The sequence below is a fragment of the Nicotiana tabacum genome, chromosome 13, assembly GCF_000715075.1.
Source record: "Nicotiana tabacum cultivar K326 chromosome 13, ASM71507v2, whole genome shotgun sequence".
NCBI lineage: Eukaryota > Viridiplantae > Streptophyta > Magnoliopsida > Solanales > Solanaceae > Nicotiana > Nicotiana tabacum.
The window spans coordinates 110,674,313-110,746,401 of NC_134092.1; the positions used below are offsets into that span (position 1 = coordinate 110,674,313).

The window sequence follows — 72,089 nt, forward strand, 5'->3', positions numbered from 1 at the left end:
AAATTAACTAACCTAAACCAACCCTCACCCACGTCTGAATAGTTAATTTTAGGTAACCTAATTATTTTTTCTCTTTTTTTTTTATTTTTCTTATATTTTTTAAATAAAAAGTGTACTTATCCTTTTAAATCCTAGTTCCACGTGAAAACTACCCACAAATTGCGTTGAATTGATATGCTCGAGTTACTAATAAGATGAAAGGAGGACCAAACAACAATAAAATGAACATAATTTTTATTTGAAATATTTTCTAAGTTACTAAATATGTATCAATTGCTAAAATTTTAGGAGATATAATAAATTTTTAATTTTTGTGGCATTAAAAATCCATTAAAAAGATAGCCAAAAGCTACAAAAAATAAGTTAATCCATACGTATCAATTACCAAAATTTTAGGAGACTAGTATTAGAGTACGCGCTTTGCGCGTCAACTTTCAATACTATATTGTAGTTAATGTTGCTCTAATTTTTTATCTCTTTCATATTCAATGTTCTTCTTATGGAAATAAAATTATGTACACTAAAAGTTTTGCAATTACTTATATGATGAATTTGTAAAAGAATTGAATTTTATACTTTAACAAATTAGTTGATTCAAAGAGTTATTTTGTTAAATCAGTTAAAACATTAATTACCTTTTCTCAAAATTAGAGGAAATAACTTTTCTAGATTAAAATTCTTAATATTTAGCTCATTCCAAGTTTTTAGCGTTTAACTATAACAATATTTATATAAAATAAAACTTATATCTTCAAAGGATAACAAAAACTTGATCTGACATTACACTTTTAAAAATAGTTAATTTTTAAGTCTTAAATATTAAAAAGATAATTAAATTACAAATTTTTTTCTATATCAAAATTATTTTTAACGGATAAAAGATTGACCAACATGTCATTATAATAAATTCAAAATTTTAATTATTTTTAAGCACTGTATTAGAGTGTAAATTTTCAAATCCTTGATATATTTAAGAAAAATACCAAACATAAAATTATTAGTACTCTGTAATATTTAAGATTCATATTCCATTAAGGTTGTGATGGCACCGGACACCACTGCCAGGCAAGCCAACAATAAATACTAAATTGTGTTCTCATTTTTATTACTTTTGAAATCATATTTTCCTTTAATATACATAGTAAAGAATGGGGATTTACAGAGTAAATAATAATACTTTTAACAAATTTAATATAGAACAGCCAATAATCCTCCCAAAATCCGGTGTCACAAGTGCATGAGCATTTACTCGGAAAAAAAATAAAATACAGCAACTGTTCGGAATACAAATTAGACAGGAAAAATATAAATAACTCTGAAGGAGACTCTACTGGTTGCGGATCGTAATATAGAATGCAACTCACCTAAGTCTTCGCATTAACCACACCTCTGCACCCACAAGGCCGCTAGACATATACGTACTTGCACAAAAATGTACAGCAAATGTAGCATGAGTACGTAAACAATGTGTACCCATTAAGTATCAAGCCTAATCTCGAAGAAGTAGTGACGAGAGGTCGACTTTGACACTCACTAAGGGTCAATAATATTAAAAATAGAAATATTAAATCAACATGATTTATAGGATTAACAATAATTTTCTTTAACCAGCAGAAATAATTAAATTCCTTCAAATGCGACCATTTTGAATTTATTAATTCATTCACAAGCTGTAATAAATAGCAAAGTATCGTGTAATTATTATTATTAGGCACAATATCTGCCGAGATCGTTCGGCCCGATCTAGAGTGTCGTGTACACTGCCGAGGGACGTGCGGCGCGATCCATATATGCATCTATACTGCCGAGGCGTTCGGCCCACTTCACAAAAAAAGGGGGACATTTTCTTTTGTACCTCCGGAATGAGAATAAATTTATATTTATTAAGATTTACACACCAGGATGTACAGTTTATAGCAACTGTTAAATAATTTGAGCAAAAATTCAAGTATGTGAAATTCCAGTCTCTAATTATTTCCTCTAACAATTTACAACAAAAATTTCAATATTTCAATTAACTAAAAGATGCAATTATCACAAGTAATACTTGATTTGAGTCCTAAACTAACCGGACTTAACAATATTAGTAGCTACGCACGGACTCTCATCACCTCGTGCATACCTAACTCCCACAATTAGCAACAATTATTAATTTAAATCACCTAGGGGTAAATTTCCTCTTACAAGGTTAGACGAGAGACTTACCTTGCTCCGAAGTTCCATAGCCGGCTCCCAAGCCTTTCAAATAACTCGACCGATGCCCAACGCTCCAAAACTCGCTTTCGCTTTATTAACGTTCACAAGCTTTTAATCCTCCTCCGACATCGTAACATTGAGTAAAATGCTCATACGCCACCAACAAATTGATATCTACAATTACAATCAAAATATGACTCAAAAATATTTATCAATATCTATTTATGGCTCACAAGTTGGCTACAAGCCTCCAGCTCAAATCGTCTAATAGGTTCACTTACTAGCACATTCAACTCAACTCTTATCATTTCATACTCATTTGAAGTCATTAATGATACTACATTAATTCTACAACACCGCCAAATTACTATTCATCGTCTTCCTTAACCAACATTTCCACAACATTCAATTTGGTCATTACTTAGTTGAACACTTCCAACTAAGCTAGAAAATAACTCCATAGGTTTATTGCATCCTTTAATTTCATTTCTAAGAACACTATTTATCTTTCCCTCATTTTCTCAAGAACACTATTCATGCCATGAACTAGGGTTTATGAAATCAATTATTCAACCATAACAACTTGAAACAAATATTAGAATTACTCTCACTCACTCATAAGAAATGAACTTGAAGCATTAGTATTACTTTATTGAAGCTTTTCCTTAAAATTTTAATATTTGAAAAAATTTGGTGTTCTTGAACAACTTGAAAGTTTTCTAGAGATTTCAAAGATTGAAGGATGTTAATACTATAGGATGTTATTAACTTAAAATATCCAAAACAAAACTTACCTTGTATTCTTAAGTAGTCCCCAAGGTCGAATCCACCATGAAAGAACCAATCCCTAGCTCAAGAAAATCCCCAAATATGGCTGCTGCTCGTGACTGCCTTATATAGGCACAGGTGCTTCAGCGAGTTGTACCTTGCGCTGTGCAGGTTGTACCTCGTATTACAAGTTTTCCCCTGCTGGACACCTTTTACTAAAACGTCCATAACTCCTGTATCCAAATGACGAACGGTTTAAAGCGTTAGAAACTAGACTCAAAAATCTTTCATTTAATAGATTGTCCACCACATATCTACCATATAACTCCTTATATATATATAGGCATGCTCGTCCAAAGTTAGGTTTTATGTGTACTCATTTGGAACTTTAGTCTATTATGTAATTTCCAACTTGACTTAGACTTAGGGCTCTCCTTAGACCCCACATCACTTATAATATGAATCGTACACTTATTAACATACGAACCTGCTGGAACCTTCAAATCCCGATTCTGAGGTCGTTTACTCAAAAATTCAACCTTAGTCAATTCTTCCCACTTAAAGCTTTCGAAATGAGAATTTTATTTCTAAATCAACTCCGAACTTCCCAAAATTAAATTCCGACCACACGTACAAGTCATAATACCTGAAGTGAAGCTGCTCAGGGTCTCAAACCGCCGAACGATACACTAAGGCTCAAAACGACGGTCGGATCGTTACATTCTCTCCCACTTAAACATACGTTCATCCTCGAACGTGCTAAGAACTGCTTTGGATTTGTCTGAAATCATTGTTTAACACATCGTGCACCTACCCATGCTACCATAACTTAGTTGAGCTCACTAGCTCGAGCCAATCTGAAGATTCTCCTTTTTGTTTTTTAGTCAAATAAGCTTTAGAGCCCAATTCCAACATCCGAAATTCTCCGCCAGGCCTGTTTCCATCATCCGAACACCGTATCAATCATTACACGATGCACCAATATATGGTTGCATTCCTTTGTTAAATCCACACCATACACCACATAATTCACATAACTATAATAACATCTTCTGATAACAAAGGCCGAAATTTCACAAATCCGATGCCCACAACACATCTCATGACATATAAGTCATGCTTCAACTCTTGAAATGCTGCCACGACGGAAGAGATGTGTAGAAATTCATAACCAACTGCCGAATTAACAAATCATGGAGTCTCTCCTCCTGACAAGGATCATCACCTCATTTTGAACTGAATAGCGATATTGGTTCTTTAATATACCTTATATAAATCTGATTACACTTATTTCAGGTCCAGTAGTCTCCTCTCACCCAGTATAAGTTACACAGGCAATAAGCCACCTCAAACACTGAGCAAGATCTCGTATGATGCCAACAATGCGCCAACATGCTACAATGTCAAATGTGATACACAAGGAAAAATGAACTCTCGAAAGAACTACTCAACCCGTGTAACTAATTTAACAACTGAAAAGTTGTCATGAATCTTTCTCAGAAAATGCGGACAAAAGACACAAGAATAGATATAGGGAACTGTGCTCAATATCACGCTACTTTGGCGTGCAACCCAATTCACATATGATACCGTTGCGGCGTGCAACACGATCCACGCTTAATAATCTAAGGAAAACACACATCGAACTGTAATTCTTATACTCACTAATGTCTGAATATCAACCATAAGCACGCCAAGTGCATAATGCAAATCCTGGGAAGACGGGTAGCGTCATGCGCTATAAAACTCGAGCCCAACTAAGGTGCGATATATGATCTGCATCTCGAGATCCATCCTGCTCACATAACACCACCATTGTGCAGGACCTCAACACATTGTACAAATAATCAAGCTGTCTCACAACCCACACGGCACTATAAAGTATCACATGAAATAGCTGGCGACGAAATTAATATCCCACGCCCGAATATTCTTCCATAAGGAATACTATACCGAATGAACACACCCAGGATGGTATAGAGTACACATCCATATTTGGACCCATCAACGGACCTCAAACCGATTCTGATCATACTATGCTTGGGTAAATAATCTCTCAAGGATCCACAATGACCATTTTTCCATGACACGTAAGAACAACCATAGAATCCGGAAAAAACTTCCACAACTCACAACCAAATGAACCGAGCTCCCTTCAGGCATAAATTCTCACATGAACAATAGTACCACAATATCCATACTTGGTTTTAAATCTTTATTCAATCAGGTGACTACATGTCACACTTATACAATCTTCTGGTGGGATATGCTCCCACGACCTTCTGTACCAGGCAACAAGTCTGCACATCCATACCGCCAGCCACACAAATGTTGTAGAGCAAAATCGAAAATCCGCAAATCAATACACAAAGCCTCTCGCACAGGTCACTGATCTCAGGTGACGCTAAAAACAATACCAGCTTACTCTAAACATTTGAATCCTTCCCTGCTCGTCCGAGCTCGTGACATCCCTGTCAACACCGAACTGCAACCTTGATCCTAAACTTTCAAAATTTCGTGCCGCTCACCGCACCCATCTTACCAACACGCGAAAACCCAAGAATTTCATCATAACTCCCGAACCACTAATAGGATACACAACTTCATCATATAGAAACCTTTCACTTTACTCGTTGCAGGAGAACTATTGCAACACGTAACTGATTCTCAAACCGCAGAAAATACAAACCTCAAGTCATGATCTAAGCCGCCATAACTCTTCAAGGATCCATTTACACAATAAAGCCATTCGAATCAAACACCTCCCAAATCAACCAAGTGGTGGTGGCGCTCAAACCCAAGTGTATAACAATAAACTACATGTATAACTTCATGCTAAAGAAACTAATCACTGCCACAACCATGATGCTTCAACCATTACTAACCGACCCCGCTTCTTCCAATTTATTCTCTACTTGCCTTAGAAATAGTAACAATAGCTCCATTCCAACGTAACGAACCAAATCCGCACTCGTCCTAAGTGACCCCATTTCACGAGAACACATTGTCTTAAAACCCACAAACAATCTCATACCCTCCTTGTGCGCACATTCGCATCTTTAACTGATACGCTCATTCTGATATTTCCTTTATGAATCCGAAGTCATTTTCTCCCATTCCTCCAATGCTACACCACACACCGAAGATAACATAGAACACCCCAAACCCATTTCATAATCTACTGCAAAAGCTCGATACTTAACCATACTACAGGCTCGAAATCCTTAGGTACCGCACTTTAACATTTTGAATCCACTAGGACCATTGTTGAGAGTCACCCATTCCGACCTGGTCCCGAATATAATCAACTCCAAGGCTCTACTAGCAATTGAACACTATCTCAAAGAAGCACCTGACCGAATCACCCTCCTTGTACATCACATCAACATGAAGCATAGACTTTGAGTCTTCCTAAAGCCTGAACATGAATCGATAAGGCCAAATATGGCACACATTCCCCAAATCTTTTGCTCAAATTACCACTGATATTTTCTTTCCTTAGTTGTAATGACCCACCAATATACCGATAACCAGAAACCTCACAAATAGACAACCATGCAATACAATTATAGACAGTGGGGCTCTCCCACTTAGCTTGAAGCTACAATTACATAACTCTGGAACCCACCAAGACTCCTTATCCCCCATTGACACAATCTCACATAATCGACCCACCAAATTCCTCGAAATCCTTATGTTAAACATTTCATAAACATTATGAATCATTAGCCACATTTACATACTTGACCTCTTACTGGATAGACAGTAAAATTCTTCGTAGAAGCTCCATCAACACCCCACAAACCGCTAATCTGCTTATGGGAGATATCCCACATGTGGAAATTCTATGCCGACATCCTCCAACAATGTTGCACCGAGTACTATTACCACGAAACCAATAAACCATCCTGAGCTCATGCTTGTTCACCAGTTATACAAGTCTGTTCACTCCTTGTTGACATCAACTACAGGTGCGGCGATACATCCCAACCCGAAGTCATGTTGCATTCCACTTCATATCAGGCAAACTCATTTCTGTCGCATCCAATCTTCCCCCAGCATAACAGCCAACATTCCAAATTAAGTCTGTAGACCTAGTCACTGTCCACCATGAATCCCAAATCAATCCAAACTTTCCTCAAGACGTGTAGTTATCCTACCCCGTAACCCATATGCTACCTTGCTACTCTCCCACTTTGGTCAAACCCTCTCCTTTAAGCAACTACTCGACTTCTGTTGTTTCCTTTAATAATTTCCTTTAATAATTTACGACAAAAATTCCAATATTTCAATTAACTAAAAGATGCAATTATCACAAGTAATACTTGATTTAAGTCCTAAACTACCCGGACTGAGCAATATTAGTAGCTACGCACAGACTTTCGTCACCTCGTGCATACCTAGCCCCCACAATTAGCAACAATTATTAATTTAAATCATCTAGGGGTAAATTCTCTCTTACAAGGTTAGACAAGAGACTTACCTCGCTCCAAAGTTCCATAGCCGGCTCCTAGAGGCGGATCCAGGATTTAAATCCTATGGGTTCAATTTTAAGATTTTTAACATTGAACCTATTATATTTTTAAATTTATGGGTTCATATATACTATTTTTGCAATTTTAATGAATTTGTACATATAAATTTTTGCTCCGCGTCAAAAGTTATGGGTTCAGTTAAACCCGTAGCTAGTACGCTACATCCGTCTCCGCTGGCTCCCAAGCCTTTCAAATAACTCGACTGATGCCCAACGCTCCAAAACTCGCTTTCGCTTTATTAACATTCACAAGCTTTTAATCCTCCTCCGACATCGTAACATTGATTAAAATGCTCATACGCCACCAACAAATTGATATCTACAATTACAATCAAAATATGACTCAAAAATATTTATCAATATCCATTTATGGCTCACAAGTTGGCTACAAGCCTCCATGTCAAATCGTCTAATAGGTTCACTTACTAGCACATTCAACTCAACTCTTATCATTTCATACCCATTTGAAGTCATCAATGATACTACATTAATTCTCCAACACCGCCAAATTACTATTCATCGTCTTCCTTAACCAACATTTCTACAACATTCAATTTGGTCATTACTTAGTTGAACACTTCCAACTAAGATAGAAAATAACTCCATAGGTTCATTGCATCTTTTAATTTTATTTCTAAGAACACTATTTATCTTTCCCTCATTTTCTTAAGAACACTATTCATGCCATGAACTAGGATTTATGAAGTCAATTATCCAACCATAACAACTTAAAATAAATACTAGAATTACTCTCACCGACTCATAAGAAATGAACTTGAAGCATTAGTATTACCTTCTTGAAGCTTTTCCTTAAAATTCCAATATTTGAAAAAATTTGGTGTTCTTGAACAACTTGAAAGTTTTCTAGGGATTTCAAAGATTGAAGGAAGTTAATACTATAGGATGTTATTAACTTAAAATATACAAAAAAAAAAAACTTACCTTGTATTCTTAAGTAGTCCCCAAGGTCAAATTCATCATGAAAGAACCAATCCCTAGCTCAAGAAAATCCCCAAAAATAGATGCTGCCTGTGACTGCCTTATATAGGCACATGTGCTTCAGCAAGTTGTACCTTGCACTGTGCAGGTTGTACCTCGTATTACAAGTTTTTCCCTGCTAGACACCTTTTACTAAAACGTCCATAACTTCTTGTAGAAATATTCAAATGACGAACGGTTTAATACGTTAGAAACTAGACTCAAAAATCTTTCATTTAATAGATTGTCTACCATATAACTCCTTATATATATATAGGCATGCTCGTCCAAAGTTAGGTTTTATGTGTACTCATTTGGAACTTTAGTCTATTATGTAATTTCCAACTTGACTTAGACTTAGGGCTCTCCTTAGACCCCACATCACTTATAATATGAATCGTACACTTATTAACATACGAACCTGCTGGAACCTTCAAATCCTGATTCCGAGGTCGTTTACTCAAAAATTCAACTTTAGTCAATTCGTCCAACTTAAAGCTTTCGAAATGAGAATTTTCTTTCTAAATCAACTCCGTACTTCCCGAAATTAAATTCCGACCACGCGTACAAGTCATAATACCTAAAGTGAAGCTGCTCAAGTCTCAAACCGACGAACGATGCACTAGGTCTCAAAACGACGGTCGGGTCGTTACATTCTCTCCCACTTAAACATACGTTCATCCTCGAACGTGCTAAGAACTGCTTTGGATTTGTCTAAAATCATTGTTTAACACATCGTGCACCTACCCGTGCCACCATAACTTAGTTGAGCTCACTAGCTTGAGCCAATCTGAAGATTCTCCTTTTTGTTTTTTAGTCAAATAAGCTTTAGAGCCCAATTCCAACATCTGAAATTCTCCACCAGGCCTGTTTCCATCATCCGAACACCGTATCAATCACTACACGATGCACCAATATATGGTTGTATTCCTTTGCTAAATCCACACCATGCACCGTATAATTCACATAATCATAATAATATCCTCTTATAACAATAGCCAAAATTTCACAAATCAGATTCCCACAACACACCTCATGACACATATAAGTCATGCTCTAACTCTTGAAATGCTGCCACGACGGAAGAGATGTGTAGAAATTCATAACCAACTGCCGAATTAACAAATCATGGAGTCTCTCCTCCTGACAAGGACCATCACCTCATTTTGAACTGAATAGCGATATTTGTTCTTTAATATACCTTATATAAATTTGATTACACTTATTTCAGGTCCAGTAGTCTCCTCTCACCCAGTATAAGTTACACAGGCAATAAGCCACCTCAAACACTGACCAAGATCTCGTATGACGCCAACAATGCGCCAACATGCTACAATCTCAAATGTGATACATAAGGAAAAATAAACTCTCGAAAGAACTACTCAACCCGCGTAACTAATTTAACAACTGAAAAGATGTCATGAATCTTTCTCAGAAAATGCGGACAAAAGACACAACAATAGATATAGGGAACCGTGCTCAATATCACGCTACTTTGGCGTGCAACCCAATTCACATATGATACCGTTGCGGCGTGCAACACGATCCACACTTAATAATCTAAGGAAAACACACATCGAACCGTAATTCTTATACTCACTAATGTCTAAATATCAACCATAAGCACGCCAAGTGCATAATGCAAATCCTGGGAAGACGGGTAGCGTCATGGCTATAAAACTCGAGCCCAACTAAGGTGCGATATATGATCTGCATCTCGAGATCCATCCTGCTCACATAACACCACCATTGTGCAGGACCTCAACACATTGTACAAATAATCAAGCTGTCTCGCAACCCACACGGCACTATAAAGTATCACATGAAATAGCTGGCGACGAAATTAACATCCCACGCCCGAATATTCTTCCATAAGGAATACTATACCGAATGAACACACCCAGGCTGGTATAGAGTACACATCCATATTTGGACCCATCAACGTACCTCAAACAGATTTTGATCATACCATGCTTGGGTAAATAATCTCTCAAAGATCCACAATGACCTTTTTTTCATGACACGTAAGAACAACCATCGAATCTGGAAAAAACTTCCACAACTCACAACCAAATGAACCGAGCATCCTTCATGCATAAATTCTCACATGAACGATAGTACCACAATCTCAATACTTGGTTTTAAATCTTTATGCAATCAGGTGACTACATGTCACACTTATACAATCTTCCGGTGGGATATGCTCCCACGACCTTCTGTACCAGGCAACAAGTCTGCACATCCATACCGCCGGCCACACAAATGTTGTAGAGCAAAATCAAAAATCCGCAAATCAATATACAAAGCCTCTCACACAGGACACTGATCTCAGGTGACGCTAAAAATAATACCATCTTACTCTAAACATTTGAATCCTTCCCTGCTCATCCGAGCTCGTGACATCCCTGTCAACACTGAACTGCAACCTTGATCCTAAATTTTCAAATTTCGTGCCGCTCAACACACCCACCTTACCAATATGTGAAAACCCAAGAATTTCATCATAACTCCTGAACCACTAATAGGATACACAACTTCATCATATAGAAACCTTTCACTTTACTCGTTGCAGGAGAACTATTGCAACACGTAACCGAATTCTCAAACCGCAGAAAATACAAACCTCAAGTCATGATCTAAGCCGCCATAACTCTTCCGGGATCCATTTACACAATAAAGCCATTCGAATCAAATACCTCCCAAATCAACCAAGTGGTGGTGGCGCTAAAGCCCAAGTGTATAACAATAAACTACATGTATAACTTCACACTAAAGAAACTGATTACTGCCACAACCATGCTGCTTCAACCATTACTAACCGACCCCGCTTCTTCCAATTTATTATCTACTTGCCTTAGAAATAGTAACAATAGCTCCATTCCAACGTAACGAACCAAATCTGCACTTGTCCTTAGTGACCCCATTTCACGAGACCACATTGTCTTAAAACCCACAAACCATCTCATACCCTCCTTGTGCGCACATTCGCATCTTCAACTGATACGCTCATTCTGATATTTCCTTTATGAATCCGAAGTCATTTTCTCCCATTCTTCTAATGCTACACCGCAGACCGAAGATAACATAGAACACCCCAAACCCTTTTCATAATCTGCTGCAAATCAACTCTGTACTTCCCGAAATTAAATTTCGACCACGCGTACAAGTCATAATACCTGAAGTGAAGCTGCTCAGGGCCTCAAACCGTTGAACGACGCACTAAGGCTCAAAAAGACCGGTCGGGTCGTTACATTTAGGATTCATATTGGATGTCTACAAAGATTTATATCATTCTATTAAAATTAATAAATCTTAAAAAATTATATAAATATTATCTTATCCATACCAATTTACTTTTCGACTTGAACTTTGAATAATTTTGATTTAGGGTTTTAACTTTGTGAGTTAGGCAATTATCCTTTATAATAATGACATGCTTAATGGTCTAAATCATGAAGTAAAAAAAGAGCTAATTCTTTTTTTTGCTTTTCTCTTTTATGTCAAATAAAATTTAGTGCCTTCAAATATTAAAAAATAAAATTTCACCAACCAAATTTAGACAGTTGAAACCAGATTATTTTGTAAGTAAACTTTGTGAATTTGTTGATTAGTGCAATTTTAATTCTAATAAATTTGTAGTTGTAGTCGTCCATCATTATTTACCAATGATGTAATTTCTAATATTGAGCAATTTGTTTGCTTGGAATTTTTGTTGTTAAAATAAATATTTCATATCACTAATGAATTCAGTCTTTCTACCAATTAGAAGGCTCTTGATTATTAATAAATAAAAATTAATTCTCTTATATTTATCCTATATTGGCTTACTATAACTCTTATTCCTCGTCTAGCTTCACATTTAGAATAATCAATAGTATTGGATCCAAAAATAAAAAAGAAGAAGAAATAGTAGTAGTACTTCAATTTTAAGGGTTCATAATAAAATAACTATTTTATTCAATGTGAACTCTAATTAAAAGGGGTAATAGCATGTGTATCTCATATTTACACAACTTTAAAAATTATGTAAATATTATTAAATTATATATTTGAGTTATAAATAATTTAAAAAATATAAATTCATAAAAATTAGGAATGTTAATCTAATTTAGCTAGCTTAATAACACAAATATCAGATGTCTTATTATGATTTCATGCCTTGCCTCCAATTACTAAAGCTATTCAATTCTCTTCTTTTATGTGGGATCAATTAGCAGAATATACTTGATATAAAAAAATTAATGATAAAATTATTATAATAATTTATTCATCGTCGCTAAAATTATATTTTGAACTTGGCATGAAATTGCTATGTGTCCTTTTGTAGGCATTCCTATAAGTTTTGTTTTTTGTTTAAAAAAGAAATTAATTCCGGTAATCATATCAAGTTGGCATATGTTTATGTACGAATTCAATGGTTGAATTATAATTTATTTAGCTATATTTACTTGAACTTGTTTCTTGTGCAAACATTAATAAAAAATACTATCCGTAAAAGAAAATAAACAGTACGCGTGGAAAAATAGAATTCAAAAGCATATACCTTTTAGTCATTTATAATAATTCTAGTAAGGCAAACTTCATAATTAAAAATCTTATCATCTTAAAAAACAAATCTTCATAATTCAATCATGTTGCAATAGTCTAGCATCCTGTCACTTCTATCTCGTTAAAGAAAGCTTCAAAAACAAAGTCTAGGAAGGAAGAGATTTATTTTACCTAAAAAGGAAGGAAAAGATTCTATATGGTTTTAAAGTCTTAAATATTGAGATTTTTTATATAATTAAAATAAGAAAAGATTTAATAAATAATATTTTAGTTGGTTTTAAATTAAAATCCTAAATATTAAAAAAATAATTAAATTATAATTTTATTTAATGTTAAATCTATTTTTAAAGGGCAAAAAAGGCAAACGACATTTCGCTAAGGGCATTCGTACTTTTAATATATACTCGTGCGTTGCACGAATATTTCATGTCAAATATCACATAATTCGTACAAAAGATAGTAGTAATATTTTAATTGCATAGGTGTTCTAATAGTAACATTTGTTAGAGCAATAAAATAGAACTAATTCATGTATATAATAAATTACCATTGTTACTAAACTAATATTTGAAATTCAAAATGTAATTGGACATTGCTTGTCCCTCCAAAGGATCACAATTAAAATAATTTACATATTTGTAATTGCATTGCCATTATTTATAAGGTACAAAAACATGTTATTTGACCGTATCATTCTTAGAATATTTATTAATTTTCTTATGTATATTTTGTATCACTAAGGTGGTGTAACTCGTAAGCTATGTTCTGCTTTGGCTAGCTACCTTATATGATTTATACTATTATCAACGATTCTTTTAATTTCTTCAAAATACTACAAATGTCTGTTTATGTATAAAATAATAGTGGAGACAAAATTTTCACATTCTTCATTCCTCATATCTTTAATCTACCTATTACACATTTAATTTTTAAGACTGCTAATGCAATCAATATTAAGACTCTTACTGTACACTGAACAAATACAAGTATTATCCTAACACCATCAATTCCAATCCATTGATACAAGATATACACATCTGAGAATTGAGATCGTCCATCTTTAATTGGTTGACTAAATATTCTCATAAGCAAATTAAAGAAGAAACGGAAAGATGGCAAAAACATTGGAGTTCAAATTTGAAGTTGATTCTTGTCACAGTAAGCCTGAACAATAATCAAAAAATTAAAATTAGCATTAGATTCAGGTGGCAAAAAATAAATTAATAATTAAAAGGGGAAGCAGAAAATCCAAACAATTCAACCCCAACTAATTATGGCCTTTATGGCGGTATCAACAGAGCTAGAGGCAGCGGACCATTTACTTGAAAGTCCAAAGTCACGTAGACGACTAAAAGAAAATTCTTATCAAGAATTTAGTACGAATTTACATCACCAAAACCTTCTCAGCCTTTATTAATATGTTGGTGACTGGCCTCACCTCTAATGCTATTTTTTAGCATCCTACTCCACTTTTAACTTTGCTTTCTCGTCTATATTTTCTCGTAACTAAGAACCAACTTTGAAGAATGTTACCAAATAAACTATTAACTGCATCAATCATCCATATAAAGTTGAGAATCGAACTTGAAAACTTATATATTAGAAATCACTTCCTGCCTGCAACCACATGCAAGTAAAATATATTGAACAATTGATAAGAATTCTCAAAAGGTGAATAACAAAATCTGCAAGCAAAATCTATGTGCCCAAACTGCTCTAAAAATTTAAAGATTACAATTAAATTTAAAAATGGCCAAATACATAGACGGCCCATTAAACTTGGCCCAATTTTTTTTTTGGCACTCTAACTCAATCTTGTTCCAATTTGGCCCTCCAACCCCATTTTTTATGTTTTACTTTAACACAAAAGCTGACTAGATTCAGAGTGTGAATTGCCTCACCCTGTAGGCGCGTGAGGGAGATTTTTTTGGGCAAATTTCCTTCTTCAACGGTAATAACATAAAGGCCAAATACATATACAGCCCATTGAACTTGGCTCTATTTTTTTATTTTGGCACTCTATCTCAACCTTGTTCCATTTTGGCCCTCCAACTCTATTTCTTATATTTTATTTTTACGTCGGATAAATTTTTTTGTGTTAAAATGAAACATAAGAAATAGAGTTGGAGGGCCAAAATGGAACAAGGTTGAGATAAAGTGCCAAAATAAAAAAATGGAGCCAAGTTCAATGGGTTGTCTATGTATTTAGCCTTTAAAAATCAAATCTACAAGTTATATTGCACTTTATAAGTATATGAAAATCATGGGATGATCGAGTTGTTATTGTTGAACGTAGTGCGCACGAAGTATGAACTTGATTGGTCGTATTAAGGCAGGGTTACTTCTTTGAGTGTTGATTGTACTAAATGAGCACATGTCTTTCGGCCTGTTTGGGGCGGAGCAAATTAGATTTGAGCAGAGTAGATGACTCTCGAGAGGGGTCTAATGGATTCAAAATATATATGTGGCAATTGAAAAAATTTTAAATTTGTATATTACTAGAATCGGTTACTTACATTGGATGGTATCGGGACGTGCGGTAATTCTGTTTGACTATGGATTCTACATTTCAGTATAATAAAGGAAAGAGTAACAATTTTAAATTCACATAAGGTATTTTCAGAGTGAGTGTTACGGTTGTGGTATTTATGGATGTGCTTAAGAAGAATACAATGGCTTATGGGCCTTAGGACGGTGTGATTTTATGTTAGGATGTTTTGTAGTGAGCTTTGGGTAAGGATTGTAGTGTTCTGACAAGGAGAAGTGTCAACTTGAGGGTAATTTAGAAGAAACTCGGAGAAAAAAAAGGACAACTTGGTAGTAGGCTGGACCAGTTTGGTAATGGCATGATCAGATCTTTGGGCACCTATGATGTGGTGAGGCTTTACAGACGTTTTGGTGGCAATATTACTGGATTTGGTGACCTGCATGGCTTGGTCGAGTTCGAGGAATTCAGTCTGATATCTTGGTTGTGTGCAAATAGATTTCAAAGTGTCCTTGGTGGTTTCTACCATGGTTTGAGCCGGATATGTCCTACCTGCGTGAGGAACATATTGTGTATTGTGATTTTCTCCTATATGAAAGCAAGGGGAAGGTTTTTAATTAACCGGGTATGTAAATTGTTGGTGACTCAAAGTTGATAATGAGATTATCGCGCTTGTCACATGATGGCATGATAGATGTGGTGTAGTGTGCAGGATTTAGATTTGCATGTACAAGGTGGCAGTTCAATCTTAAAAGGAAGATCACGAATTATGGACATGATGGTCAATTTCAAATGTTTAGACGAATGTTATAACTGTTCGGTAATCTTTGAGAAGGGTGCGCATTTCAAAAGGTGCATTATGTTTTGACTTACGGATGTTCATTGGTATTACAATACTCACTTGGTTGATAGACTACTGATATTCAAACTATTGATATGTGACACGAAAGAATTATGAAAGTATTCTTCGTGGGATGATCGTGCATGAAAGATAGTGTTAGTCATTCCAGTGCTGGAGTAGTGATCAGTTACGGTGGCTCATATATTCTATGAATTTGGAGACTGGGAGTTCTCAGAAGCATATTATTATAGGGTTGCGGCCTATTTGAGGTGAGTGTTTTATTTAAACTCAATGGAGGCACTAGTTGCATTAATTATTTATGATAGCTACGCGCTATGAGTGTGCATATATGTATCGTTTGAACCCATGTGCGGGGGTCGGAGCAAGTATTCATACTTAGAAGAATTTTTAGGATATGATATGCCTAGAGTTGATTGTTAAGCGTAAAGTCATAGCGTTTCTCATATCCGTACCTTGTTGAGAACTACCTGGGGTATACTTGAGGTTTCAGATAGTCTAATTCCCTTAATAAACTTGGTAATTGCTATTTCTACATTAACTTGCCGAATTGAGTTGTGATAGCACACTTTTCACATGCCTACTCTGTAGCGTGTTATTTATACCAGTACAGGAGCATAATAGTCTTATTTTATTTATCATATACATGTGTACTTATTTGATTGCTCTTGTATGGTATGCTCGGACCGGAGGCCTGTGACCATGCTAGGCGGATTATGTTATTAGCACGTGAGTTGTCCGTGCGGGTCCATGTATTGATACTATAGCATGTGAGTTGTCAGTGCAGTTGATGTTAATGTGAGCTCTAGGGGAGCTGGTTACTGTTATTAGATTCGTGTGTCTTGATTTTACTATATATAATGAGCTCGTGGCATTGCGGTTGTGGTGGTGCTTATTGAACTTGCAATAAGGTTCTCTTCTTTGAGACATTTCCCATTTTTGGGTACACGGGTTATGCAGTTTTAGCTTGAGTTATACTGGTATGGCATGTCTGTGGGATAGTTGTGTTTAAAAGTATAAAGTCATTGGGCCTAGAATGTCTGTTATCGGATTTGATTACGGTATATTTGGAAGAATGACATCGAAAGTCGACTTAGAAAGTGATTATGGTTCGGGTTGGGGCGAGAGAGCTCCATGACTTTTTGATCTAATAATTGGTTATGAGATTCCGCTTGTTTCTTTAAATATCAGCAATGTACGAAGGTTTTGGAACGAGTTTTGGCTTGATATGGGGTTTAATACTATTATCGGGTTAGTTTGGAGTAGTTACTGTGATCGGAAATGGTGTTGCGAGCATGCGAGTTGTGTAGTATGTTATGTGATTATATCTGGGGTTATGATTATGGCTTGATACATTTTGTTCAGACTAGTACAATGTGTAGATGTGAGATTCGGGTCTTGAAAAGAAATTCTGAATGTTGGAAATTGAATTCCAAGATTTTTGGGTTAAGGTTAAATTAATGATTTTCAGTTATGTTGTGTTGTCAGGCCTATATAAAATAGGGGGACGTGGGATCACCTAGGTATGTGCATGGTAAGGTGGCACAGTGATTTGTTGGCTTAGAAACAACTCTTGGCACGTTCGAGGACGAACGTATGTTTAAGTGGGGGAGAATGTAACGAAGTCGTTTTGGGCATTTATGCTCCTTTCAACTATTTGAACTCTTGAATAGCTTCATACGATATATTATGACTCGTGTGAATTGTCGGTTTTGGTTTTCAGATATTTCGGAGTTAGTTTGTAAGAATGAAATTCAAGGTTTAAACCTTAAGTTGAAAAGGTTGATTGTATGTTGACTTATGTGAAAATGACCCCGGAATGGAGTTTTGATGATTCCAATAGCACTATATGGTGATTTTGGACTTGGAAGCGTGTCCGAAAAATTATTTGAAAGTCAGTAGTTAAATTAGGCTTGAAGTGGCTAAAATAGAAATTTAAGTTTGAAAATTTGACCAAGGAGTTGAATTTTTTATATCGGGATCGGAATCCGATTCTGCAAATTGAAATATCTCTGTTATGTCATTTATGACTTGTGTGCAAAATTTGAGGTCAATCGGACTTGATTTGATAGGTTTCGGCATTGAATATGGAAGTTGAAAATTGTTAGTTTTCATTAAGCTTGAATTGGAGTGTGATTTATGTTTTTTATGTTGTTTAATGTGATTTGAGGGCTCGCCTAAGTTCGTATCGTATTATAGGACTTGTTGGTACATTCGAACGGGATCCCGAGTGGCTCAAATGAGTTCCGGGTGAGTTTTGAGCGAGTCTGGACATTTCGGCACTCTGACAATATTATGGAACAGTTGAAGTGCGGAGGGCACATTTTAGAGTGCAGAAGTGCGGCCGCAAACTCCTAAAGTGCTGGGGCAGTAGGAATTGTGCGGACCATACTTGAAGATGTGTGGACCGTAGTTGAAATTGTGCGGTCCGTAGAATTCTTCTCGCGGCCGCAGAAAGGTAATTTTGCAGGTTCGCTGGTACGACTTCGGAAGCTTATATATTTTAATATACAAGAAATTTGGAGATGATTCAAAAACAAAAGTTGTAGTCCTTTGAATCTAGTTTCCAGAAAGGTAGAGCATTAATCATTTGAATATTTGTATAGAACGTTATGGTCATTTTATTGAAACCTGGTAGTGCAGTCACTAAGAAGTGCGGCCGCACAATTTGGATTGCGGCCGCAAAACTTGAAAATGTGCGGACAACACTTGAAAATGTGCGGACCGCACATTGCGAGATCAGACGTGGTACTATATAACCGAGGGTTAGGGTATTATTTAACATTTGGATGTTGGGAGCTCGGTTTGTGACTATTTTTCGTGGGTTTTTCAAGAAATTTATCGGGGTAAGTGGTTCTAACTCAGATTTGGTTAATATACATGAATATATAATTGTTTTCATCATTCAATTAGTATTTTGAGATGGAAATTTGAGGAAAATTGTAGAAATTTCATCAAATGATTTTTGGGGATTTGAATGTCGATTCGAAGTCGGATTTGAGTGAAACTAGTATGGTTGGATTCGTAATTGAATGTGTTGTGGGATTTTGCGAGTTTCGTCAGATTCTGAGACATGGTCCCCACGGGCATTTTTGAGCTAAATTTCAGATTTTTGTTAGAAAATTTATATTTTCATATAGAATAAATTTTAATAAATTGTATTGACTGAATCGAATTATTTATGACTAGATTTGAGGCTTTCAGAGACCAATCCGCGAGGCAAGGGCATAGCGGAGTAAGAAATTATACGGTTTGAAGTAAGTAACACTTCTAAATTTGGTTCTGAGGGAATGAATCCCCGAATTGGTGTTATATAAATTGTTTGGAGGTGACGCACACGATAGTTGACAAGCGTGTGGACGTGCACCATAAAAATTGTGATTTGAATAAATTCTGTGAAGTTGTAAAAATTAAAGAATCATGTTATTATCCAAATGTTCTCCACGTGTTAGGAAATTGAGCTGAGACTCTTATCAAAGATCATGATTAGGCTACGTGTCGATATTTTGAGGCCCACAGGGTCGTGTTGTTGTTGAATTTAATTGTTTTAAAATGGATATTTTATACTTAGTCATGTTCATCCATTGTGAGGATATTTCATACTCAGTCATGTTCATCCATTGTGAGGATATTTATGGGATCGGGGCTGCCCGCCTGCAGCAGGCCATATCGACTTTATATATATTATTATTATGAGATCGGGTTGCACGCCGCAGCAGGCCTTATAGGCTTTATTATTATGGGATCGGGTTACACGCCGCAGCAGGCCTTATAGGCTTTATTGTTCTGGATTGGGGCTGCACGCCGCACCAGGCCTTATTGGCTTTATTATTATATGGATCGGGGTTGCTCGCCTGCAGCAGGCCTTATAGGCTTATTTATTATACGGATCGGGACTGCCCGCCTGCAGTAGGCTATATCGGCTTTATATCATGCTTGGGCTGAAGGAGCTCCTCCGGAGTTTGTACACACCCACAGTGAGCGTAGATGATTATATAAATTCGGGATGGACTTTCCCTGGCCATGGATCTTGCGCGGAGCATTTATATTGAGGGATTGATCTTCCCTGGGCATGGATCTTGCCCGAAGTATTTATATTGAGGGATGGATCTTCCCTGGGCATGGATCTTACCCGAAACATTTATATTGAGGGATCGATTTTCCCCGGACATAAATCTTGGTTGAATCATTGATATTCGGGGATGGATCTTCCCCTGGACTGAATTGGCCTTATACAGTACTGAGTGACTGACTGTCAGTTGATAGATATACATATATATTTGGGATGGATCTTCCCTGGGCTGGATTGGCCATATACAGTACTGAATGATTGAGTATTTCAAATCGTGAGTACACGGAGTTTTCACTAAGGTGTATCACATACAATATGTACATTGGCATGTAGATACAGATATGTCATATTCCTCTCATTGTTCAGAATTGATCTATTTTATTTGTACTGAGAGTAACTGTTGAACTTGAAAGCATGCCTACATTTCTGTATTGTTATTTCTATATTGGACTGTACCTGCTGAGCTCGTCACTACTTTCAGCTCAAAGGTTAGTCTTATTACTTATTGAGTTGGTTGTACTCATACTACAATCTGCACCTCGTGTGCAGATTCAAGTGCTCCCGGATACGGCGGTTGCTAGATTTCGGAGTTTATTCTGTGGAGATTATCAAGGTAGCTGCTTGGTGTCCGCAGACTTTGACTCCCTTCCTTTTTAGTTATTGTACTGTTCTATATTTTCGTACAGTGATTTTATCAGTCAGACCTTGTATTCATTTAGATGCTCATGTACTCAATGACACCGAGTTTTGGGAGTGTTTATATATGTATTTGTGAGATTTCTTCCGCTGAATTTAAATATTATGTTTTCAAACTTAAAAGATATGGTGGTTTATTGAGATTGTCGGCTTGCCTAGTATTGAGATAGACACCACGACAGGTGAATTTTTGGGTCATGACAATTACATTAAGATCCAAATTATTATTACATCCGTATTTCACAAATTAGAGGTAATGTCTGCGTACAAACTAACCTCTCCAAACCCCACGGTGTAGATAATACTAGATATATTGTTTATCTGGTGGGGGGTTTCGTTGAGCAATTCGTTACCCTATAGGGTTGTATTTTGAGTTTGACGAGTAGTAAAAGCATATGCCATTGATTATTCAGAGAGTTTCAGCGATGATATTGTTTAGTAATTTAACGAAATAAATAGCGGTCTATGTTATTTGGTGAATAAACAAATGCAAATTCATTGCTGATACACCATTTACCAATACAAGAGAATTACACGTTTCCTTGTCTAATTTATACTAGAATTAGATACTATATATTAATATTACTATATACAGCGTTGGTTTTTATCAAATGAACATCAGCACATGCCACTTCCACAAAGCCAAGGCCTGTTTAGCTTATCCATTTAGAGTTTTCCCAGCAGGCAGAGAAGAAACCCACTTCAAAAGCCAATAGCTTAAAATGTAATGATATCCAACTTAGCACTAACTTCCGCACGATAAACAGTCCTCACGGTTTGTCAAAGAGCATACCATCTGGGCCATTTTAGTGTCATCATCAACTGCAGTTTTTGGTTTTTCCTGCAAATTGAAATCCCCATGGTACAGTTTGTAAGAATGAATAAACATAATAATATGATAACGGGTACACAAAATTTTGATGGTTACTACCTTCAGCATAGCAGTGTCGACTGTGAACTTGATAGCATCAGCTGCAGCACGGGATCGCAGATAGTACATTCCAGTTTTCAATCCCTACAGTAACAAGATGAAAGGTCAGAATCTCTGTGAAAGCATAACCAGAAAAGGTCACTGTGTGCTCCTTTAGGCTGACAACTAGGTTCTTTAATTATTAAATCTCTTAACCGTATATTTTGAAACAAAAGCTACTAAACTATAGAGCAAATTCCATCGCACACAATTTCTAAGTTCTTATGCACTGCATTTCAGAAGAACAATACACTAATGTAAATTTGAAGCATACCCTGGACCAAGTATGAAAATGCAGGGAAGTAAGTTTTCCAAAATTTGGTTGGTCCATATGGATGTTGAGGCTTTGACTCTGATCTATGTAGCATCCACGGTCTACAGCCATATCAACCAAGGTCCGTTGCTTGATCTCCCAAACATTCCTGAGGTCAATAAACAGTATAAGAATGCAAGTGGAAATAAAATGAACATAATAATAGAAAAAGCAATTAAATTAGTGCAACTTCATACTTATAAATTTCTTTAAGCTCATCCGGAATTTCAGGGATTTTCTGCACAGAACCATCCTCATATATTATCCGATTTTTAAGAGCAGGAGACCAGAGTCCCATCTCAGTTAAGTCATACAGCAGGTGTTTGTTCACCACGACAAATTCACCACTGGAGAAGAAAAACAACCATGTGTAAATCACAAGCAACAACATTAAAAATCACCAGGAATAGAAGGATCCGGCAGCAGTGTTACCTCAGAACTCTTCGACTGTATATATTGGATGTATATGGCTCAAAGCATTCGTTGTTTCCAAGAATTTGGCTGGTTGAAGCAGTTGGCATTGGAGCCACAAGAAGTGAATTTCTTACACCATTCTTTGTGATCATTTCACGAAGAGCAACCCAATCCCATTTATCTGATGGTGTTACTCCCCACATGTCTGGCTGGATAATACCCTGAACAACATAATATTGTCTTAAGTGGAAATACAATGTGAATTGATAATACTGAATCAAAATAAAACCTGGCGGTCATTTTGTGTTCTACAATACTTAAACTTGTATGACATATTCAAAGTTGAACTAGTAAGGAGATGCCATTTTTTGGTTAGGACACTTAATAGTCCAGCAAATATTTTGACTAACTCTGGATGACCATCTACACACACTGGAAGACCAAGCAAGTCATCCGCACAGTACCCATCAGTTAAATCTGGGAGCAGAAGGATATATACCTTGCTTACAGGACTTCCTGCATATGTCTCATATGGGCCTTCTTTGGCAGCTAATTCAGAAGAAGCTTTTAATGCATGGTAGTATATTGTCTCAAATATGTCCTTGTTTAGCTGCTGAGCCTATACATAGGCAAAGTATAAGATCAGAACCATCGGAACAAATGTACAACTTGGAAAGATGATCGACAGCACTTACCTCCCGAGAATCAAATGCCATGCCAAGCAACATGAATGTGTCTGCAAGACCCTGAACTCCAATTCCAATAGGCCTATGTCGTAAGTTGGATCTTTTTGCAGTTTCAACAGGGTAGTAATTGACATCAATAATTTTGTTCAGGTTTGTAGTGACTAATGCAGTAACCTGTCCCACATGGCAAACAGAACAAAATCAAGAACAATCTCCAAGAAAAACATGTCAGAAGAGTTGGTAGTCAGAATAAATCAAACCTCTGCCAATTTGTCAAAATCGAAGTATCGATTTTTAGAACCCCTGCTCCCAACAAGCTTAGATGGTTGTGATTCACTTGGCACTCCCTGAAATATATAGAGGCAATGCAACTCTAAGAGGCAAGGTGAAAGTAGGACAAGTAATGTTGTAAAGCATATATATAAATTTTAACTACCTTTTCTCTAACATATCTTGGCAGAGCAATTGAGGCAAGATTGCATACAGCAGTTTCAGCTGGACTTGTGTATTCAATAATCTCAGTACACAAGTTAGACGACTTGATAGTGCCAAGATTCTGCTGGTTACTTTTTCTATTGCACGTATCCTACAATAACAAACAGAATAGTGGTTCAGTAAAATTTTAAGTGCATCCAGAAAACAATGAGATTAAGAACAGAACCACATGAAAGCCACCTTGTACAACATGTAAGGGGTCCCAGTTTCTATCTGGGACTTTAAGATCTCAAACCAGAGATTTTGTGCCTGAACCACCTTCTTTGCCTTACCCTGAATTGACAAAAGGACATTGTTTAAGATCAATGCTCAAAGGATCATTTAATCCACCCTATAAATGGTATGCAATTAACCTCTGTGGAAGACTTGGTTTACCTCTTTTTCATAATTTATGTACAGCTTCTCAAAATCTTCACCCCAGCAATCTGCCAGTCCAGGAGCCTCATTTGGACAAAACAAAGACCATTGCCCATTGCTTTGGACTCTTTGCATAAAAAGATCTGGCACCCAAAGAGCATAGAAAAGATCTCGTGCCCGATGTTCTTCCTGCAGAAATGGAAACATCACCCATGTCTTGTCAAATTGCTGTGTATAGACAAGCTTTGTTGTATGAAAGGGGTAAATGAATATTCTATGCAGTAGCAGAGAACATGTGCAGGCCCACAAGACAGATATATTTAAACAATTGATAACATGACAAGTACTAACTATACCTTCCCATGGTTCTTCCTTAAATCCAGAAATTCAAATATATCAGCATGCCAAGGCTCAAGGTAGACAGCAAAAGCACCTATATGCAGCATAACACAGTGAGAAAAAGTGAAAGTAGTCCCAACATCTTACACTTTTAGGATTCTAAATCAAGCACAGGAATGAGGCCATACCCTTTCTTTTGCCACCTCCTTGGTCAACATATCTAGCAGTGTCATTGAATACACGCAGCATAGGAACAATTCCATTTGATGTCCCATTTGTTCCACGAATGTAACTCCCAGTAGCACGTATGTTGTGCACAGAAACTCCAATTCCCCCAGCTGATTTGCTAATAACAGCACACTCCTTAAGAGTATCATATATACCCTCAATACTGTCCTCTTTCATGCATATCAGGAAGCAGCTACTTAACTGCAAATCACAAAAGAATACAATGTAAAACAATGAGGGAACTTTTTACTAAGGATGTCACTAAACAGAAAAGGGCAATGCTGGATTCTTTTTACAACATAGTGGAACAAATTCATGATGACTTGGTTAATCATCAAATCAAGAAAAGAAAACACAGGTTTCAAAAAACAAAGGTGACGTACTTGAGGTCTTGGAGTTCCAGCATTAAATAATGTTGGAGATGCATGAGTGAACCATCGTTGAGACATCAAATGATATGTCTTGATGACAGATTCAATATCATCCTTGTGGATCCCAACAGATACTCTCATCAGCATGTGTTGTGGCCTTTCTACAACTTTACCCTGAATCTTTAAGAGGTAAGACCTCTCAAGGGTTTTGAAACCAAAGTAATCATAATCAAAGTCTCTGTCATATATGATCTCACTGTCCAGACGAGCAGCATTCTGAGAGAAAAAGGCAAGTTGTTAATGGGCAGTCTCTGAAGGCAATTATAAACAAGCTCTTGATCCACCTAAAAGCCTTATCTGCAATTCATTAGCTAAACATACAAGGAAATTTTCAAATGGCGGTGATACCTTCATGATTATCTCATACACTTCATCAGAAACCAGTGGTGCCTTCAATCCAGATCTCTCACTGACATGGTAGTACATGTCCTTAATCCTGTGATATTCCAATATTACAACCAGCACTTTGTTATTGTTAAATACTTCACCAATATTTCTTTTATATGAATAATAAAAGAAAATGGAAGGCCGATGACAAACATTGATTCAAATCACTTACGTCTCAGAAAATGATTTTTTGGTGTTCTTGTGCAGATTGGACACAGCAATCCTTGCAGCCAGCTGCAATTTCAAGAGTTTTGAACAAATTAGAGATTTATTAATATATTTATCAAAGAAAAAGTACTTTGTCCTGTCTGCATTATATAAGCTTCAACCTATCTATCCTACAACAGGAAAGGAGTTGTAGAAACTCCTTTGCTCTCCCCACTCCCTCATTTGAAGCCCAACATCTTGTATTCTTAGTTTCCTTTTTTGAGAAATTTCTCCTTTGAAATTATTTTAATGAACATAAAAGCAAGCAAAGAGTACATTACTGTTTTTCTATTGCTTCATTTTCATAACTCAAAAATTCAGTCTAGCTCAAATGATCAAACATTATCTACTCCAAGACCATTACTGTTTTATGCATACAGAAGCAGGAAGAAGCAGGGTTGAGCAATATAAAACTAGGGGAACAGACTTCCTTTTCCAAAAGCTATCAATTTATTAAAGGAACTTCCAATTATGTCAGGAAAGGATTAATATAAAGCTGTTCAAATCCAGCAAATCATGACTGAAAATGAAAACCAGTATCTGAATTTGAAAAATACCAATTTACGAACAACAAAATTACAAAGAGCTGTCAATAAAATGTTCAACTTCGGCAAATCACAAACGAACACTAATCCCATATTTCAATATTCCAAACCAACCTATCATTTCCAAATATATACATAACCAATAAATCAGTAGAGTCCCTACGTTGTTTAAACTTATCAGATATTTGAGGAAACATACATTTGGAACTAAACCCCAAAGCAATTAAAAGAAAGTAAACACACACATAAAATAAACAAATCAAGAGGCATAATGAGTCCAAATTTGAACAAATGCTTAAAATTCAACAGCATTTCTATAGATCAACATAATCAAAACAAACACAGAAGCAATTACAAAACACAAAAACAATAAACACACATATAAAAATATCAGAAGCACAGATCATATCGAGGGACTCACGCAGGCGTAGTCAGGGTGGTTAGCCGTCATAGCAGCAGCAGTTTCAGCGGCCAATTCATCAAGCTGACTAGTGGTAACACCCTTATAAACACCAGCACAAACCTTCTGAGCAACGAGCACTGGATCACAATGATCAGGACTGAGCCCATAACTCAACTTCTTAAGCCTAGCAGTGATCTTATCAAAATGAACAGCTTCTTGTCGACCGTCTCTCTTTACCACGTACATTTTTAACTCTCTTTGAGGAATTTCGTCGAACACCTAGAGGAGAGGAATATGGTGTGGCCCTTGATGTTAGTGAGATGTGATTGACTGAGTGACTCTGTTGTATATATAGGATAATTAGGGATTTGAATAACTTTTGCGCGAATTAGGGTTTTTGATTTTTGGGGATTTTTGAAAAACTCCCGCCAATTGGGAAGAGCGGGTCATGATATAATATGGAGGGAGGAACCCCAAGAGTGTAGGAGAAGCTGTACGCGGGACCCACCTTGCTACGCTTTTGAAATTACCAATTTGAATTTGACGGCCATGCTATGGGATGTAAATATTCTTCCTCTAATAATTAGTACTTTGTGTAATAATTATTTTTCTAATTTTATGTTTTTGGCAACAGAATTTTTATAACGTTTGCCGCCAAACTATGACTTATAATCAGAAATATATAATTAACATTTTTAAAAATTACATTTTCAAATGGAAAATTATTTTATTACTAAACAAGGGTAAATCTCCATAAAAGAAGGGACAACTTTAATGTATTTTTTTATTAGATGTAACTATTAAGATTTTCTCTTAAATAAAATTTTCTCTTAATAGAAACCAAACAAAATTTAGGCAGATCTGATGCTCATGTAAATTTTATTTAGCACCGCTAGTTTTTTTTTACTTAATTTCTAGTGTTGCAACCAATGTAAAAGGGGTTTTGGTGTTGGTAGGTATGAGTTAAGACCGGTTAAATTTTATGAACAATGGCTTTCATTACAAGCTTTTAGAGTTTGGACCATCTGCATTTATTTATGCTAATTTCAAAATTTTGAATTTCAAACTCTATCTTCCTTCACAAGATTCTTATGATTTTGGTTTTTGTGTTCTTGTCCTTTTTATTTGGATATTTTTCTTAAATAAATTCCATAATGGAAGTGTTAGAAAAAAAAAAAAAAACGGAACAATTGCAACTCTTGATAAATGGTGAATTGCTCAAGTATATTCGCTCAATTTTAAGAGTAAATAAATTGACCAAGATACTTCTTTTATGCAATAGTTTATAATCACTATTTTTAAAATTTAAATGTTAGAGAAATAATAATAATAATAATAATAATAATAAATTAATTAAAAGGAAACTGGACTAGTGCAAAGAAGTTGTGGCCCAATTGGATCCACCCAATTTGCACAAATGGCCTTTTCCGAGTCGAACCAAGTATAGGCCCAAACCGTACAAGGAAACAGCTCAAACGTGCGTGTTATTTTGGATGATTTTGACAAATGTCCACTTTCAGTGCTGCTAATCAAGATTATACCAGTGTTTACAAACTAATTATAGCTTAATGAAGCGCCATACACCCTCTTATTCTTTTTCTTCACTTTTTCTGTGTTTGTTTGCAAACACTGGTTATATCCCAATTAGCAGCCCTAAAAGTCACTACTTGGTATCATTTTAATGGGATTTTAACTTATCTATACTACATAGGAAATTTATTTACCCTCCCTCGTCAAGTTTTAACTTAATTACTCTCGCCTCACCCGTTTGGGCTCTCGCTCGAATCGGAACCTTTATGGGCATGATCATATACAATTTATCAATTATATACAAATTAGTTTAAAATATTTTCCCTTTATATTAGAAATTGAATAAGGAATAATTCACCATCCCTTTTATATGCTCTCTCTCTCTCCGTCTCTCTCTCTGTCTCTCTCTCTCTCTCTGTCTCTCTCTCTGTCTCTCTCTCTCTTTCTCTCTTCTTTCCCCAATTTTTCTTCCTTTGATGTTCTCTGTTTTTTATCCTTTCATGTTGTATATATTTTTAATGAAATTCATCAATGGATTTCAATTGTTTTACTATAGAGTTTTAACTTAGCGATTTTCTTTCATGTTGCACAATTGGTGTTCTAATTGAAATTGTCAATCAATAAATTTTGAAGGTGTTTGACTCTCCTATATAGGGTAAAATTAGTTTGTAATAAATGATCAAATGATAACATGCTACGTGGAATCGAAGACAGGTAAAAGGCGAATCACGTGACAACCAGCACTGGGAACAACAGGTGCAGTTGGTATCGGATAAACCCTAAAAAAAGCCTGGTCAACGAGAGCAGTTCGGATGTTTGCCATCGGATAACATTCAATGAAGAATACTATCTAACATTAAATGGACAGCCGTTGCAGAGGATATTTGCATTCATGGCCTACCATTACATATTCATCAATGGCCCATTTATTATCATTAAAGAGGGCTTGATCCTAGGATCTTGTTTCCCTAGGTATAGCTATAAATAGCAGGCTTAGTAGCCATTGTAAGACAAGAAATTCCTGGCAAAACTTATGTCGTATTCCACTTTAATTCTCAATTAAATAACTTTATTTGCTCTTTTATATTGTTCTTATTTCTGTCATCGTAGACGCTATTTTCGGAGCCAGGCTTGTCATTCTCTTCAATTTTAATCGCTAAGTCTTATTTATAATCTTGTTTATTTACCATTTTTGGATCAAATCAGCTTCGCTTGTTTATAAAAATACGTAACAAAATTCAACTATACTGTTTTACATGTAAATAGTTTGGCGCCCACTGTGGGGCTTAGACAGTTGCGTGATTGAGTTGATCATTGCGTTTATTACTAACTTGTTTGATTTTTTCCTTAGCAAGAAATCGAAGATGACAGCTAATGATGTCAACATCGCTCACAACGTTGAGGGACACAAAAATCTGCCTCAACATAAGGATTCAATCAGTGACACCCGAAACGAAGGGGCGAGGCAACCCCGATTCGTGAAAGGCAGTACCCCCGGCATGTACATGAGCCAACTCCGATGACACGGAAGAGAAACACGTGGCAGAAACAGTAAGAATCTTAATAGAGCAACAGAAAGCCATCATGGACCATCTCTCAAGGCAGGATCAGGTGATGACAGAGTTGAAGCAAGCATTATCAGGCGCTACCAACAACGCAAATGGAAGGGGGATGAGGTCGGTTTCGATAGTGCAGGGGGAGCCAGTAGTGGATATGGTAACGATAACGGTAATGATCTCTTCAAAGTCAAGCTCATGAGGTTTATGAGGGAAACAAATAAATGTATGGATCAAAGCGCGAAGGAATTTCACACCCAAATGGATCAGATTCCGGGCGCACCATCAGTTTTGAAGGGCCCAGATTCAAAGAAATACACCCAGTTGCCGTTTAAGCCGAATGCAGCACCAGAGTTAATTTCGAAGAGGTTTAAGATGCCGAATATACCGAAATACGATGGGATTTCGAACCCGCAGGAGCACATCATAACTTATACCACAGATGTGAAAGGAAACGATTTGGCTCAACATGAGATTGAATTAGTTCTAATGAAGAAGTTCGGAGAAACCCGCACAAAGGGGGCCCTAACATGGTATTCAATCTTACCCGAACATTCAATTGACTCTCTTGAGATGCTTGCAGATTCCTTCAAAAAGGCCCATGCCAGGGCCAGAAAGGTCTAGGCTAGGAAGGCGGACATATTAAGGATCACACAAAGTGAGTCGTAATTATTTGTGGGGGTTCATGATCAGGTTCCAGAAAGAAAGGATGTTGCTACTAGCCATACCAGATGAGTGTGCAACGGTGGCATTCACAAAGGGTTTGAATCTGGGGAGCTCCGACGCCTTCCGAAAAATGAAGGAAAGCCTGCTCGAATTCCAAGCGACTACACGGGCGGATGTTCATAACCATTATGAGTCAAAAATAAGGATAGAAGGTGATCACCTCAGGTTCCTGGCATCAACTAAAGGATGGGACCGAGACAAGAACCAGGATAAGTTCAAAAGCGATTACGATGCTGATCGACGATATTTTAATAGTCGTTTCTTGCCCTACGAGAGAGCTGAGGGACGCGGTAGCAAAGGGTTCTGGTCCTTGGATAGGGTCTCTCTCGATAGAAGGACCGATTGCGGTTGAAGCAATAGATCATTACAAGAAAAAAAAGTATCGGGGGCCCGGGATTCCACATATCCCAGGTTGCCGGATTACAATTTCAATATCAGCATAGTGGAATTGGTATCATCAATGAGGAATATCAAAGGTGCGCGATTCCCGAAGCCAATCAGATCTGATCCTAGCCAGAAGGATCCTAATTTATGGTGTGAGTATCATGGGACTCCCGGCAGCAGAACTGGGGAATGCCGGCATTTGCACCAGAAGATGGCGACGTTGTTGAAAAATGGCCATCTGAGGGAGTTCCTGAGCGACTGAGCCAAGAACAATTACGGGCGTAGCTGGGACAATACGGAGCCTTCGAAGATAACAAAAGACCCTCATCGGTTGACTATCAACATGATTTTCAGAGGGAACAAAATCAATGGTGTAACATTCTCAACGGCCAAGAAAACAAAGATATCAGTGACCCAAAACAAGAGACTCCGGGAAGTCACAGAAGATGATATCACCTTCACGGAGGAAGACGTCGACGTACTTCTTCTGCCACATAATGATGCTCTAGTAATTTCTCTCAATTTTAAGATTAGGCGTGTTTTGGTTGACCTGGGAAGCTCAACCAACATCATTCAATGGAGAGTTCTGGAGCAAGCAAAGTTAATCGAAAGCATCATTCTGGCAACCAAGCTCGTCGTCGGGTTCAACTTGGCAAGTGTGACAACCCGATGAGAGATCCTGCTACCCACGAATGCCGAAGTGGTAACCAAGACCACCTTATTTGAAGTGGTAGAGGGCGACATGGGTTACAACATAATCCTCGGAAGGCCATGGATACATGAGATGAAGGTTGTGTTGTTGAAATTCCCGACCCCGGAAGGAATCAAACAAATAAGAAGAGATCAACCGGCAGCAAAATAGATGAACGCAATGTTAGTTTCCAGTAGCAAAGGGAAGGATCCCAGTAAATAGCAATTACCAGTGATACGTTGGTATTTTTTCCAACTTCTCTTATGCATTTTAATAGAGTTATGCCCCAGTTGATGTGATTAATGGACTAATTATATTTGAATGATATAATTGCAGGTCATGGAGTTAGGTGAGAATAAAAAGATTGAAAATCATCAATACCTACAAGAAAACCATCAAATTCAGGCCATAACTGAAGAAGAAAGCTAAAGAAACAAAAGTCCATCCTACATGGGCCACGCAAGTCACCCATGCATTTGGAGAACTAGGAGGCTGAAATTTTATGTTCTGGAAGTGGCCACGCATCCTGCGTGGGCCACGCATCTTGGCCACACTGTGAGAGCTGAAGAAATAGAATATAGGGCCACGCATCCTGCGTGGGTCACGGAACTTGGCCACGCAAGACCCAAAGAGGATAATTTTGTCAGCCTTTTAGAAGAGTATAAAGAGTACTTTTTAGGTCTTTTTTTTATAATTGGTGACAGAGAGGAATATTGTAGAGAGACTGTGAGTTTTCCTAAGGGTTAATAAGTGATATCACGGTTTCTCAATCTTCTTCTTCTCTATTAGTATCAATGACAGGATTAAAGGATAATTTGATTGTTTCTTCTATTGTCATGTCTAGCTAAACTCATTAGCTAGGATTGTGAATCCTGGAGTGGTGTTATGACTATGGGTTATTAATATAGATTCGTATTTGTTTAAATATTATGTTATCTAATTGCTCCATACTTTTTTGTATAATTTGGTGGTTGCAATCACTAGATTAATGCCTATCACGCTTAGTTCTAACTTAGAAAAGTAGAATCGAGTTTAGGTATAAAGCAATTAGCAAGGAATTGGGTAGATTAAGGAATTAATCTCATCTCTATTAGTGGATTCAAACTAGGAATATGAAGATTCTTACTTGGTCATGAACAATTGTATTGCATAGAGCTCTAAATAGCTTGGAAAGGCATTTGTGAGTAAAAACCCCTTAGTGTTGGAAAATACTAAGTTTGTATTATTGATATTGTTGTCATAACACGTGTTTGATTGGCTAGAATCGAATACATCTATACTCATAGCATAGCATACACGAAGGATGAGCAACCCTAGTGCTTTCTCTCATTGATTACTACTCTCTAATTATTTTCGCATTCTAAGTGTTTGATTAAATTTCGTAGTTATAATTTTAAAAGTAATTGCAGAAAATCAATCTTTTATTTGAAGATTACTTTAAGTCCATTAAATTCACACACCTTTTGACATTCTAGCACACACCATACTCCTCGTGGGATCAACCCCAACCTTGTTGGATTTATTATTGCAATCGACCGTACTGCTTTCAATTTGGGAGTAGGATTGAGCGTGACCAATTTTTGGCGTCATTGCCAGGGAGTACGGTATTCTTGTATTACCATGTTATTGTGTATTTATTCGAGTTCTTATCTTTTCTTCGTTGTTACATTGTTTCGTTTGCTTTTGGTGTAGACTGTGATAACGGAAGATGATCTTGGTGCTATGCCTTTAGGTACTATCGGGGAAGCAACCCGTGCACGCCGAGCAGCGAATCGAAACCAACAGAATGAACAAGTTCCACCACTTCAACAACAAGTTCCACAAGCACCTAGAGCTCAACAAGATCCACCAGAAGCGGTGCAAAATCGAGGATATGCTAGTGCTATTGTACCACCAAGGATAAGGGGGTACCTTCACAATTACTAGTGTGATGATTAACATGCTTCAGGATAGAGGATATTTCACAGGAGACCCGAGTCAAAATGCCAACAAACATCTCAAGCACTTCATCGATGTGTGCCAAATGAACAAGCAACCAAATGTCTCGGATGAAGCAGTACAATTGAGGTTATTTCCATTCTCATTGAGAGAGAAAGCTTTAGATTGGTTGGAGAAATTGCCAAATCACTCAATTCACTCATGAGACAAACTTCTGAAGAAGTTCTTGGGCAAATATTTTCCACCTGGGAGAATAGCCATATTGAGAGATGAAATTTTGGGGTTTAGACAACATCCCGCAGAGGCATTACATGAAATACGGGAGAGATATCGTGGAATAGTTAAGGAATGTCCAAACAACGACATGACTGACAACATGCTTTTGTAATCATTCTACCGAGGTCTTAATACCACCAATCATACCTATGTAAAACAATTGGCTGGGGGAAATATAATGAACAAGACGATCAAGAAGCTGAAAGACATATTGGATGAAATGGCCGACACATCAGCCGCTTGGCAATCTAGAGCCAATGTGCCCTAAGGGGATCCTTCTATAGTAAACTTGACTAAGCAAATGGAAGCTCAAGGAGAACAAATTGCAGAATTGACAACAAACTTGAAGTTGCTAGCCAAGAACCAATTTCCAAGGCAAGTTAATGCTATGGACAATGTTCAAGGTTCGGGATTTAATCAAACAGCAATGGGTAACAAATTTCAGGGTCAAGAGGGCATTTATTTTGCCTAGGGATCAAATCAAGATGGTGACCTCCACGAACAGTGTTACCAAATGCAAAATGAGGGAGCTCAATATGTGGGTAACTATCAAGAAGGTCAACAAAGGTCTAACAACCAAGGATAATGGAGACATGGCAACTAATGGCAAGGGGGCATTCAAATTGGTCCAACCAAGGCAATCAAGTTAATCAAGGAAATCGCAACTCAGATCCACAACCAACAAAGGCCCTACAACAATCAAGGGCAATCATCTGGTGATCCCAAGCTAAGATGTATGATGGAGAGAATGATTAAAAATCAGGAGTAGTCCGACAAAGAAAGGAGAAAAATGAATCAAGTGGTCAGTTCTCATACCACGTCAATCAAGCAGATTGAGACTCAATTGGGACAGATTTCATTTCAACTAAATGTGAGGCCACGTGGAGCATTACCAAGTGATATTGTTGCAAATACAAAGAGAATTGAGGGTATATGCCACATCTTTGTAATTACCACGAGAAGTGGTAAAGTCCTTAAAGGAAGAACCATTTTGATTGAAAATGATGATGAAGAGGAGATTACACCTCCTTGAGTTGTTGTCCCTCTTAAAGTCGATGTACTGATAGTAGAACCGAATATGGATGAAGAGATGAAACAAGCACCAAGTTCTCTTCAATAGGTGATTGATATACCTCCCAAAGGAAATGAAGTTATCAAAGAAGCAACTAAGGAGGCTCCTAAGTCCTACAATCAGCTACCTAGTCTACCTCCTCCTTATCCGCAGAAGTTTTTCAAACAACAGAAAGAGGGACAGTTGCAGAAATTCTATGACATGCTGAACCAGATCACTATTACTATGCCTTTTGTGGAGGCACTTGAGAAAATGCCAGCGTATGCCAAATTCATAAAAAACTTGGTCACCAAGAAGATAAATGTCAACTTTGAGATAGTCAAAGTGACACATCAATGCAGTGCAATCATTTCACAGGCCGAAGCGAAAAAGATTGAGGATCTAGGGGCATTCACTATCCCTTGTACTATTGGTATGACAAGTTTTGCTAAGGTATTGTGTGACTTGGGGGCAAGTATTAATCTAATTCCTTATGATGTGTTCAAGAAATTAGGTTTGGGTGATCCAAGGCCTACTTCTATGAAGCTTCTTATGGCGAATCTAACTCTGACAAAACCGTTGGGGGTCATTGATTACATTCATGTCAAGGTGGGTCGTTTCTACTTTCCAACCGACTTGTGATATTGGATTGTGAAGTGGATAGAGAGGTACCCATCATATTTGGTAGACCATTTTTGGCTATGGGGGGGGGGGGTATTTGTGATGTTGAAGCAGGAGAATTGAAATTCCCCTTGAATGATGAAGAAGAAATCTTCCATATCCAGAAGTCAATGAAGCAATCACATGAGTATGGAGTGATTTCTGTGATTGATACAGTAGATGAAATGGTAGATGAGAATATGCAAGAAATTTGTCATGATGAATCCTTGAGGACGATTTTCCTAAATTCAAATAATTACTCCATGGACAAGCTGTGGTTCCAATCCTATGAGAAGGCATCATTGTACAAGTGAATGAATAAATACCTCTACCACAAGAAAACCAAGAAGAAAGAGTTTTACCCGGGGGATATGGTTCTTTACAATTCAAGGTTCAAATTGTTGCGGGGAAAGCTTAAATCGAAATGGTGCGGACCATTCAGAGTTGCTAATATATGCCCATTTGGTATCGTGGATTTGGAATCCGAAAATTGTATGAGAATATTCAAGGTGAATGGGCAAAGACTTCGACACTATTTTGGTGAAATTGACAGAGAAAAGGTGGTCTCAAGAGCTGAGTTGGGGGAAACCCCAATGGAATTGTGAAGTTAGTTGTTGTTGCGTCGTATCCCGACATTAAATAAGGCGCTTCTTGGGAGGTAACCCAAGTTCTTTGCATTAATTCGTTTATCTTATTTATTTTTTAATTTATTAAATTAGCATTACTTTTATCTGTCACTTTAGTGTATTTTAGTGTTACAATTTGAGCAGGTTAGGTGTTTGAAAAGGAGAGTTGAATTTGTTGGTGATAAATGGAGGGGGGGGGAGTATGAGTACCCACCAGAATTGTTGGTGACACCACCACTCTTGGATCGGGGGAGTTCTCTTTACCTTTCCCCTTGCTCTTATTTTGATTGCATTGAGGGCAATGCAAATTTTGTGTTTGGCTGAGGGCATTCATGATTGCAGGTGTTGATTTTAGTTCATATTTTTTTTCTTTCTAGTAATTATCAATAACCTCTTTGGGTTTTCTTTGCCATGGTTCTTTCCCAAAGTTATTACTTTTGAATCGGGTATCTTTCTAATTTTTTTAGTAGTAGCTGGTAGTTAGTAAATTAGTGTTGGTGGTAGTCTTCTTGTCCCCTAGCCAACTTATGGCTTGTTTGGTACCAATACAACTTAAACCTTAGCATATGTATTGTTGGGAGTTAAGAAAAAGAAAAAAGAGAGAGATTGAAGTAATGGTCTTTGTTGTAACTTTTAGGTTCGATCTTTGGCTCTTTAATTCACTAAATAGTCTTTTAGGCTATGTATGACTTCTTGAGTTCATTTACTTTAATTGGACCTTGAATACATACTTCTTAAGTGTTGCATGTGCCATGAGTGGAAAGGTTTTTGTTGAGTTCTCTTGCTCCTTTTGTGGTCTAGAACTTGCCTTTAGTGTGTATCAAGGCGAAATCTTAGGTTGCACTTAGTTTGAAAAGTGATTTCAGGCTTTCATTGGATCGCTTGTACCTTAAATTATCCACCCTTTGCAGGTTTACCCTAGTCAACCCCTTGAGCCTTTAGCTTTTTATTCGGCAACCACATTACAAACCTTTTTCCTTTTGTATTGACCTCTTTTGATGCCCCGACCTTCTTGAGCACTTGAAGCTACAATTTAGGCTTTTACCCTAAGTTTGGGGGAGTTGATGAGAAAAGTTTGTTGTGGAAGCTAAATGATTGAAGGCGATGACTTTACCATATTGACAAAAGTGTATATATTTCTCCAAAAAAAAGGAAGAAAAGAAAATAAAAAAAGTATTTGTGAAATAAAAAAGGTTGACATGGTGTTAAAGTTGATAAAGGAGCAAAAGGATGGAATTTTGATTTGAAAGTATTTTGAAGTATTAAATTGTAGTGCTTAGGAAGATCGTAGTCACTTCTTATCTATATTGATATCCTACCTCTAACTAAAAGCCTACATTATATTCCCACAAATCCTAAATAATTTTGAACTAGGTGCACTTATATTAGTGGAGATTTATACGAAGGGCAAGCCTATGGTACCACTTTTGAGCAGTTGAATATCTTTGTGAGAGGGAGTGCTTAATTCTTTCTACTTGTTATTCCACTCTTGTTTTGAAAGACATAGTATGTGTGTGAGATTCTCTGTTGATTGTGCGGGCGCATGGAAACTCGAGTTGAGAATTTGTTGCTTTTTCCAATTGGGATAAATGAGCAAAAGAAAGTTATTTTTTGATAAAGAGGAACATTTAGAGGCTTTGATGTCATGACTTTGATTGTTGCTTTGATTAGTAGTATTTAAGTACTTGAATTAAAATTGATTTGGAAAGATGTGATAATTCATATGCTTTGGATTAATTATTAGTACCAACCGAAGTTGTGAGTTTTGTGCTTGGAATTGGGTTGTGGCTGAGTGCTGAATTTTGTTGCTAGCTTGATTGTCTAGTTGTTCTTATAAGTCTGGCTTGTGTTTTGATTTTCTTGAGGGCAAGTAAAGAGTAAGTTTGGGGGAGTTGATAAGTTCGTATTTTTTCCAACTTCTCTTATGCCTTTTAATAGAGTTATGCCCCAGTTGATGTGATTAATGGACTAATTATGTTTTGAATGATATAATTGCAGGCCATGGAGTTGGGTGAGAATTAAGATATTGAAAGTCATCAAATACTTGCAAGATAACCATCAAATTCAGGCCAAAACTGAAGAAGAAAGCTAAAGGAATAAAAGTCCATCCAACGTGGGCCACGCAAGTCACCCACGCATTTGGAGAACTAGGAGGCTGAAAGTTTATGTTCTGTAAGTGGCCACACATCCTGCGTGGGCCACACATCTTGGCCACGCCCTGAGAGCTGAAGAAAAAGAGTATTGGGCCACGCATCCTGTGTGGGCCACACAACTTGGCCATGCAAGACCCGAAGAGGATAATTTTGTCAGGTTTTTAGAAGAGTATAAAGAGTACTTTTTAGGTTTTTTTATAACTGGTGACAAAAAGGAATATTGTAGAGCGGCTGTGAGTTTTCCTAAGGGTTAACAAGTGACATCACGGGTTCTCAATCTTCTTCTTCTTCTCTATTAGTACCAATGACAGAATTAAAGGATAATTTGATTGTTTCTTATATTGTCATGTCTAGCTAAATTCATTAGCTAGGGTTATGAATCTGGAGTGGTGTTATGACTATGGGTTATTAATACATATTCGTCTTTGATTAATTATTGTGTTATCTAATGACTCCAAACTTTTTTGTATAATTTGGTTGTTGCAAACACTAGATTAACGCCTATCACACTTAGTTCTAACTTGGAAATGTGGAACCGAGTTTAGGTATAAAGCAATTAGCATAGAATTGGGTAGATTAAGGAATTAATCTCATCTCAATTAATGGAATCAAACTAGGATCGACGCCTTCTCCCCTAACCAATGAAGATGATAAAGGTGAGGAGTCGTCGGAATCCTACTAGGTGCCAAGATACTTTCAGGTACCAAAGGAGAATGATACAACCAAGTCTACTACAGAAGAACTCAAGCAAGTGGCTTTGTTCGAAGAATTCTTGGAAAGAAAGTTTCACTTGGGAACATGACTCAATCCCGAACTCAGGTAAGGATTTATTAATTTCCTTAAAGCTAACGTTGATTGTTTTACATGGTCGCACTCGGATATGACAGGTATCCCATTAGAGGTGGTCGTGCACAAGCTAAGCATGGATCTGAGCTTCTTTCCAGCAAGGCAAAAGAAATGCCGAATAGTCGAGGTCAGAAACAGGTTTGTTAAAGAGGAGGTAACTCGACGTCAGTTCAATCCGGGAGGTAAAATATCCAGAATGATTAGCTAATGTAGTTGTGGTTCCAAAGAGGAATAACAAGTTTAGAATATGCGTCAATTATAAGGACTTAAATAAGGCATGCCCTAAAGACTCATTCCCTGACGAGCGCAAAACACAACACGAAATTGATACTCGCTAGTCAAAGATAGTATAGTTAAATTATCATCTCCACAGGGATTTGATTTAAATAATGCTCTAGTAATTTCTGGTTTAACTGCTATTCAGGATGATCAAAACTTGGTTTGGATTAATTACAAACTACGATTAACTACTAAAGTAAAGCAATTGACAATTGACTGCAAATAACTAGAGATTAGCAGAGTTGGTTTCTTATCAATGTGAGGAATAAGGGTCATGACAGGATAGGTACAAGATAGTTATTTGTGATCTAATTCTAGTTTAATTCACTCTAATGTTCTAATGATTCTCACGAATTCACTCGATGATTAGTTCAAACGTGTAGTCAAGACTCCTCTCTCGATTAAATCTTAACTCTATGAGGTGAACTAATATAAGCACTGTGAAAATATGCAAGCATGTGTTAATGGATTAGTCGTGAAAATATGCAAGCATGCGTTAATGGATTAGTCTTCAGGAAACGTCTCTCGAATATTTTCCTAATTTGAGTTAATCAATAGTTCAACGAGCTCTTTCGATTACTTGAGAGAATCACTAAATTAAAACCAAACAAAATAATACAAAGATGATCACCAAAATATTTCTCTTTCGATTAAATAAACCGGTGAATAAAGTTGCAACAATTCAAAGCTCCATAAACAAATTCAAGCAAAGAACTAGAGTTAAAATTCATAAATATTTATCAAATCACCATATCCGTCAAACCCTAAGGGAAGCTACTCCATAATCATAGAAGAAGTCATCACAAATATAAATAAAGAGTAAGAAAACTTCTATCTAACGTTACAATCCAAACTCCCATATTGAATTGATGAAAAGATGATGAAATCTTGTATCCTCCAATGCTCTCCAAAAGCTTCCAAGGTCAAAAGTTCTCTCAAAAACATTTTTTGGTGTATTTATATCATGTAGGAACGGGGCCGGACGAAACTACCCTTTCCAAGCCGAAACAGGAAAAATACTCTAAGAATTTTGTACACACGCGCCACGCCGCCCCATGCGGGGCGCTGGTGGGGAAGTTCAGAGAGCCGTTTATGACGGACAGCAGCATAAAGCACTGCCGCGCTGCCCCATGCATCGCCCCCTGCGGCGCGACTGTGTATTTTTTACAAAGTAAAATTGCTTCTTCGATTTTTGATATCAAGACTTGGTCCTCGACCCCCAAACGCGATCTTGGTTTAATCCCTTGGGCTTTTAATCAGACTTCAAAGCTCCAACTTATTTGATTTAGCTCCCGATTATATTTTTAACTCGGAATCACTTCCTGCAAGGCATAAAAACACAACACAGTAATTAGAGTGCAAAATATGACTAAAATACAGGTTTCTAGCCTACCATCAACACCCCACACTTAAACCATTGCTTTTTCTCGAGCAATCAAACTGCACTTCACATAAAGACGACCTTCTTATCAGACAACTTCCCTAACGCATCATGCGAAGAATATTTAAAGCAGACTAAGCAACATACCATAACATCCTAGCCTCAAGACTCGACTCACATGCGCCACGTATTTCTAAACCTACTCACTTACTCTAACTCACAGGCCAAAGAAATCACCTTTCCTTCGCAAATCATGTGCCCTCACACCAAAGGTAGAGAGTAGTTCCACACACAATAAAATTCAAGAATACATAGGAACTCAAGATAGAAATAATTCACTCACTCTCAGAATTAAAATTCATGTGCCACAGAAGACACACCATATGCTTGCCTACAGTGTAATACTCTACTAATTGAGCTCATTCTATCAAGGATCAAGTAGGACTTTAATTGGTTGTAATGTAGGCTGTGGGACGGGTAGGATACATTTAGATATAGTGACTACACCTCCCTGAGTACTTTAATACATATACATTCGCAATTTAAACCTATACTTGTGTTGAACCAAACCCCTACCTCCACACACAATAGCATCAAGCTCCCAATATCTTTAAGCATAACAAGATGAGAACTACCACTAGCAAGGAATCCATTTTTTTCTTTTCTAAGTTTTGATTTTTTTTTGGTTTTCAAGCAAACTCACTTTTTTGTTCCTTCAATTCCCCTACAAGTGGCTCTCACAATGTTTTTCAAACAATGCACCTTTTTTCTTTTTCAATAGTTCCACTCAAAAAGCCGATCATACCTCACTTAACTTTTACAAGCTCATAACAAAATCAAGTACTCAAAAGAGGTAGCATAATGCCCCGTAAAGTTCACCTAAAAAATTAGGACTTCGTGGTGTCGGGGTAGACTTACGTATTCATGATTGTGCGTGGGGGAGTAAAGGAAATATTTTTCGCACTGGGATGTCACTACCGCACTGCGCGCCGCACGCCCTGCTGTCCCATGCGGTGTGCTTGTGGCGATTTCTAGAACACTTCGCAAAATCAATTCTGGGCATATTTTTCACTGCCGCGATGCCCCATGCGGCGCGACTGTGCTAATTTTGGGTTTTTATAACCCGGACCCCATTTCATTTATCTAGCCTAATGGTCACTTTTGGGGGATTTCCTGGTGTTTTTGTCAAGACCCAAACTAACGTCTGTCGTGAGGGCGTCTATCGTGGAACTAGGCAAGCCGACTCATTTCCATAACAAATCGATATTTTTATTTCAAAGATAATTTCAAGGTTATTTAACATAAAACCTCCATTTAAAGAGTTCAAATCAAAGAAAAACAGAAGTGCAGAAAAGAAAAGCCCGACATCGGGGTGTCACTAGTCATGAGCATATTCTACAATCTGTCTAACAATATCAAGGCTAACTCAGCCCGAAAAATAGCTAAATACAACTAGAGGAAGATAAGAGGGAGAAGAGCAGGGGCTGCGATCGCCAAACAACTACCTTGCTATCTTCAAGAAAATCTGCAACCAGAATACTCAGTAACCGCTACCGTGTCCAGCTATACCTGAATCTGCACACAAGGTGCAGGGAGTAACGTGAGTACGCCAACTCAGTAAGTAACAACAATAAATAAAGACTGAGCAGTAGTGACGAGCAATAAAGTATATAACGCTCATATAAGGAAATCTCAGTAAAATACCACATGCTTTTAAAATCAGGATTTGAATCAAACATCTCGTTTAAACCCAGTTTCAGTAAAAATCATTTAAAGATATTTTTCCAACAATTTTTCAAATAAAGGCTCAATGCAAAGGTGAGCAAAAATGATGAAATCAGAAACAGCCCCTCGGGCAAAACATCACTCATATGCAGCCCCTCGGGCAAACCTCACAGTCACTCGTGCCACTCGGGCATACCTCACAATCACTCTTTCCACTCGGGCATACCTCACAATCACTCTTGCCTCCCAGTCACCCAACACTCGGCACTCGCACTCAGTAGGTACCTACGCTCACTGGGGGTGTGTACAGACTCCAGAGGGGCTCCTTCATCCCAAGCGCTATAATCTGCACGGACAACTCACGTGCGATAATAATAAAGTATGCTACATGCGGGCAGCCCCGATCCACACTCATCCTAACCAATTAGGCCCTCGGCCTCACTCAGTCATAAGTATGCTGCAGGCGGGCAGTCCCGATCCACACTCATCCTCACCAATCAAGCCCTCGGCCTCACTCAGACATAAATATCTCAAGCCACTCGGGCATTTCAGTAAGACAGGGCATTCGGCCCAAAAACATTTATATGCATCAAAATAGAGTCATAAAAACTGAGTTATGCAGTAAACAAGTATAAACATGACTGAGTATAGATTTTCAATTGAAAACAATGAGAGGATGGTAAGAAACATCCCCTAAGGGTCCAAACAGCATTGGCGCAAGGCCCAAACATGGCATTCAGCCCAAATTTACAGAAATTCTTACTAAAACATATAAGTATCAAATGGTTTCAACAAAGTATACAACTTTACAGTTGCTACGGGACAAACCAAGTCACAAATCCCCAACAGTGCACGCTCACACGTCCGTCACCTAGCATGTGTGTCACTTCAAAAAAGTAGAATGATACGAAATCCGGGGTTTCATACCCTCAGGACTAGATTTACAATCATTACTTACCTCAAACCGGTCAAATCTCTATCCCGCAATGATCTTGCCTCTGGACTCGTCCTCCAAATGCTCCGAATCTATTCACAATCAGTACAATACCATCAATACGCGCTAATGGAATGAATTCCACAAGAAAAACTACAAAATTAGACCAAAACCCGAAATTGGCTCAAAAATCGCCTGTGGGGCCCATGTCTCGGAACCCGACAAAAGTTACAAAAATCCGAAAGCCCATTCAACCACGAGTCTACCCATACCAATTTTACCAAAATCCGACCTCAACTCGACCCTCAAATCTATAAATCTTATTTCTAAATTTCTAAGTTCCAATCTCTGATTGACACCTCAAAATCATGTAATCTAGTTGAATTATTCGATGATAATTCAATATTATGGAGTAGAAATGATCACAAGGGACTTACCTCAAGTTTTCCTTGAAAATATATCAAAAATCGCCTCTCCTCAAGCTCCAATTTGTCAAAAATGGCAAATGGGACGAAGTCCCTATTTTTATAATTCTGCCCAGACATCCTCGGTTCTGCCTCGATCTTGGCCTTCGATCGAGTTACTCGATCCCGGTCCTCGGTCCTGCCCCTCGATCCTGGTTCTCGATCCTGGCCCTCGATTAGGTCTTCGACCCGGCCTACGACCGTGACCCTCGACCCTGGGCTCGATCATGCCTTCGATCGTGGCCCTCGACTCCGGGCTCGATCATGGCTTCGATCGTATCCCTCGACCCTGAGCTCGGTCTGGGCTCGATTTCTGGGAAGAAGCAATTTCCAACAGAAGGAAATTGCAGCAGTTGTTCTAGTTCAATTGTTTTTGATCCGTTAACCATCCTAAACTCACCCGAGGCCCTCGGGACCTCAACCAAATATACCAACAAGTCCTAAAACATCATACGAACTTTGTCGAATCCTCAAATCACCTCAAACAACGCTAAAACCATGAATTACACCCCAATTCAAGCCTAATGAACTTTGAAATTTCTAATTTCTACAAACAACTCCGGAACCTATCAAATCACGTCCGATTGACCTCAAATTTTGCACACAAGTCCTAAGTGACATAACAGAGGTATTCCAATATTCAGAATCGGATTCCAACCCCGATATCAAAAAGTCAACCCCCGATCAAACTTCTCAAAAATAAAACTTTTGGCATTTCAAGCCTAATTTCTCTACGGACTTCCAAATAATATTTCGGACACGCTCCTAAGCCCAAAATCACTATACAGAGCTATTGGAATCATCAATATTTAAATCCGAGGTCGTTTACATGTAGGTCCATATCCGGTCAACTTTTCTAACTTAAAATTTTTAATTATGAGACTAAGTGTCTCATTTCACTCCGAGTTCCTTCCGGACTCGAACCAACTAACCCGATATAACACAATATAGCTGAATAACACAAAAAGAAGTAGGAATGGGGAAAATGGGGTTATAACTCTCAAAACGACTGATCGGGTCGTTACAGTTTTAGAGAGAGGGGAGAGCGATTATAGAGAGAGGAAAGGGAGGACCAAAGATTTCACTACTCTACCTTGAATCAAACCTTGAAATTTCATCAAAGGGTTGCTAGGTCTTCAAAGAAGTAAGAATTTCTTTTCCCGATTCTTCAATTTCGAAATTTAGCTAGAAATGGGTAATTAGTAAGATAATGTTTTGGCATGCGAGTTGTCCATCTTGCATGCATGTGTTATCAAAAGGGTGTAAGGAGATTGTTGAGCTAAAAATGGTAGATAATGGGTTTGGGATGATGGAATCCTCCATAAAAGGACCTTGGAATCTTAATGCACACCTAGTGTTTGATAAAATTCTCAAATGAGCTAGAACCATGATCATCTTCCTAATTTTGGTTCAATTTGTTACATTTCTAAAATAGATTGAAGTTGCTAAGATTTACGGAATATTTTAGAGTGTAAGGAAGCTCAAGTGAGGTATGTTGGCTAAACTCCTCTCTTAGAAGTGAATCCCACGGTATTCACATAACTTATATAAGTTCCAAGTGGTTCACTATAAAAATTGGCTATTTCGAATGAGTTGTGTTGAAAGATATATGTTCAATATGTATACCAAATGCTTTTATCATGTTATGTTATAATTTGAGAATATGTTCAAAGTATGAGTTGTGCATTAAAAATGTTTCGACTTCAAGTCAAGTCTAAACGAAGGCTATTATGCCAAATTTTGTGAAAATTCTCTATGTGCCTAAGACTCTTAAGTACTCACATGTGTACTAAAAACATTGATTTGAAATGCCTTGTTGTGGATGATGATGATGATGTTTGAAAGTGAAAAAGGTGAGCATGAAATATTAAATACGGCCGACGTGCCAAGAATGATTTTATAATTGTAGCCACTAGTGCCAATGAATTAAAAAGATATGAAAGAAGTATGAAATGAGATGATTGGTATAAAAAGGATGATGTCTCGAATGAGATGACCTAGCCGATCGGGTCGTTATTGGATGCCATATCGCACACATGGTGGTGATTGTGCTGGAAATTATGATTTTGGTTGATGTCTCGAATGAGATAGCCTAGCTGATCTGGTCGTGATCGGACTCCATGCTAAAAGTACGGTGGTATTGGTATTGTGAAAGGTGGCATTATTTGCACTAAAAATATCTCAACTTAAGATATGAAAATTAATTTGAACATTGTCTTAATCCTAATTTGAGGTTTGATGTTGTTTGACGCTTCCACTGAAATTATGATTAATCTTACTCGTAGTATTTATCATTCTATTGAGAGGGCATTTTGTCATTCATACTAGTAGTATTCCATATGTATTAACGTCCATTTTTCCGGGGGCGCTGCATCTTCAATGGATGCAGGTGGTTCTACAGCAAAAGACATTGATCAATGATAGCAGTACACCCACTTCCCAGCTGACTTGGTGAGCCCTACTTCATTTATGGGTCATGTATCTTTTGTTCTTGTGTATTGTGTTTGAGGTATAGCCGGGGCCTTATTGCCGGCATTATCATAGTACTCTTCTGTATCTATTAGATGCTCCATAGACATAGTGTGGGTTGTATATTGGTGCTGGGTAAGTCAAATAAGTTATGTTATGTTTGAATTACTTATTCCACTTAGACTATGAAAAATGTGTGTGTAATTTGAGACTTTAAATGAAGTAACTAATGGTATTGAATTTGTATTGTATACACGATCTCCTTATCGTATAAAAATATGTATTCTCTGTATTCATAAGTGATATGGGTAGAAAGTATCTAACATGCTTGCCTGACCGGGTTCTCTCGGTTGAGCGTCGGTCACGCTCCCCGAGTTCGGGCGTGACAGGTAGAAAGTTCAAACAGATGGTCAAATCAAACACATGGGGCAGGCTTGTAGTGTGGTTGCCAAATAAAATAGGATTACAGGCTCAAAGAGATTAAACTAAGATACACAACAATCAGGCGGGTCGTAACATATAATTGGCTCAACAAAGAAATGCCTATATCATTTCCTAGGCTGAACAAGACTACTATTTCGCTTTACAAACACCCCGGGCAAGTTCTAGACATCAACTGACATGCACAGAATATCGACAATAACCTAAAAAACACATTGGCACATAACTCACTCAGGATCAGATCTATCCTAACTCTCTAGTCAAAGCAGTTAAGCAACATCAAAATCAAACATTTTATGGCACTTATACATGAGTCAAAAACTGAGCCTAAGCGTCATAACTAAGGCACTCAATACTCTCAAGGCATAACAAAGTCAAGAAAAGCCATCTCTATTTAATATCATAACACAAGACTTTACTATTCCTAATAAAAGAAAAACTAACTACACCTAGTTTAAACAGAACTCTTGAAAAAGAACAGCGATACAAAGAAAACCAAGGGGGAATTGTTACACTACCTAAGAAAATCAAAATATTTTTTCTTCGACTTTGATCCCTTAAGAAGACAGTCGAGAAAATCCATCGTCGGGAAAAGTAAAAAAAAAATATTATTTTTTCAATCAAAAGAAACGAACAAACATACATGTACACATTTACATCCCCCACCCTACACTTTAAATATTGGCATGTCCCCTTGACACACAAATAAAAAGTAAGAGGTAAAGGAAACTTTCTTGATTAATTTAGTCGGGGTCTGAATCGAAATCGGGATCTCCTTTGCACGCCTGGCCCAGTGCACACATCCATGCTAAGAGCTTCTTTTTGACCTTCTTTGGGTACACCACATACTTATCAGTTTTACTCTCTCCACGTTGCTCCTTTAGCCCCCCCCCCCTGCTCTTTCCCTCTTATAGATCACCCTTTATTCTCCCACTCTGAGCATGATTTACCTTTCCTGAATGTCCATATTGCTCTGCCGGTAGTCAAGAAGGGTCTTCCTAAAATTAGAGGGACCTCCCTATTCTCCTCCATATTCACCACAATGAAGACCACATGGAACACAAATTTCTCCACCCGAACTAGCACATCTTCCACTATTCCTTCAGGTATGATGGTGGTCTGATCCTCCAGCTATAAGGACACATGTATCGACCTGATTTCTCCAATATCTCCCTCTAATTTTCTAGAAAATAGACAAAGGCATAAGATTAATAGAAGCACATGAATTACACAAAGATTTTTCAAACCTAGTACTTCCTAAAGAGCAATGTATAGTAAAACTCCCTGGATCTCTACACTTTTGCGGGAGCTTATATTGCAGAATGGCACTACAATGCTTTGTCAGCTTGACAACCGATGTCTCTTCCACTTTTCGCTTTTTGGACAACATGTCCTTCAAAAATTTAGCATAAAGCTGGCATCTGTGAAAGCACCTTTGTGAAAGGTATATTTACATGCACCTCATTGATCAATTCTAGAAAGCGCCCGAATTGTTTGTCCAACTTCTTTCTTCTTTGCTTCTGCGGGAAAGGTAGAGCAGGCATATATTTACTTTCTTCAGCCACCTCATTTATTGCATTCTCATCTTTCTTATTCCTTTGAGCTCTAGTGTTCCCCTTCTTCTTCAGACCATCATCCACCATCTATGCACCTTCTTGAATGTTGTCATTTTTCTGATCCTTCACAATCTCCATATGTCTTTCAATTAGCTCATCCTTTTGTTTTACCCTGGGATCCTCCAATACGTGCCCACTTCGCAAAGACACTGCATTTATTGTCTCTTTTGGATTTCTTTCAGTATCAGCAGGGAGAGTTCTTGGAACCCTCCCAGACAATAGATTAGATAGTTTCCCCACTTGTCTTTCCAAGTTTCGAATGGCTGTGCCCTGTTCCCTGATAGATGTGCCATGGGTTTCAAGCCTCTCATCTGTCTTAATAATGAAGGCCTTCATAAGATCTTCCAAGCTAGACTGATTAGACTGGGGAGGATGATATTACTACCTCTGCTTATTTTGAAAACATGGAGTTCCCTGTCCCTGGGGTCTGGAGTTATTTTGCTGCCATGCATTTGCACTACCACCTGGTGAACTCCAAGAGAAACATGGGTGCATATGTCCCATAGATTTAAAATTGTTGCCACTTTGGTAGTTGCCTCTTTAAATCTCCCTACAACATTTACTACTTCAGCTGAAGCTTGACATTCATGTGTAGAGTGTCCCATTCCATAAAAAAAATATGCTGCTTGCGGCTCACTTTGTACCTTGGTCATTGTTAACTTTCTTATTTCTCTGACTATGGTGTCTAGTTGGGCTTGCACTGATGGGTCAGAGTCTACCTAGTGAACCCCAACTGATTTTCTTCTATCATTACTCTCAACAGGCTATTGATTAGCATCGTCAGAGAGCTCATCAAGAATTGTAACAATCTCCTCCGGAGTCTTCTTCATTAAAGAGACCTCCAAGTGCAGTACTTAGAGTTCGTCGCGAGGAAGGTGTCAGTCCATCCAAAAAGTTATGAAGTTGCATCCACAATTCAATCCCACTATGCTTACACTTTTTCACTATCTCCTTGAATCTTTCCCAAGCCTCGAAAACTGTTTCAGTGTCCTTCTGGCAGAAGTTGTGAATTTCTCTTCTGAATTTCACTGTTTTTGCAGCTGAGAAGTATTTGTCAAGAAACTTTTTGGTTATATATTCCTATGTCTTGATCGACCCCATTGGTAAGCTACGAAGCCCGTGCTTTGCATTATCCTTCAGTGAAAAGGGTAATGCCCTTAAGTAGACCGCATCTTTTGATACTCTATTATACTGGAAGGTGTTCATGATTTCCTCAAAATCCATTAAGTGAGTGTTAGGATCTTCATTCACCTTCCCTCCGAAGACACAATTGTTCTGGATGGTTTGAAGCAAGCCTTGCTTCAACTCGAAATTATTTGCTGCTACTGGTGGAGGTTTGACATTGGACAATCCCTGATTGTAAACTGATCTGGCATAATCACCCAATGCTCTACCAGGCTTGGGTACCGCATTCTCAAACTGGTCTTCAACCAAAGGGCGGTTTAGATTGAGTCTTCGACCCCCATCATCTTCGACAGTCTCCTCAGCAACTCTCTGCGCTGCCTCAACAGCTGCCCGTGCGGCTGCTTCCTATTGGGCTGCTTCCCGTGCAGCCAAATCAATTACATGCGCACCGTTTTTAGCCATGTGTTCTTGGGTTGAAGGTTGCCCCAAGAATTTTCCGGTGAATTCTTTCTCTTTCCTCAATAGTCGCAGACACTTTTCCATCTTTGGATTGTATGGAATCAATTCTTTTGACGAAGATGGAGTCATACATCAGAGAAGTCAACCTATTGCATGCACACGAAAGAGAAAACCCATGAATAATAAAATAAAATAAGTTCCTGAATTAGCACCAAAAACTATTTTGAACACTACTGATTATCAATCCCCGGCAACGACGCCAAAAATTTGACAAGCGCAAAACACAACACGAAATTGATACTCGCTAGCCAAAGATAGTATAGTTAAATTATCATCTCCACAGGGATTTGATTTAAATAATGCTCTAGTAATTTCTGGTTTAACTACTATTCAGGATGATCAAAACTTGGTTTGGATTAATTACGAACTACGATTAACTACTAAAGTAAAGCAATTGACAATTGACTACAAAGAACTAGAGATTAGCAGAGTTGGTTTCTTATCAATGTGAGGAATAAGGATCATTACATGATATGTGCAATATAGTTATTTGGGATCTAACTCTGGTTTAATTCACTCTATTGTTCTAATGATTCTCATGAATTCACTTGATGATTAGTTCAAACGTGCAGTCAAGACTCCTCACTCAATTAAATCTTAACTATATGAGGTGAACTAATATAAGCACTGTGAAAATATGGAAGCATGCGTTAATAGATTAGTCTTCAAGAAAATGTCTCTTGAATGTTCTCCTAAATTGATTTAATCAATAATTCAACAAGATCTTTTGATTACTTGAGAGAACCACTGTATTAAACCAAACAAAATAATGCAAAGATAATTACTAAAATATTTCTTTTTGATTAAATAAACTAGTGAATAAAGTTACAACAATTCAAAGCTCCATAAACAAATTCAAGCAAAGAACTATAATTAAAATCCACAAATATTTATCAAATCACCATATCCGTCAAACCCTAAGGGAAACTATATCATAATGATGGAAGAAGTCATCACAAATATAATTGAAGAGTAAGAAAACATCAATCTAACGTTATAATCCAAACTCCCGTATTGAATTGATGAAAAGATGATGAAATCTTGTATCTTGTAGCCTCCAATGCTCTCCAAAAGCTTCTAAGGTCAAAAATCCCCTAAAAATGTCTTTTTGGTATATTTATACCATATAGGTACGAGCCCAGACGAAACTACCCTTTCCAAGTCGAAACAGGAAAATACTCTGAGAATTTTGTACACGCGCGCCACGCCATGCGACGCCCGGGGCGCTAGTGTCACGACCCCAATTTCTCTCTATAGGATATCGTGATGACACCTAGTCTTAGGGACTAGGTAAGCCTAACACTTACTGAATTAATGGCAAAATTTAACCAATAACTGTTAATTACAAAGCACGAGTTTCTATACAAAACCAGCAATCCCAAAACCGGTAGTACAAGTCATAAGCTCTACTGAGTTTACTAGAAAGTCTTCTAAGTACAACTATTTCAGAATAGAAATAAACAGTACAAGTACAATATCAGAAGGTGACTCTGAGGCATGCGAATGCGACAGAAGGTATACCTTGAGTCTCCACAGCAAATTTCGAACAGCTAGCTAATACTCAACCAACTTTGTAGTACCTGGATCTACACAAAAATGTACAGAAAGTGTAGCATGAGTACATCACAACAGTACCCAGTAAGTATCAAGACTAACCTCGGTGAAGTAGTAACGAGGGACAGTCAAGACACCTACTAGATCAAATAACATGTACAAGTATGAATGTGAAACTAACAGGGAACAATATCAGAATAAAACTAAGCATGACAACAATAACAAACAATGTTCGTAATAGGAAACTAAGGGCAACGCTTAGCACCAGGGAAACAAACAAGTAATAATGCCGTGGGGTAAGCTGAATACAGTTAAAGTCCGCTGAAACCAAGTAGAGGGAACATGTAATAATTCAATAGGAGCAACCGCTTCCACACAAGATTTGTTCAAAGATTTCCCCGAGGTACTTCACCTCATAGTCACATTTCACGGGTCCCAATTCGTGAATCCTAATCACTTGGCATCTCGTGCCCACATTATAATTCATAACTGCATGGGCGACTCACGTGCCAATAGAAAAACTCTCACACAAAAGGCAAGTAAACGGGAGTACATGTAAATGGTCAATAACATCAGGATTCATCTTCTTAAACTGTTATAGGTGATTAATTACGTGTATGCATGTGCAAGTGTTCTATCCCAATTCAAGTCAACAAGTAAGAGTAGAGATAATGAATGGCACATAAGAAACGGCCACCACAAAATGTACAAGGTATAACTCACACAAGGTAGGCACACCACTACACAAATATCAACAATAACAATGCCCTCAGGCCAACACAAGTCATCACAAATCATTCCCCAACATAGCCTACCTTGTCTCGCCACATGCGCGAACTCACATATATAGGCTGTCTTGTCATGCCGCATGTACAAATATCAATAACAACTATAGCACGGACAACTCACGTGCAAACCCCCGACAATTCTCTCAACAATATCACATGTGCCAAAACATAACAACACAATATAAAGTCTTTCACCACATGTGCCCATATGCCATAACTTTTCCTCAAAACAATTGCAAGACCAAAATCACGCATAGCTCTCAGCTCGACAACACTGAGTACAACAACAACAACAACAACAACGATAACACAAGAGTACGGCAAGTAAATCAATACAAGAACTTCAGAACACAAAGAAACGGAAGAACAAGCTTACAAAGAAAGACACAAACATGGGATAATGGTCTCAACAAGAATAGCTCAATAAGGGAGAGACAATGTGTAACAATGATTCCACAAAAGTACAATTCGACGATAAGAGAGATAACATGAATCAATGACCCCAAATAAGAACCTGTATGGAAGGGATAACAAAACTTTAATTAAGGCTAAGCAATTACGGAAAAGATAATAACAACTTCCATTAAGGTTACTCAATTATGAAAGAGATAATAATAACTTCAATTAAGGTTAAGCAATTACGAAAAAGACAACAAGGCAATAAACAGGCAACAACATCAATTAGGGCACATAAGAGTTTAATTTGTCAATAAGGGCAAAACATGAATCAATCAATTCCAAATAAGACATATAAGGGTGAATTTACTAAATAGAGGATTTAACAAGCTAAAACAACTTCACATTTAATGGACGTACGAACCTACGAGCCCTAAACGGTCAAATTTCCACAAATAAGCCCGAGTACGTACTCGTCACCTTGCGTACACGGCATTCACATGACATAATTAGCACAAATGACTCAAATCCTAAGGGGTAGTTCCTCCGCACAAAGTTAGGCAAGATACTTACCTCAAAGAAGCTAGACCGACACTCTAAAATGACCTTCTCGTGTGAAACAACCTCCGGACGGCTCAAATATAGCCAAAATAATTCCATAACATAAATAAAACTTATAGGAAATAATTCTGGATAAATAAAACTTCGGTCTTCAATTAAAACTAAAAAGTTAACCAGGGCCCGCACCTCAGAACACACAAAAATTCATAAAACCCGAACACCCATTCCGATATGAGTTCAACCATACCAAAATTATTAATTTCGACATTGAATCGCCCTTCAAATCATCATTTTACATTTTGAAAGATTTTTACAAAATTTCCCACTTTCTTCCATTCAATTCACTAATTTAATGATATAAATAAGTATGAAATCATAAAATGTAATCAATTTCGGATATAGAACACTTACCTCAATCGAACACATGAAGAACCCCTCAAATATCGCTAAAATACGAGGTATACTACTCAGAATATGGCAAAAAAGGCAAACCCTCGAATATAACCTTTCAGCCCAGCATTTTCGCATTTGCGAATAGAAATGGTGCATCTGTGAACAAAACTTACCAGGCCAGGATCCACATCTGCGGAAAACATAGCCGCACCAGTGACAGCGCAAAAGCGCCAAACGAGTCGCAGAAGCGAACAACTTCGTATATGCAATCACTGGGCCGCAAAAGCGGCCATCTCACGTGCATGCAAAACTCCGCAGAAGCAAAGCTTCCTCCCATGCCTCAATCATCACAGAAACGACCAGACTCACGCATAAGTGGAGCCGCACCTGCGCTCGAAAATGTCGCAGGTGCGAAGCACCAGCACCAGACCTGCCCAAAGCATGAAAATGATCTGAAGCTCGTCCAAAACATACCCGAGGCGCTCGGGACCCCGTTCAAGCATACCAACAAGTTTCATAATATAACACAGACCTAGAAAAGGTCTCAATCACATCAAACAACGTCGAAACTACGAATCATACCTCGAATTGAACTTATAAACTTTCAAATCGTCCAACTTTCAAAACTCGTGCGAAACATATCAAATCAACCCGAAATGAGGTCGAATTATGCATGCAAGTCCCAAATGACATAATGGAGCTAATCCAACTCTCGGAATCGCAATCCGAGCCCGATATCAATCAAGTCAACTCCTGGTCAAACCTCTCAACCTTCCAAAACTTAAACTTTTCTATTTTCGCCAAAATGCTTCAAATTATCCTACGGACCTCCAAATCCAAATCTGGAAGCACGCCTATGTCCAAAATCATCATACGAAGCTATTGGAATCATCAAAATGTCTTATCGGAGTCGTCTACACAAAAGTCAAACTCCGGTTAACTCTTACCGCTTAAGCTTCTAAAACAAGAATCCTTCCTCCAAATTGATCCCAAATCATACGAAATCCGAGCTCGACCGCACAAGCAAGTCATAATACATAATATGAAGCTGCTCGAGATCTTAAGCCACCGGACGAGATGCTAATTCTCAAAATGATCGCCCGGGTCATTACAACTAGTGGGAAAGTTCAGAGAACCGTTTCTGACAAACAGTAGCACAAAGCACTGTCGCGCAGCCCCATGCGGTACGACTGTGCATTTTTTACAGAGTGTGAACAACTAATTTTTGACCACACCCAAATTCTATACTATTTTAGTGTAAATATTTCTTTTAGGTCTAATCTTAATATTTTAAACTTTTATCTTACTCTTAATAGGTTTTATTTTAAAAAAATTTAATTGAAAAATATTCACATATTTATAGTACCAATTTTATTTCTATTTGTAAAGAGAAAAAGAAAATTTACAAAAAAATATTTGGTTTCTTTTAATTAGAATTTTAATAAGTAAGTTATGGTATCTTTCTTAGTATTATTTAAAGTACATGTGAATATTTAGTTTTCTAATATTGTAAGAAATGTTAGTTAACCTATCTTTTAAATTTAATTTATCTTTTAAAATAAAAGACCAAAAAAAGAAGAAGTAAACAAAAATGAAGTTACATTAAAAAAGGGAAAAGAGCCAAATATACCCCTCTACTTTGGTATATTGTTCACATATGCCCTCTGTTATACTATTGGATCACATCTACCCTTACCATTAATCAAACTTTTTAAAAATACTCTCCACCTAACGGAAAGCTACCAGATTAAAAAAATACTCATTTTCTTTTTTTTAAAAGCTCATTAACTCATAACCCATGGCTCATGAGTTTTGATGATCTATGAATGTATGCTTCTATTGCATACAATGGAATGGACATTGGGCTCGATCTGAAGATAGGCACTCCAAAACCATAATATTGAAAATTAAAGCTCGACACATGGTGGTACTGGATTTCTATATATATTAGTAAATTGAGGGCATTATCATTCAAGGAGATTAATTGAGGGCATTATCGTACAAGGATATTAGAAATTATTTTTATTTTGTAAATGGTGCTGAATCAAGACTCAACTAATTGTATATGGACTGGTTATTGTCTTATCTATGAGGACTAATGATTCTTTAGATTCAATATTCAAATGAAGAAATAAGTTCCTATCTGGCTTTGGCTACCACCTCAACATGATGAAGGAAGTTTAGGTGCTTGTAGCATTTTCTCATTATTACTAAAAGTTTTAATATAATATACAAAGCTGAATTAGAAGAAACCATCTATAATTATGATTGATTTCTAATGTATTGGTTTATCAATTATGAGATTGATTCTTTCGACTTTGTTCTTGCAAATGTAGTATTTTCTATCTTTTGGCTGAAGTTTCACACAAATAGTGTTGATTCAAGTCATTTAGGTTAATGGATTTCTTGAAAAAGAAAACGGATCATTTTTTTTTAATGTGGTAGCTTTTCATTAGGTAGAAGGTATTTTTAAAAAGTTTGGTTAACGGTAAGGGTAGATATGACCAAATAATATAACGGAGGATAGATGTGAACAATATACCAGAGTAGAGAGGTAATTTTAGCCCTTTCCCAATTCCCATCCACCTTTCACAACTCACACTCCAACTTCCCCTCATACTCCCACTTTCACACATTCGTCACACACACATTCTATATATAGCGCACACACTTTGTTAAGGGGAGGGGAACGAGATTGAGAGCAAAAGAAACAAAGGTGAGGATGATGTGATAAAAAATTAGCACCTAAGAGCCAAAGAGAGGCGCACCAAAACAAAAAAGTAGCAGCTTGGCTTCTCCACTGAAACAACCTCTTTTCTATCTAATTTCACCACCAAACCTCCATTAACACCACCACACAGTGGCGGAGCCACCTTATAAGAAGGGGTAACACCCCTTCGCGAAATAAATACACTGTGTAGGTAGGTAAAAAAATAAATTATATGTATATATATACTATGTATTGACTCCCCTTAATTTCCTGGTATATTTACTTTTATATATTTTGACACCCCTTAACCAAAATTTTGGCTCCGCCACTGCCACCACATAAAGCTCCCAAAAACTAGCCCAAAACAGCCCCAAAACGATCAAAAACAGCAGCTCAAATTGCTGCCAGTTTCACTGAAAAGCAGTCCCGAAATCACTGAAAAAGACCCACCAAAACATCACCCAGGAAACCACCAAACAACAGCTGAAAATTACCTAAAAACGTCATCAAAATATGCACTTTAACACCCGAAATCACAGTCCAAATCCAGCCGAGTCGGTGGAGTTTCCGCTCGGGGTGCGAAGTTCAGTTCGATTTCCGGCTCGGTAGTCGAGGTTTTGTTTGGTTCGTACAGTTGCTAGTTTTCAACTTCAAATTTATTTAATACAAAGGTCCGAGTTTTTGCCTTATCACTGTTTTGCTAGCTTTGGATATTATTTTTGTTGCTCATGTTCCATTAAAAATTATTTTGCTAAAACTCATGGTGAAGTTCATTTCTTGTATGTTTGGTATGAAATATAGAATGGTGCTGTTTTGAATCCTTTAAACTGTAAGAACATAGAGATTCTGTTTTAATTCATTTAAGTTGTTTCTTAGTCTCGCTATTTTGGTGTTTATCCCTAGGTTTGTTTGTAAATTGGGTATGGTTTGATTACATTAATTTCATGCCTGCTTTTGAATTGGTTAGAATCTTTTATTGTTATACTCTATAATAGATAGTTAGTAGACGAGCATAAATTTGGGATTTGTTCAAATGTGCCATCTTGTTTCTACTACTTCAAATGAAGGGCTCATTGGGCCAATTTTCACTCAGTAAGCTTGCTTATCTCTTATAAACTGGTAACAGATATCAAAATAACTCAAAAAACAGAATAGTTGTAAATATTTCTAAAATAACTTGTCAATACTTTAAATTTCTAAAATATTTCTTGACTTCCAAAATAACTCTTTCCATATTCCCATGCCTTACAATAATTTCAAACCTTGGGAAAGTAAACAACTCTCGAATATTCGTAGAATGCTTTAGGTGCGCTCTTAATCTATTATCGTAATTATATATACGTTCACGTAACATAATTATGATTTCCGAAATAAATCAAGGTGCGCGTTAACACGACTTTGGCCAGACAATCTTAATAATTAAGTAAGTGTTATTAATTGTGTACACATGCGTGTGACATGATTTTGACACCCGAACAAAACGGATTCACACATACGTGGTTCGTTACAAATATAACCATATTTTAATAATCAAGTTAGTTTAAATGCGGTAAAAGGTAAAATGCACATAGGTTTTAAAATGCGTAATAATCAAATAGTTAAGCCGAGTATGATTGTAAAGCGATTGTGCTAAAATCACGGAATTTGGGAGTGCCTAATATCTTCTCCCGGGTTAATAGAATTTCTTATCCGATCTTCTGTGTTTCGCGGACTTAAACAGAGTCAATTTCCTTGGATTGACATTTTAAAATAAATGGTGACTTGGGACACTGTAACAATTATTCCAACTCTTAAAATTAAAATAAATAATCTCATTTCAATAATGTCACTTAAAGTGAAAAAACTCCTTTCTCCCGTAAAAAGTAGGTGTGACACAAAGTAAAATTGCTTCTTCGATTTTTGATATCCAGACTTGGTCCTTGACCCTCGAACGCGATCCTGGTTTAATCCCTTGGGTTGTTACTCAGATTTCAAAGCTCCAACTTGTCGATTTAGTTCCAGATTATCTTTTTAACTCGGAATCACTTCATGTAAGGCATAAAACATATAATAAGTGAAATTCACTATCATTCAAGCTCAAACACAAGTAAAATGCAATAATTAGAGTGCAAACTATGACTAAAATATGAGTTTTTAGCCATCCATCATTTCCATTGCCAAACATTGATCAAATGATTGATGCAACAGCTGGGCACGAGTTAATGAGTTTCCTTGATGCCTACTCTGGGTACAATCAAATCAAGATGAACCCAGAGGATCAGCAAACAAATATCGTTCATAACGGACTTCGGCACATATTGTTATAATGCGATTCCCTTCGGGCTTAAAAACGTTAGAGCCACTTATCAGAGGCTCGTGAATAAGATGTTCGAGAACCAAATAGGCAAAACAATGGAAGTATATATCGATGACATGTTAGTCAAGTCTTTGAACGCCGATGATCATTTGAAACACCTCCAAGAAACCTTCGATATCTTGAGGAAGCATAACATGAAGCTCAACCCAGAAAAATATGCGTTTGGGGTTGGCTCTGTTAAGTTATTGGGTTTCTTGGTTTCACAGAGAGGGATCGAGGTAAATCCCGATAAAATCAAAGCCATCGAAGACATCTCGGACAAGCTAACAAGCGTAAAAGAAGTACAGAGGCTAACCAGAAGATTAGCCGCTTTAAGCAGATTCATCTCTCGATCCTCGAAAAAATGTCATCATTTCTTCTCACTTAATAAGAAGAACAACAATTTCAAATAGACTCCAGAATGTCAGCGGGCCTTGAAAGACCTGAAACGCTACCTATAAAGCCCTCCGCTGCTATCAAAATCGAAGAAGGTGAACAATTGCTGGTATATCTAGCGGTCTCGGAAGTAGCGGTAAGTGTCGTTTTAGTCCGAGAGGATGAAGATACACAATTTACTATCTATTATGTTAGTAAAATATTGTTAGGAGCGGTGATTCGCTATCCGCATCTTGAAAAGCTGGCCTTAGCTCTCGTAGTCGCCTCTCGGAAGTTTAGGCCTTATTTTCAGTGCCACCCGAGAGCCGTTGTGACGACCTTCCCCCTACAGAATGTTTTTCACAAGCCTGAGTTGTTAGGCCGGTTGGCTAAATGGGCAGTCAAACTTAGTGAATTCAACATTGAGTACAAACCTAGGACTGCAATCAAATAACAAGTTTTACCCGACTTTGTGCCCGATTTCAGTCTCGGGTTAATGCCCCTAGCTGCCAAAGAAGCAATACTGGTGTCAGAAACGACATCAGGAGTTTGGACCTTGTTTACGGATGGAGCCTCCAATGTAAAAAGGTCCGGGCTCGGGGTGGTTCTGATCACGCCCTCGGGGGAAACCCTGAGGCAGGCCATTAAAACTGTTCCATTAACTAACAATGAAGCCGAGTTTGAGGCTTGGTTGCAGAACTTGAACTGACCCGGGGACTTGGTTCCGAGGTCATCGAGATCAAATGGCATTGGTAGTAAACCAAGTGTACGATATCTTTGATGCAAAGGAGGAGCACATGCAATAGTATATGAACAAGGTTCAGGCATTGCTCACACAATTCAGGGGATGGTCGATCATACACATCCCGAGAGAAGAGAACGTGGAAGCAGATGCATTGGCTAATTTGAGGTCGTCTACAGAGATGAAAGAATCTGAATCTGGTACTGTCGTTCAACTTCTACATTCAGTACTAGATGTAGATGGCTATTGTGAAGTGAATACAACCAACCTAGTATGAGATTAGAGGAATGAGTTCGTCGAATATCTTCGTAATGCCAGTTGCCCGAAGACCCGAAGGCATCCCAGGCACTACGCACCAAAGCGGCTCGTTACTACCTCATGGGTGGGCAATTATATGGAGATCGTACCATGGCCCATTGGCCCGATGTTTAAGAGCCTCGGAGGCGGAATACGTGATGAGAGAGTTCCATGAATGAATTTGCGGGAACCATTCCGGTGCAGATTCGTTGGTACTAAAGCTAGTTAGGGCAGGATACTACTAACTCGGGATGGAACAAGACGCAAAGACGTCTGTTCAGAAATGCGACGGAGCTCTTGCATTCGGTATTGTCCCCATGGCCATTCATGAAATAAGGAATGAATATAGTTGGTTCGCTTCCACCGGATCCCCGAAAGGTAAGATTCATTTTAATTTTAGCTGATTACTTCACTAAATGGATTGAAGTAGGTCCTTACCAAAAGATCGGTGAGCGCGAAGTAGTCGACTTCCTATGGGAACACATAATATGCCGATTCAGTATACCGAAGGAAATTGTCTGCGACAACGCACCACAGTTCATAGGCTCCAAAGTCACCAAATTTCTCGAAGACTTGAAAATCAAAAGGATTACATCCTCACCATACCATCTAAGCGCTAATGGACAGGCGGGGTCTGCCAATAAGGTAATTATCCAAAACCTCAAAAAGAGGTTTAAAACTCCTAAAGTCAAGTGGCTCGAAGAGTTACCAGGCATGCTATGGACGTACCAGACGACGACAAAATAAAGCACGGGAGAGACACCTTTTTGTCTCATATACGATACGGAAGCTCTGATCCCGGTGGAAGTAGGGGAACTAACCTTACGGTTTTCCCGAGCAAACGAAGAAGCAAATAATAAAGCATTGCTGGTGAAGCTGGATCTGCTCGATGAACGCAGGGACTTGGCACACGTGAGGATGGTGGCTCAGAAGCAAATGATGGAAATATACTATAATCAGAGGGCCAATCTCCGTTACTTCAAGTAGGAGACTTGTTTTTTAGGTAAGTGACTAAGAGCACTCGGGAAATCAACGCTAAGAAGCTGGGTCTGCCGTGGGAAGGTCCCTACCGGGTTTCAACTCTTACCGGTAAAGGATCATACTAGCTGGAAAATCAAGATGGAGTCAAATTGCCGAGCAATTGGAATGTGACTCACCTAAAAAGGTATTACTGCTGATAGATCCTATCAATACTGAAAGTATATGCCACACTATTTTTCCCTTCGACCACTTTTTGTCCCAATCGGGTTTTTCTAGCAAGGTTTTTAACGAGGCAGCAACGAAAAGTATACTACGAAGGAAGCGTTATCGGCAAAGTTAATACCTTTAAATAATAAGGCATTGAAATCATAAACCACTATGGGATGGTTAAATAGTCTTTGGCTCGATGGCAAGTTCATAATGGGAAACAAAATTTGCCATCGAACCAAAGACTATTCAACCGTTCACGAGTTGTTTCCACCAACGAAGCAAGACTTCCAGTATTCCAATTCGCATACTTCGCATTCGAACACTGGGGGGAATAGTATTATATACGGCAACAAGAATGCCATAAAAATCGGGGACTGCGAGAACCGAGAACAATAATGTCTCATCGGGTTCGGGGACTGCATGGCCAGCCTCATAGAAACAAGTTGTACAAGTTAGCTACATGTATTGGCATTTGTTTTTTCCAGCAAACGAATGCCTATGTACTTTTAAAGATAGAAGAAATAAAATGAAGTCCTTTTATTTTATCTTGTTTCATTCCAAACAATGCGTTGATTTTATCATTTGAAAGTTAACAAAAATCTTCAAATGCTTGTACCGGAATGAACAGGAGACGTCCTCTCCAAAAGCACCGTAAACATAAGAGGGCCCTCTCTTATGAAACCCTCATAGTAAAGGGTTGATTCCGGAAGAATTGATGCTTGGAATCAGAAGCTATCGGATGAAAGTGTGCCCGAAGCTTTAACTAATTCAATGCAAAGAAAATGTATCTTGCACAATACTTAAAAAAAATTCTTATTTAATTATCAAAAGTGCCAAACTCGATGAACAATTTGGCATAATTACAAAAGTACAAAAAAACAAAGGATAGGGCAAAAATGATAAAAGGAAAAAATTTAAGCATTATCACTGCCGTAGTCTAGAAGGAGAGAGACATCTACCCCCTCCCACCCGGTGGAAGAGGACGGATCAGACGCCAGTTCGGGGCCTGAGCCTTCATCATTATTCTTTTCAATTTCATCCTCGGTTCCCGAATACTCGAAATCGATACTCGAAGAGTTAGTTGTGGCAGTATGAGCATAGAGACATTCTCGAGCGGTTAAATCCTGTGCTCGGACCTTGGACATGCAATCATCAATATCAACGATGCCCACTTTGGCCTTAAATACGATGGAATCCCCTTGCTATTGGAGCTTTGCCTTAAGCCTATCAACCTCGGCCTGAAGGCCATCCCTATCTGACCTCGTGGCGCTGAGGCTAGAATCAAGATCACGAATTGTAGATAGGTGAAGCTGGTTTTGCTCCATGATCTTCTTGAATATCTCCTCCATTTTGGCCCTTTTCTCCTTGGCGGCATCAGCCTCCTCGATTTTGGAGTTCAAGACTGCCTTCAAGTTATTCACTTGTTTTAGAGGCAAACTCGCGCTCGACAGCAGCAAGCACAACATCTTGAAGCTCATCCCACTTAGCCTTGACATCTTGAACTTGTGCATGTAATTCAGTGGTTTCTTGGCTGTGGGTCATCACTTCTTGCTAACTTTGCTGCAACCGGGCCTCAAGCTCTCCCGCCTCAGCAGCTTTTGCCTCCAACACCGGGAGGCACGCAGCAAGTTGACTCCTTTCGACTAACAGTTGATCCCGTTCGGAGGAAAGACCTTCTTTATCAAGAATTAGTCTTTGAAGGCTCTCGAAAGCAAGGAAGTTGGACTGTAAAAAGTATATCGAGGTTAGAAACCTCGTTACAACAGATAAGTAGAAAACAAGCAATAAGATATCAAGTACGATACCGCTGCCGCATTATGTATTGCATTATTCAACAGACACTCCCCCGAAAGGGAGTGTATTTTCTTCTTATCCTTCTCTAAAGCCAGTGGCTTCGGGTAGTTGGCAAGCTCCACCGGGCTGGACAACAGATGACACCCCTTTGAAACCGAAAGAGTGGTGCACCTCCTCCCTTAGGGATTTGGGGAAGGGGTGAGTAATTGTGCCCCAAACTCCCATGGTCGGGAGACACGGGAGGAGAAACACCCTCCTCTTGAGCATTTGTTGCCGGTGGAGGAGATGCAGTGGGTGCTGGTGGTGAAGGTACAACTGGTGTAGAAGGGCGTGAAGTTATTGTTGGCCTTGAAGGTTGAGAAGCAGCTACATCGGGAGCAACACTGATTATTGGTTGCTCAGTGACCGAAGGCATAAGAAGCCCGGGGTCCGAGCTCTTGGGACCAGAAATAGCAACAGGGGTCGAAAAGTGAGAATCGACATCCTCTACTATCTCCATTTCACCCCAAAGTGCTCGGACCTCACCTTCGATTGGGGTTTTAAGCTCTCCTAGTTGAACTTCCGGTTGAGATGATGAAGATTGTTTTCTCTTTCGAAGGGAAGCCTCTTCATCACTAGCTTCCCCCCTCTTCTTCAATGACCACAGTGACCGTGGTCAGCTCGGTCGTGGCCTTCTTTATTTTCTTATTTTTATCCCCAACCGAGTAAGAACGCCGACTTTTTGGTTGCTTGTTCTCTGGCTAGGGAGTCCGAGCGGAAACACCAACACTAGGAGCAGATCCGAGGACACTGCTTCGAGCAAGGGCACTTTGTAGCAACCTCGTGACCTCCGCGAGGTCAGTCAAAATATCCACCTCAGAGCAGGTGACAGAGCCCTACGGGAGTCCTGAATCAAGCAAAAAACAGAGTTAGCGAAGGTTACTTGTGTTCATACAAAGACGAAAGGAAGAAGGGCTCGGTTTACCATGGTTCTTGGCCTTCCACTCATACTTGGGGGCCATTTCATTCCACCGGTGAGTTTCTGGCGTTGTGATATCCAGAATCTTCTAAACCCACTGGTCCAGGCCTTGAACTTGTGGTGGTGTCCAACGGATAGCTAAAAACAACAAAAACGAAGAGGTCAACAGTGATGGAAAATAGCCTTTTTATGAAGGAAAGAGATGAATAAATTACAAACTTACGAGAACGATTCCATGATTCGGGTAAAGATGGAGTTATGACCTGGATGATATCCCTGGTAGCGATGATGACAAACCGCTCCATCCATCCACGGTGACAGTCATCATCCACGTTGGTGAGAAGGGCGTGATGGCCACGTTTGCTGGAATTTATTACTCCCCCACAGAAGATTTTGGGGGAGTAGAGATTCATCATGTGTGTCAGGGTTAGGGTTTTCCCAGTCTCCGTGCACAAACGGCGTAGGCAAGCCACCGTTCGCCAGATAGATGGACCTACTTGTGCCAAGTAGACATGGTACCGGTGGCAAAACTCCAAAATCGCTAGGTCGAGCCCTTCGATCAAGGAAAATGGACCCAAGGTGAAGGGGTACCTATAAACATACGTAAGACCTTCCTTGGTGAAGGCAACCCACTCTATCAAATTCGGAGCAAGGATGTTAGGGTCTAGGCAGTTGCATTTCTTCTTTACAACAGGAATACTGGAAGGGTGAATAGAGGAAGGGTCCCTGCTAACGGCCCAAGTCCGTGGGACGCGGATGTGAACTTCTCTTAGAAGTCATTGACAGTACTCAGGTGTCTCGGTATAATGGTGCTTACCGTGGGAGGATCAGCGTCAGCGTCAACTTCTTTGTCTTTGTTTCTCTTTGGGCCTCCACCGAAGAGAAGACCAGAGTTTCTAAAAGATTTGGTAGAAGAAGCCATGGTAATGGAAGGGCAGTAAAATTTTAGAGAAAGTTAGAGAAGATGAAAGTTTTTCAAAGCAGGAGAAGCTTGAGTGCAAAAAAGAGGATAAACTTATGATAATTTTGGAAGTGAAAGGTAAAATAATGAGTATAGTAAAGATATAGACGGCAAAAATCGTGGTCATGATTACCTCGAGAACCGGCGAAAATATTGTTGAATCATGGGAGGTATTAAATGCGAGAAGACGTGCATCCTTCCAAGCATTAGAGACTGTCAGAAGATTTTCCGCCAAGAAAGGGATCTTCACCAACTTTTCGGTGATACAAAAATATGCCATCAGAAAGCAGCGGGACTATTTGTATAGGGTAAAATTGGTCCGTAATAAATGATCAAATGATAGCACGCCATGTGGAACCGAAGACAGGTAAAAGGCGAATTACTTGACAACCAACACCGGGAACAACAACTGGAGGTGGTATCGGATAAACCCCGAAAGGAGCCTGGTCAATAGGAGCAGTTCGAATGTTTGCCATCAGATAACATTCAATGAAGAATATTCTCTAACATTAAGTGGGCAGTCGTTGCAGAGGATATTTGCATTCGTGGCCTGCCATTACATATTCATCAATGACCCATTTATTGTTATTTAAGAAGGGCTTGATCCTAGGATCTTGTTTCCCTAGGTATAGCTATAAATAGCAGGCTCAATAGCCACTGTAAGACACGAAATTTCTAGCAAAACTTATGTTGTATTCCACTTTCATTCTCAATTAAACAACTTTATTTACTCTTTTATATTGTTCTTATTTATGTCCTCGAAAACGTTGTTCTTGGAGTCAGGCTTGTCATTCTCTTCAATCTTAATTGCGAAGTCTTACTTTTAATCTTGTTTATTTACTATTTTTGGATCAAATCAGTTCGCTTGTCTATAAACCACGTAACAAATTCAACTGTACCGTTTTACGGGTAAACATCTCCACCATTGACAGCCATTAAAAAGTTTCGAAGCTTTGAATTCGAATTTGCATTTTCAAAAACTATTACCTTCTCCGTTTCAATTTAGATGAAGTAGTTTGACTCGGCACAAAGTTTAAGAGAAAAGAGGAAGACTTTTAAAACCTGTGGTCTTAAAAGTTTAAGGGGTGAAAGCTTTGTGGGGCCATGATATTTGTGTGGTTATAAAAACTTCTCATTAAGGGTAAAATGAGTAAAATAAAAAGTTTAAAGTTGAATTATTTCCAATTATAGAAATGTGTCATTCTTTTTGAACGGACTAATAAGTAAAGCTTGTCATCTAAATTGAAACAGAGGGAGTATTTGTTTGGATTGAGTGTTGTTGTAAACAATTGAGAATATTCTTTGGAGCTTATATCTCAATTTTGAGTGTGTTTGGTGAAGATTAGACTTGATTGTTGGCTAAATTTCGTATTGAAAATCGAAGAAGAAGAAAAAAAAAACACATGACATATAATATGCATACAAAATTGTATTATAGTTGTATGTAAATTATATTTAAGTTGTATTCTGTTATAGTTATATATTTTTTTATTTGAATGTTATAAGAAAGTTGAAAAATAGTTGTATAATGTATGAATCATTGTATGAAATTTGTATTTAATTTATAAATACTATCTTTTTACATAAAGTTATTGATATGTATCAAAATTGTATTAAGAGAGGAAGTTTTGATTGAAGTTTCAGAAAGGAAGAAGAACACACCACATACAAAATATATACAAATCATATATAAAATACATACAAAAGACATATTGTATAAAATTTGTATGAAAATTGTATTTAAGTTATATGATGTTGTAGTTATATTTAACTGAGTAAAAATAATGTATGAAAGTTGCAGATAAGTTGTATACTATATAATTAATTGTATAAAATTTATTTTTAGTTTAGTTCTCCTCACGAATTTTAATCGTTCTTCGAAAATTCTGTTATTATTAATCACCAAATTATTCAGTAATCTAGTTCTCTATGCTCTTTTCGAAAAGTGCAAGACAAGAAAATCTAGCGATGAACTCTAACCGGAAAATAAACTGAGACAACGGAAACTGAAACCCAATCTGAGCCTTTGACTGGATAACCTCGATGATGACCACCAGTGGCGGATGCACATGGACACTTGTGGGTGCTTAAGCACCCTTTAACTTTGACCATATTTAGTAAATTCCATAGGCAATTGTACACATATTTAGATAAATATTGAGTTAGCATCCATAAGTAAATTTATTTTTCCTCTTCTTTTGGAGTCTTTATTGGCAAGCACCAAAAACTTTAAAATCCTGGATCCGCCACTGATGACCACAACATCCTATCAGAAATGAACGAAGACTCGGAACAGAGAACTCGCAAGCGACTTCGATTGAGGCCTTCTAGATCGATAAGTTAGCTAAAAGGACTCTTTAATTTGTTGGTTTATTAGGCTGCTTCGATGATGGTAGAAACATTGGCTTATGGTACTAGTTTCAGGGAGCTCTCATGTAGTAACCATGGTGGTTTAAAGGTGGCAGAGAGGGAGGTTAATGGATAAGCCGTGGTAAGTGAATTCACTGCCCACATATTTTGGCACTCAATTAATGGAGTTTTCGGTGGAGAAAGGCAATAGGGAAAGAGGAGTGAGAGAAAATGGGAAAATGATATAACTAAATCCCCTAATTTAAGATACTAATAATGAATTGTATATAATTTATGAGTAATCCTTATTTAGGGCGGGTAATATACAAAATTAAGATACTTTTAGTAAATAAATTTTAAATATTATATAAGAAGGAAAAAATTCTTATTTTAATGCTATTTTTATTGTGATTTGGTCTGTTATAGGTTGAGCCGGTCTATATGGACGACCTAATTTTGACTCGATCAAAATTAACCAACATGTTATTTTCCTTTTACTTTTAGAGTTTACTTTCAAAATTGTCATTTTTTTTTCCCGACTGTTATGGCACAAGTTACATGTATTTTTGCCCGCTTTGATGTTGGAGCTGCTTTTGGACGAATTTTACGGACCAATTGAGACTGTCTAAAAACAAAATTAGGTAAGCACAACAGTAGAATTTACTTATCTAAAAGAACCTTGCCCGTAGCTCAATGAAACACGTGAAAGTCAAATGTGTCCAATTTTTACGATATTATCTCTTTACTTATCTATATTTTCTCGATGAATCAGTGACAATGTTCAAATTCCTGAACATATATATATTTTTTAATTAAATCATGGTTACCGATCTAATTAGCTTTAACGTATACAAGATTTTTTTTCTTTTCTTTAAGAAACTAAAAAAGAACAATGATCGTATGATAGAGAATATTGCAACACCATTTACCTTATGGAAAATGGCTAAATATATCTCTGTACTATCACAAATAGTTTAAAATTACCCTTCGTTTAAGTATTCGTTCATAACTGTCATCTCCGTCATACTTTTGCACAAATATACCCCTAAATTTAACGATGGGACACGTGGCATCACAAGAATTGAAAACCCAATCCCATTTTATATACCTGGTTCTCTTTAGAAACCCTACCCGGTTCAGAAACCCACCCATTTTTTCTAAATCCAACTAATCAAAAAGAGAAAAAAAAGAAAATAAAAGAGATACCATCTTTAGAAAGAAAACAAAAATCTCCCACCTAATCATCTTTTCCAATTTCACCTTTTTCTTCTCTTGCAACTAATTCCTCCATTTTTCTCCATGCCCCATAAGAATCCCTCACTACAATTACTCTCTCCAAAATACATAAGGGCATCTCCAACCCTCTCATCTCTCCATAATACAGTCCTTTTTTTACCAAAATGTGGCTCCAATACTCCAAATTTGGAGTGACACTATTCATCTCCTCCATTATTATTATCTATCCTTACTTTATTATTATTTTTATTATTTAACTCTTTTAATTTGTCTCTTTATATATACCTAATTATATTTATGTAATATCTTTATAATATTAATTTTACATCTTAACTTTGGCGTATAATTTTGACAAATTAATTTTCGTACATTTATTATTTTTATGTAAAATTGTAAGCTAATTTTATTATAAGTTATAATTGTACAAAAAATATATAATCATCTCAAAAAATGAATGGTGCAAAAATAAAATATTAGATATTGTTAAATTGAAAATATATGAATATTGAAAATACATTAAATTAAAATATATAAAAATTGAAGTACAGTAAATAGTATAATAACTTAGTAGGGACCTATATCATTTCCAGATACACCAAAATTATTATAGCATTGAGTGAATGGGGTCGAGGATTGTTGTGGTTGTGACTGTGGATATTATTGACTTCTTTATACATTATTCGTTGTTGTTCTTGTCGCAAAATTTACGACGAGTCGGATCGACAATAGGATCCACATTTTGCACTTCGTAATGCATTAATAGATCATTTATGGGAGTATACTAGAGGTGAAAGTTGAATATTTATGTAATATTTAGGCCGAATTTTACCATAATTTAATACTTCCTCCGTTTCAATTTATGTGAACCCATTTGACTAGGCATATAGTTTTGATAAATTAATTTTCGTGCATTTATTATTTTTATGTAAAATTGTAAGTTAATTTTATTATAAGTTATTTTTACATAAATCAATTTCATTTATGGGAGCATATTAGAGGTGGAAATTGAATATTTATGTAATATTTAATCTGAATTTTACCATAATATAATATGCATTTAATTATCTTGTATCTCTATAATTTTACTTTTATTTGAATTATCCGTTAATATATATGATCTATAATATTTGCTTACAAATCATATTATTTAAAATTTTATGGTATAAAATAATTTTATATTAAATTATATGTGATGAATATGTAAAAAAGAAAAAAAGATAGAATTTATTTAATAGAAATAAGAAAATAAAATTTAAATAAAAGATAATAATATAATATTGTATTAAAGAGAGAAGAATATAAAATGGAATATTATTTTTTGGAGTAAAAAATGGAGCAGGGGTCGGAGATGGACTTGAGAATAAGTTTAAAGAAAAAAAGTCTCACTCTGTTCCCAACAACAAAATCATGCCTATCTATTAATAACCAAATCATCCCTACGTAAAATGCCCACTCCATTCAGCGGTCGATGGAAACTCGATTTTCTGCTAGGAATAAGATCTGTTGTTTTCTTAATTTTTAAATTATTCTATTTAAGCATTTAGAGGAAAGAAAATGTTGAAAAGATAATTTGCTTTTGTGGCTGTTTTTACTTGTTCACATTATACTAATTTTAAAAAGCTTTGTCAAATGAAGTAATTGAGGTTCGTTCTTTTTCTTCTATTTCTTCGTGGGTTGTTATCAATTTATTGGGCTGGATGATGGAGTGAATGAATGGTGGTCATAGGGGTGAGATAGTGGTAGAAGCTCGGTGTTCATCCATGGTGTTTTCTTGTCATTTAATCTTGATTTTCTAAAGATGTTTTTCTCTAAGGGAAGGATATGGATAGTTTGGTACTTCTCGCTGGTGGGGTGCTTTATTTAGGAAGGAGAATTCAAGGTTTCGCGCGATTTCTATGCGATAATAGTTGAAAAGGGTAGTTGGAACATAGAAGAGATGGAGGAGAAAGAAGATTCAGTATGTCAGATTTCTACTTTGAGAGTTTAATTAAGTGAGGAGGTTATACTTAAGTGTGAGAAATTTGATTTAAGTTTAATTAGTAAATAAGTTTAAAATATTATATAAGAAGAAAAAAAATCTCATTTTAATGTTATTTTTATTGTGATTTTTGTTGTTATCAGGTTGAGCCAGTCTATATGGACGACCTAATTTTGACTCGATCAAAATTAACCAACATGTTATTTTCCTTTTACTTTTAGAGTTTACTTTCAAAATTGTCAATCTTTTTTTCCGACTGTTATGGCACAAGTTACATGTATTTTTGCCCGCTTTGATGTTGGAGCTGCTTTTGGACGAATTTTACGGACCAATTGAGACCGTCTAAAAACAAAATTAGGTAAGTACAAAAGTAGAATTTACTTATCTAAAAGAACCTTGCCCGTAACTCAATGAAACACGTGAACGTCAAATGTGTCCAATTTTTACGATATTATCTATTTACTTATCTATATTTTCTCGATGAATCAGTGATAATGTTCAAATTCCTGAACAGATATTTTTTTTTAATTAAATCATGGTTACCGATCTAATTAGCTTTAACATATAGAAGATTTTTTCTTCTTTTCTTTAAGAAACTAAAAAAGAACAATGATCGTATGATAGAGAATATTGCAACACCATTTACCTTACGAAAAATGGCTAAATATATCTCTGTACTATCAGAAATAGTTTAAAATTATCCTTCGTTTAAGTATTCATTCATAACTGTCATCTCCGTCATACTTTTGCACAAATATACCCCTAAATTTAACGGTGAGACACGTGGCATCACAAGAATTGAAAACCCAACCCCATTTTATATACCTGGTTCTCTTTAGAGACCCTACCCGGTTCAGAAACCGCCCATTTTTTCAAAATCTAACTAATCAAAAAGAGAGAAAAAAAGAAAATAAAAGAGAATACCATCTTTAGAAAGAAAACAAAAATCCCCCACCTAATCATCTTTCCCAATTTCACCTTTTTCTTCTCTTGCATCTAATTCCTCCATTTTTCTCCATACCCCATGAGAATCCCCAAGTACAATTGCTCTCTCCAAAATACACGAGGGCATCTCCAACTCTCTCCACTTCTCTATAATGCCACCTTTTTTTGCCAAAATGTGGCTCCAATACTCCCCCATTGCTCCCCCAAAATGGGGATGAATAGTGT

The 72,089-nt window shown here is 37.4% G+C and overlaps 1 protein-coding gene across 1 annotated transcript; it reads right to left on the reverse strand.

Moving 5' to 3' along the window:
* Positions 1–21,614: 21,614 nt before the first annotated feature.
* Positions 21,615–27,206, reverse strand: LOC107829206 (ribonucleoside-diphosphate reductase large subunit; the record flags this gene model as incomplete). The annotated part of the gene is given in 19 exon segments (NM_001326218.1): positions 21,615–21,977; positions 22,068–22,151; positions 22,381–22,528; positions 22,617–22,766; positions 22,852–23,054; positions 23,333–23,452; positions 23,529–23,693; positions 23,780–23,866; positions 23,956–24,105; positions 24,195–24,287; positions 24,390–24,560; positions 24,728–24,804; positions 24,899–25,139; positions 25,322–25,585; positions 25,718–25,805; positions 25,929–25,942; positions 25,945–25,952; positions 25,954–25,990; positions 26,930–27,206. Coding segments are annotated over 19 exon segments (2,424 nt in total). The 5' UTR covers positions 27,158–27,206.
* Positions 27,207–72,089: the final 44,883 nt, after the last annotated feature.